This window comes from Bufo gargarizans, chromosome 3, assembly GCF_014858855.1.
Source record: "Bufo gargarizans isolate SCDJY-AF-19 chromosome 3, ASM1485885v1, whole genome shotgun sequence".
NCBI lineage: Eukaryota > Metazoa > Chordata > Amphibia > Anura > Bufonidae > Bufo > Bufo gargarizans.
In genome coordinates, this window is record NC_058082.1 from 361,040,880 (window position 1) to 361,112,968 (window position 72,089).

The following is a 72,089-nucleotide window of genomic DNA, read 5'->3' on the forward strand; positions in this document are numbered from 1 at the left end:
TGCATAATTATTAGGCAACTTCCTTTCCTTTGGCAAAATGGGTCAAAAGAAGGACTTGACAGGCTCAGAAAAGTCAAAAATAGTGCGATATCTTGCAGAGGGATGCAGCACTCTTAAAATTGCAAAGCTTCTGAAGCGTGATCATCGAACAATCAAGCGTTTCATTCAAAATAGTCAACAGGGTCGCAAGAAGCGTGTGGAAAAACCAAGGCGCAAAATAACTGCCCATGAACTGAGAAAAGTCAAGCGTGCAGCTGCCAAGATGCCACTTGCCACCAGTTTGGCCATATTTCAGAGCTGCAACATCACTGGAGTGCCCAAAAGCACAAGGTGTCCAATACTCAGAGACATGGCCAAGGTAAGAAAGGCTGAAAGACGACCACCACTGAACAAGACACACAAGCTGAAACGTCAAGACTGGGCCAATAAATATCTCAAGACTGATTTTTCTAAGGTTTTATGGACTGATGAAATGAGAGTGAGTCTTGATGGGCCAGATGGATGGGCCCGTGGCTAGATTGGTAAAGGGCAGAGAGCTCCAGTCCGACTCAGACGCCAGCAAGGTGGAGGTGGAGTAGTGGTTTGGGCTGGTATCATCAAAGATGAGCTTGTGGGGCCTTTTCGGGTTGAGGATGGAGTCAAGCTCAACTCCCAGTCCTACTGCCAGTTTCTGGAAGACACCTTCTTCAAGCAGTGGTACAGGAAGAAGTCTGCATCCTTCAAGAAAAACATGATTTTCATGCAGGACAATGCTCCATCACACGCGTCCAAGTACTCCACAGCGTGGCTGGCAAGAAAGGGTATAAAAGAAGAAAATCTAATGACATGGCCTCCTTGTTCACCTGATCTGAACCCCATTGAGATCCTGTGGTCCATCATCAAATGTGAGATTTACAAGGAGGGAAAACAGTACACCTCTCTGAACAGTGTCTGGAAGGCTGTGGTTGCTGCTGCACGCAATGTTGATGGTGAACAGATCAAAACACTGACAGAATCCATGGATGGCAGGCTTTTGAGTGTCCTTGCAAAGAAAGGTGGCTATATTGGTCACTGATTTGTTTTTGTTTTGTTTTTGAATGTCAGAAATGTATATTTGTGAATGTTGAGATGTTATATTGGTTTCACTGGTAAAAATAAATAATTGAAATGGGTATATATTTGTTTTTTGTTAAGTTGCCTAATAATTATGCACAGTAATAGTCACCTGCACACACAGATATCCGTCTAAAATAGCTAAAACTAAAAACAAACTAAAAACTACTTCCAAAAATATTCAGCTTTGATATTAATGAGTTTTTTGGGTTCATTGAGAACATGGTTGTTGTTCAATAATAAAATTAATCCTCAAAAATACAACTTGCCTAATAATTCTGCACTCCCTGTAAACGAAAATACTGTTCATCTACTAATGTACTAGTTTTTTATAATTTTTAAAGAACGGAGGACAACCTACAGGAGGAAGGGGAGGAGTCTGCACCATAGCTGTCAAGTCCTTGTGAGGAAGACACTCCCTCTGGTCCAGCACAGGTAGACACTGCACCAGGACCAAGCACGGCACCATCCAGGCCACCACCTGTTTCGGGAGCAGATTCCCCCCCCCACCCCTTTGGCTCTACCCAGCAGGCCCAGACGACGGGCAATGGCTCCTGCCGAGGCTAACGTAAATACGCAGATTCCTGATTATTTATCAAGAGCCCGGCAGGAGGATGAGTTTGATCTTTTATGCCCGTAGGCTGGCCTCGTATGTGCGCCGGCTGCCTCCAGAAAGAGTATTGAGAACACAATCAGCTCTCAATATCGTTCTGGATGCAGCCTCTCCCCCAACGACCCGACCGACATTTACTGTGCCCTAGAAAATTGCCGGCTGACTTCATTTTAGGCTGCCTTTCCCGCGACCCGCACGCTATATGCATTTTAGACAACACAGATTACTGGTTGTTCACCCTTCTCGACCCCCGGTACAAAGAGAACTTCTCATCTCTCATTCCTCTGGTGAAGAGGATGAGCAAAACTGTGCAATACCAGAAGATCCTTTTTGAAAAATTGCTCCCAAAATTTCCATCTGACAATGCTGGCGGCAGAGTCCGTAGTTCCTTGGCTCACAGAGGAGGGGAGACAAAGGGAACACACAGCAGTTCCAACAGAGGCAGGGAAACACTCTCCAAAGACTGGGACAGTTTAATGACACCCCGCCAGCACCTTCACCCTGATGCGTGGTCTAGTGTCACAAGGAGGGAAAATTTTTGAAAGATGGTGAAGGAGTACATAGCAGACCGTGTCAGCGTCCTCACAACTACTGGGTGTCCAAGCTGGATACGTGACACAAACTGGTTCTCTATGCCTTGGAGGTACTGGCCTGCCCTGCCGCCAGTGGGTATTTAGTGCTGCTGGTGGCATTATAACAGATAAGTGTATCCGCCTGTTAACTGAAAATGCTGACAAGTTAACTCTTATAAAAATGAACAAGGCCTGGATTGACCATGACTTCTCAACTTCATCAGAGGAAAGCGGCTGAACATAAAGGCGCTGTAAATGTGTTGTTTATAATTTACTGAATACACTGTCTTCCCATGCACCCCTTCCACCACAAACAAGGGTATATGATTGAATCTTTCTTTTCTCATCCTACTCCTCCTCTACCATCATATAAACATGCTTATTCGTCACATATAATGCCCTTGCATATATGCCCTTCGCATATAATGTTTTATAGGGTCAGCTCACATGCAGGCCCTTGCATATAATTTTTTAGAGGGTCAGCTCACTAGCAGGCCCGCACCTAAAATCTTTTACAGGGTCAGCTCACTAGCAGGCCCGTACCTAAAATATTTTACAGGGTCAGCTCACCTGCAAGCCTGCCCCTAAAATCTTTTACAGGGTCAGCTCACCTGCAGGCCCTCACCTAATTATACCTAATAGGTAATTTGCGAGCATTATGCCTTGCTTGGATGTGGTAGCCATAGCTGTTTCTCAGGCTCCCTCTCCAGAATTGAACCATGATTCCCCAGTTACCCATTGTCTACATTGTTTGGGTTGAAAACAACATTGAAAGTTGATAGGTCAGACATCCAAATGGATCATCGCCATCACAGGGAATCGTGATTGTCCCCAGGTTATCTAGAGTCACTAAAGTGGCAGCAGACCCTCGCCCATAATGTTTTAGATGGTCAGATCAGCAGGCCCTTGCTCCAAAAGTTTTTGAGGGTCACCAGCAGGCTCTCAATCATAATTTTTCAAGGCTGTGTATGATGTCCTCCTTTATATGTAATAAAGAGTGTATTAGTGCCGCAGTAGTGCCGGTTCCTTGTAATTTTTGGCAGCCCTTTCACTTAGTGCATAGGCTTTATAAGTGTAGGAGTCCCACTACATAAACAATTGTACCACAATGTGAATGAGGCCCTCCTTTATGTGATATACAGGTTGTATCGAAGTGCCTCTTCCTTTGTAAACTTTATATACAAGTAAATATACAGGAAAGAATTTTTCATATCAATTTTTCCTCTAAAATTGATTTTTCTCTTCGGTTTTGTGCATATTTTTGTCAGTCTGTAAAAGTGGCGTACTATTCGGACGATATCGTTCCCAGCAGCGACCTGCGAGTACAAGATGCATCCAGACATCCTCCCCATGCTGTTCCAGAACCATTTCGGTGGTGTTTCCATCAATTTCCGACATTTTCCTATGAACCATGCATTCTCCCCTCTTCAGACCAGGGGGTACATGGTTTAATGCTCGGGATCTCCCATTGACTTCCATTATACTCGATGTGTTCGGCCTGAGCCCCTGAACACTACGGTGTCGATCAAGACTAGCAGGAAAGTTATGTCGGTATAAGGTAGCATACCTAGAAGTTAAGTTGACACCCAAGTACTTAACAGAGTCGCATTTCCAGTTAAATGGAAAGTTAGTCTGGAGTGTACTAAGACTTTCCCAGGCAATATTGAGGGGTAAGGCCTCAGTCTTATTAGTGTTGACCATGTAACTTGAAAGTATTCTAAAGTCACGTAAAATGGAGTGGAGATTGGGAAGAGAGATGTGGGGCCTGGTCAATGTAAGAAGAACATCATTCACAAAGAGTGATATTTTAAACTCCTTACCCTTAACCATGATGACCCGGACATCAATATTCAATCTGATTGTCCCCACTAGGGGTTAAATGCACAAGGCAAACAAAAGTGGGGACAAGGGACATCCTTGCCTTGTCCCATTTTTAATGGGTATGGGTTGGGACGAAGCATGAGGGAGGAGTTTGACCATCGCTACAGGAGAGGAGTACAAGCCGCCTATGGCCTGGAGAAATAGACCTATAAATCCATAAGCTTTCAAAGCAGAACATACACTCACCTAAAGAATTATTAAGAACACCATACTAATACGGTGTTGGACCCCCTTTTGCCTTCAGAACTGCCTTAATTCTACGTGGCATTGATTCAACAAGGTGCTGATAGCATTCTTTAGAAATGTTGGCCCATATTGATAGGATAGCATCTTGCAGTTGATGGAGATTTGAGGGATGCACATCCAGGGCACGAAGCTCCCGTTCCACCACATCCAAAGATACTCTATTGGGTTGAGATCTGGTGACTGTGGGGGCCATTTTAGTACAGTGAACTCATTGTTATGCTCAAGAAACCAATTTGAAATGATTCGAGCTTTGTGACATGGTGCATTATCCTGCTAGAAGTAGCCATCAGAGGATGGGTACATGGTGGTCATGAAGGGATTGACATGGTCAGAAACAATGCTCAGGTAGCCCGTGGCATTTAAACAATGGCCAATTGGCACTAAGGGGCCTAAAGTGTGCCCAGAAAACATCCCCCACACCATTACACCACCACCACCAGCCTGCACAGTGGTGACAAGGCATGATGGATACATGTTCTCATTCTGTTTACGCCAAATTCGGACTCTACTATTTGAATGTCTCAACAGAAATCGAGACTCATCAGACCAGGCAACATTTTTCCAGTCTTCAACAGTCCAATTTTGGTGAGCTTGTGCAAATTGTAGCCTCTTTTTCCTGTTTGTAGTGGAGATGAGTGGTACCTGGTGGGGTCTTCTGCTGTTGTAGCCCATCCGCCTCAAGGTTGTGCGTGTTGTGGCTTCACAAATGCTTTGCTGCATACCTCAGTTGTAACGAGTGGTTATTTCAGTCAACGTTGCTCTTCTATCAGCTTGAATCAGTCGGCTCATTCTCCTCTGACCTCTAGCATCAACAAGGCATTTTCGCCCACAGGACTGCCGCATACTGGATGTTTTTCCCTTTTCACACCATTCTTTGTAAACCCTAGAAATGGTTGTGCGTGAAAATCCCAGTAACTGAGCAGATTGTGAAATACTCAGACCGGCCCGTCTGGCACCAACAACCATGCCACGCTCAAAATGGCTTAAATCACCTTTCTTTCCAATTCTGACATTCAATTTGGAGTTCAGGAGATTGTCTTGACCAGGACCACAACCCTACATGCATTGAAGCAACTGCCATGTGATTGGTTGACTAGATAATCGCATTAATGAGAAATAGAACAGGTGTTCCTAATAATTCTTTAGGTGAGTGTAAATGGCCAGCTTAGACAGTCGAATGCCTTTTCAGCATCTAGACTAAGCAAGAAGTCCTCCTCTTCCGAACGATGAACCACATCAATTAAATCAATGTTCCGTCTAGTGTTGTCTCTCCCTTGTCTACACGGCACAAACCCAACCTGATCTTTGTGGATTAGGGCAAAAAGATAAGAATTTAGTCGAGTCGCCAATATTTTCGTAAAGATTTTGAGATCAGAATTTAGAAGAGCTATTGGTTGATAATTCTAATATTCTAAGGGGTCTTTGCCAGGTTTTGGAATTTATGTAAGGTATGAATAGGTCATAAGTTGTGCACCGATTCCCCAGTCAAAAAAGAGTTAAAGAGGGTTGCCATGTGAAGTAGTAGGTCCAACTTAAAGGTCTTACAATATTGGTAGGAAAATCCGTCAGGCCCAGAAGACTTAGCATCAGGTAAGTGGGTTATGACCTCCTCTATCTTCTTCGTAGTGATCTGTCCATTAAGCGTACTAACTGCGTCCGCTGGCAGAGTGGGCAATTTACAATAAGTCCGATACGTCTGCAATAGACGTTCCCTGGATTCCTTACTCCCTGGAAGACCACTATGCAGGTTATAGAGTTTGGAATAATAAGAGGCAAACTGTGCTGATATACTCTGGGGGTCAAAAAGCATTCCACCATCCTCCCCTATAATGATGTATGGGCTAGTTTGCATATGGCGATCTCTGAGCTGTCTGGCAAGAAGAGAATGTGGCTTGTTACCACAGAGATCATCTTAAGATCTTACATACATAGCTAATCTATATGATAGGTTCAAGGTCTCAAGAAACACCAAGGGCAGACAGCAGATTTACAATGTATAACTGTTTCCATTGCATTACTTTGCCTGCAGAAACAGAATGGTATATATTTTTTAAAGGAATGTACATAAAATGAAACAAAATACTGTATATGGTTACATAGACATGCAATCACAGCATTATTTTCATTTTACTGTATGTACATTCTTTTAAAAAAAATAAAAGACAACTGGAAAAATCTTTTGATGGAACTTGGTCCAGCCTTACAACCCATGGGTTTATGAAGGAAATGTTCTAGCAATATGAAGGCATATTGTGCTGCTATTATGTTGATAGTCAGATTCCAGCATTTTATGATTGCACTCAATGGCCATGTGTCTATCTTAAGTCAATAATTCTGACTATGCAAGAGGGGAGAAGGTTGCTGGCACTATTCCTTCTGTAATCAGCTATACAATGTTATTTGTCATGAATGTAAGGGTAGCACATTTTTATCATTGTATTTTATGACATTGAAACTGTTTTACTACTTACTATTTAAATATGAGTCCTCTTATGATTTCCTACTATGTTCTTTATGGCTCTTTTGCTGGTTATGTAGTAAAATTATACAAAGTAACTTATTCAACTTTGATATGTGCGCAAGTTGTTTACAATATTCCCACGCTAGTTGGTGACTGTGCCCACTAGACATTATGCTGTTCCGAAACTCAGAACTGCCTTACAAACAGTGCTACCCCGGAGGAAGTTCCTTCCTCTTTCCCAACTTCTTGAACACTCCAGAGGCAAGATAATTTAATTGATGCACAATTCTTGCCTGACTTTGGTGTTAGACACTAGAGATGAGTGTATTTCTCAAAATCCGATTCGGTCGGTTTGCCCAATTTTCCCAAAAGATTCTATTCCATCTGAATCTTGTTAATGAACAGATATTTCCTGGTTGCAGAGAGTCTGTATAGTGGTGTAGAACCCTGTGCCTTGCAGAAACACGCATAGGGAGTCTGCTGTGGTAGTAACAATACTGTGAGTCAGTATGACACGCAGATGACAGGCGTCGCTCTTAGAATCACTGCACACTTCACTTATTTGGGCAGTTATGGAGCTCAAAACTGACCAAATAACTCAAGTGTTAACTCAGCCTTACAGGTCAATGTTAGGTCTAGGTATAAAGAACCGTGCAGAGGCTCAAGATCCTACTATAGCGTGAAAGAGTGCACTCCTTTTACACCTTTGTCAGCTGATTCCACATAGATTTCTACAGAATCTGTTCTATTAACTCTTATACAAGTAAAGCCCCCCTGACAGAGTGGAGAGGGTGTCAGCAGTAAGTTTGTGTTGAGGTCACAAATTATTTTGCCCTTCCTCTGATCTGTCAGAAAAATAACCCCCAAAAAACGGGTCCTGTCTGTTGAGCATCCGCCTTTACTCGGTCAGCATTTGGTCAGTAATCCATCAGTATTGCTAAAGCCCCCCAAAAAACAGGAGTGGATCCAAAACAGAGATGACACTCATGTCATAACATACATGTCTTCTGTGTTTTGTACCCACTCCTTCTTTACCAAATCATAAGCCAATTCTGATGCAAAATAGGGTCCATGTCATACAGGCCTTACAGCTGCTACATAGACAGGATCTGTTGTGCATCTCATTTTTCCTTCCTTCTGACAGATCATAAGAAAGGTCAAATAAATTATTATGTCAACCAGGCCAAAAAGGCAAAATAGTGGCCCAGTCATGCAGTGGGGAGGGTGGGAACAGCATGAGAAGTCCACAGAGTGGCCCAATGACAGAGTGTTGAGGTGGGAGCAGCATCAGGAGACCACAGAGTGGCCCAATGACATAGTGGTGAGGTGGCATCAGCATCAGGAGACCACAGAGTGGCCCAGTAACATAGTGGGCGGAGGTGTCAGCAACATGAGGAGACCACAGAGTGGCCCAGTGATCTAGTGGTGAGGTGGCAGCAGCATGAGAAGACCACAGAAAGGCCCAGTGACAGAGTGGGGAGGTGGCAGCAGCATGAGAAGACCACAGAAAGGCCCAGTGACAGAGTGGTGATGTGGGAGCAGCATGAGGAGACCACAGAGTGGTGAGGTGACAGCAGCATGAGGAGACCACAGAGTGGCCCAGTGACAAAGTGGGGAGTTGGGGGTCAATACCAGTACCAGCTGAAGATGGTGGGTGGCAGTAGCAACACCTGGCAGCATGTGTGGCATCATCAGAATAGTAGTAAAAGCAGGTAGCCAGAAGAAATAGGTGTGGAACCATGGATGATCTAGTCCATGCATGCTCAACCTGCGGCTGTCCAGCTGTTGTAAAACTACAACTCCCGCAATGCCCTGCTGTAGTCTGATGGCTGTAGGCTGTTCGGGCATGCTGGGAGTTGTAGATTTGCAACAGCTAGAGGGCCGCAGGTTGAGCATGCCTGATCTAGTCTGATGCATCAAGCACTGGTGTTTGAGAATCCTGGCTGATCCACGCTTGATTCATCTTCATACAGTGAACAACAAAGATGAAAAAATAAAAAACGGAGACAACGCGTCCAAATTTGTGGAATTTAATACAGATGCAATGTTTCAGCTTGGAAAGCCTTTGTCAAGCATGCTTGACAAAGTCTTTCCAAGCTGAAACGTTGCATCTGGATTAAATTCCACAAATTTGGACGCACTGTCTCCGTTTTTTATTTTTTCACCTCCCCACTGTTTTTTATTTTTTCACCTCCCCACTGCATTTATACTAAGGAGTGCTGTTCATCCTTGATTTTTTTCATCTTCACAGAGGTCAGTTTCTCCACATTTTGGGTGGACAGGCGAGTTCTCCTTGGGGTAACTATGGCCCCTGCTGCACTAAACACTCATTCTGATGCCACACTGCTGGCCAGGCAGGAAAGCTTTCCTAGGCAAAATTGGCCAGTTGTGGACACAAATCGGCTGCCCAGTAATCCAGGGGATTTTCAATGTGAGGTTGCAGGGTACAGTCCAAGTATGCCACAACCTGCTGGTTCAGGTTCTGCTCTATGTCTAGCTACTGCTGCTGGTGAGTAGTTTCTTCAGTAGGCGGGTGAAGAAAACGGTGTCACAAGCGTGTCACGACCTATCTCTGACCCTGTTGTGCCTGGAGTCACAAGGTTGCAGCGGGTGCAGCTCAGTTTCTCAAGAGATCGCTCCATGACCTAGTGGTGGGAATGGATTCCAGTCCAGGCTTTCCTGCTTAGGTTTGCCATCTTTTTTGTCCCATTTAGGAATCTGTAGCTTTTCCTTTCAGCTGTTCTCTGTCAGCCACTCCCAACTACCAGATATAGACCTTCTTTCCAGATCTTCTATTATGATTTCAGGTGAAGTTGGAGTTGCTGTGGAGTTGTTGGAACTGGTGCTGTCAGAGCTCCGGTTCTCTCCTGTTTGTTGTCTCTCTTTTGGGATTGTTTGTGGTGTTTGTGTTGTTTGTTCTTTCCCTGTTGTTACCCTAGGTGTCAGTGGTGAGTACTAGTGCTCCCACCGGCCTACTCACTATCTAGGGCTTATTTCAGGGTAAGCCAGGGACGAGGCACGTGATCAGCATACGGATTAGCAGACCATCTAGGGACGTCAGGGCAGCACTCTCCCTAGTAAGTAGGGTTCTCCTCTTCTGCAGTGTCCCACTAGTGGACGTGGGCACTGCCAAGTTGTTGTATTGTATACTGCATATATTTGCTTCTTACATTTCTGTTAACAAGCTGGTAGGGTGCACTACACCACATCCACATCCACCACTAGATGGGGATAGCACTAGGATATATATACCACAGGTCAGGCCTACTAGGGAGGAGTTCTCTCTCTGAGGCCCCACGGTCCAGAGGAGCCAAGTGATCTTTTCCCAAGTTTTAGGTCAAGAAGCAAGGCTTAGGTGAGACCTCCTTCTGCAGTCTATCCCTCCAGTAGGACAAGTGGAAAATTATGTTTTGATTACAGAAAAGACAAAGGAAGATAACAGCCATCTTATCAGGCTTATGAGCTCCTTTGAATTCGGTGTAGGACAATCTAGCTACAGGCAGCCTCACCGGTATATAGAAGACAGAAAGGCCAATCTGTTATGTCACTTATGTGGAAGGAAGGATCAGAAACCACCATTACTGGGCTTAGAATAAGGCAAGGAGCTAGATACCAGCCAGTTGGATTTTCACTAACATAACTGAACTTATATCCACAAAAAGCCTGTTACCTGGGATTACAATTTATTACCTCTACATTCAAGAGCGAGAATGTGTTATCTGTGAGTGTCATTGCTGCTGAGAACCAGCAAAACAGTAAAAGTTGTGTGTTGAATTCAACTGCTGTCTTACTCCTTAATTAAACTACTACTCTCATCATTGTTGTACCACAACGGTACTGGCGTCACGACTAAAGGGACCTAGCCAAAAGCACATAAAGCCAAGTTACCACCAAGGGCGCCTCATACACCATCTGGCCTGTGTCCCTCATATCAGAGTGTGCCCCGGAGAATTCCTGTGCTGTTCTCCCCTTCACTGCACTGCTGGCCCAGGGAGGCATCTGCTAACCGTGAGTACCCGATGAACTGTTGTACCCTTTCGGCCAACCGTGAACCTCATGTGTTATCCCCCGCGGACCTGCATGTTGCATATAAAAATTGGCGTCACAAACAGGATATATTCCTCTGTGCCTAATTGATAACTGAATTTGTGCATCGCTGCTTTTGTGTGCCACCTTAATAAATTGGCGCTGTAAACAGGACTCAGTAACAAAATTGTACGCCATAGTGAACTGCCTGATATGAATGAGCCCCATGTATTTTGCTGTTTTATTGGGCCAAAGAATTGTTCAAAATGTTTACCAAGTGCCTGACTGTCCTGTGCTGATAGTGTGCTATAAAAATGCATCGCTGAAATTAAGAAATTGAGGATTTTATTTGTGTTAGTAACACTGCTTGCTTTAACTGATGGCCTACCTAAAGTGGTTACAAATTTCAACTGCACCGTCACTTTGCAGAAACACCCTGTTTGGCACAAAGAAGTGGTTCACACACCCTTCAGAGCGGGAAAACCTGAGCACCTCCCTTTCGTGAAAGCAAGACTCTGCCTTTGAACAAAATGGGTGGAAGTCTGTGTGGATTATCACTGCGCCCACCTATTGAGTGCTTCTTTGAGGACTCAATCCAGTGTGAATATTCTAGTGTTTTTCACAGCCACCAAAACAAATTGGGATACTGCCTATTAATACTCATATTGCTTTGGAGTCTCAACCTGATGAAGATAATGCTCCAGCACCACTGGTGCCCCTGCAAGAACTACCAGTGCCTAGTATTACAACTACAAATATCGCTGCACCTGAGCCTCCAGATAAAAAAAAATTGAGTGACGCCCCTCCTGAGAGAGCAGGAAAGATATCTCTGCTAAACCATCACCTCATTAGCATGGATTACAATACAAGCGCCGCCTCCCCTGTGCCAAAGTACCTAGGGGGCGTGCCAGAGATGAGGTGGAGTCTGCAGGAGCAATGGACATGCCCGCTACGTGACTTCCTGCCTCAACATATGTCGGAGAGTGGAGTGACTCCTGCCGGAATGGCGTTACCTGTTGATAATCCAGCGCAGCCCAGGTCGGGACGAGAGATGGGTGAGCTGCCAGCATATGCACTGGGATCGGAGCTGTCGCCCTGCCTGTGGCCATGGTCAGGGCCCTGTCATTTTCATTGCCCACGCAAGGGTTTCCTAAAACCAGACCCCCTATGACCTGTCCTAATGGCTGAAATACATGAGGATGCCATCCAGAAAACCACCCAGAAAAAGAAAAATATTTCAAAGAAGTCGCCAAGACGATCCTTGAGGATCCCCAGGATTGTCAGCCCCGCCTGGAAAGGCGGACGGGAGTTTTAGTGACATTTGACAAAGACCGAGGCTTCGGTTTTATTAAAGAGAGTGGCACCGGCTGGGATTATTATGTTAACAGCCGGTCAGTAAAGTGGAGCTACCTACTGGGACATTGACACAACCTCCGGGAGGTACAAAAAGAGTTCATCCCCGTGGAGGGCCTAAGAGGCCCCTACGCCACTTCGGTGTGCAGACTGAAACAGAAACCAGATAACTGGGAGAACGCACATAATGTCACCGACGAAGAAGGTGCGTCTGAATACCCGCCAGGGCCGGCTCGATCTACATATCAACCAAGATCGTCCTTCATAAGCCCCAATATATTTAGACAGCCGACGGTCCTGGAAGGAGGAGCCAGTTCTTACCCCTCACCTAAACTCAGTCGGCGGACGAAAGAGCTTATGACTGATATGGAGGAGCAAGAAAGGATATGGACTTACCTAAAGGGACAGCGTCAAGCAGCTGACCACCGGAGTCCCTATGATGCCACAACCGCTGCTGCACAAGAGCCAGATGACAGCCCGCTTGCCCGTGCCTCAATGCCAGCACGTGTCTACATACCCGAGAGACTGACTTATGCCCAGTCCAGGGTTCGCACTCAGGAAGAGATCCTGGCGGACATCCTCAAGCCTACACCAAGTGAGATACCAGTCTGCATCTTGCATCCTGAGGGTACCGTTTTATGGCCTGCTGATCTTTAAAGCCGGGAATCCAGACAACTGGAGGATTCACAGGAAGAACCTGATGAACAAGATACCTACTTGTAAGTCGGCCTGTAGGCTATTCCATAATGACTGTGCATATTTGAAAAATAAAAGTCAGGACTCCTTGCCGGCCTATTACCTGTCCAAGTTGCGCCTGGTTTGCGCCATTTTACCTTTCACCCCCTCTTCAAGTTGAGTGGGGTTATGCAACAGAACTATTTTATAATGTTTTAACCCCTTAAGGACCGGGCTCATTTTTACCTTAAGGCCTGGTTCACACTTGAGCGCATTTGAAAAAGCGTGTTTTATGCACGTTTTTGTCGAACATTTTCGGGGCATTTTACAGCGCGTTTTTGGAAATAGGAAACGCGCATTGTACGCGCGTTCTTGCGATTGACCACAGATGCGTCTAATGAAAAACAGCCATGTCTACAATGAGGTGTCCAATGAAAGAAACTTCCATTGAAGTCTATGGGGCGTGAACTGTACTTCTTTGGGCATAGGACTTTTTACAGCGAGTTTGTACGGTGAGAACCATGCCCATAGGGAAACATGGGTTTTCGCCTGTTGAGCATTTTACAGTGAGTAGGAACGCACTGTAAAACGCTCAGGTGTGAACCAGGCCTAAGGACCAGGCCATTTTTTGCAGATCAGTGTCACTTTATGTGTGAATAACTTTAAAACGCTTTTACTTATCAAGGCCATTCTGAGATTGTTTTTTCGTCACATGTTGTACTTCATGACACTGGTAAAATGGAGTAAAAAAAAATTATTTTCATTTATAAAAAAAATGCCAACTTTACCAAATATTTTTGAAAAATTAGCAAATTTCCAAGTTTCAATTTCTCTACTTCTATAATACATAGTAATACCTCCAAAAATAGTTATTAATTAACATTCCCCATATGTCTACTTCATGTTTGGATAATTTTGGGAATGCCATTTTATTCTTTGGGGATGTTACAAGGCTTAAAAGTTTAAAAGCAAAATTTTCCAAAACCCACATTTTAAGGACCAGTTCAGGTCTGAAGTGACTTTGTGAGGCTTACATGATAGAAACCACCTAAAAATGCAAATTTAATTTTTTGGGCAAATTTTCAATTTTAATCAATTTTTTCCAGTAACAAAGCAAGGGTTAACAGCGAAACAAAACTCATATGACTTTTTGAATTCTTGCTATTACACTTTTTGTGATGTAAGGTGACAAAAAAGCTATTTTTTGTCACCTTACATCACAAAAAGTGTAATAGCAAGCAAGCAAAAAGTCATATGCACTCCAAAATAGTGCACCTACTTAAGACAATCGGCTAAAACAAAAACAAAAACTGACTCTCAGACTCTGGAGATACTAAAATGTTATTTTTTTGTTTGAAAAAGTACAGGTCCTTCTCAAACAATTAGCATATTGTGATAAAGTTCATTATTTTCTGTAATGTACTGATAAACATTAGACTTTCATATATTTTAGATTCATTATACACCAACTGAAGTAGTTCAAGCCTTTTATTGTTTTAATATTGATGATTTTGGCATACAGCTCATGAAAACCCAAAATTCCTATCTAAAAAAATTAGCATATCATGAAAAGGTTCTCTAAACGAGCTATTAACCTAATCATCTGAATCAACTAATTAACTCTAAACACCTGCAAAAGATTCCTTAGGCTTTTAAAAACTCCCAGCCTGGTTCATTACTCAAAACCGCAATCATGGGTAAGACTGCCGACCTGACTGCTGTCCAGAAGGCCATCATTGACACCCTCAAGCAAGAGGGTAAGACACAGAAAGAAATTTCTGAACGAATAGGCTGTTCCCAGAGTGCTGTATCAAGGCACCTCAGTGGGAAGTCTGTGGGAAGGAAAACTTGTGGCAGAAAACGCTGCACAACGAGAAGAGGTGACCAGACCCTGAGGAAGATTGTAGAGAAGGACCGATTCCAGACCTTGGGGGACCTGTGGAAGCAGTGGACTGAGTCTGGAGTAGAAACATCCAGAGCCACCGTGTACAGGCGTGTGCAGGAAATGGGCTACAGGTGCCGCATTCCCCAGGTCAAGCCACTTTTGAACCAGAAACAGCGGCAGAAGCGCCTGACCTTGGCTACAGAGAAGCAGCACTGGACTGTTGCATGTCATTCGGAGATCAAGGTGCCAGAATCTGGAGGAAGACTGGGGAAATGCCAAAATGCCTGAAGTCCAGTGTCAAGTACCCACAGTCAGTGATGGTCTGGGGTGCCATGTCAGCTGCTGGTGTTGGTCCACTGTGTTTTATCAAGGGCAGGGTCAATGCAGCTGGCTATCAGGAGATTTTGGAGCACTTCATGCTTCAATCTGCTGAAAAGCTTTATGGAGATGAAGATTTCATTTTTCAGCATGACCTGGCACCTGCTCACAGTGCCAAAACCACTGGTAAATGGTTTACTGACCATGGTATTACTGTGCTCAATTGGCCTGCCAACTCTCCTGACCTGAACCCCATAGAGAATCTGTGGGATATTGGGAAGAGAAAGTTGAGAGACGCAAGACCCAACACTCTGGATGAGCTTAAGGCCGCTATCGAAGCATCCTGGGCCTCCATAACACCTCAGCAGTGCCACAGGCTGCTTGCCTCCATGCCACGCCGCATTGAAGCAGTGATTTCTGCAAAAGGATTCCCGACCAAGTATTGAGTGCATAACTGAACATAATTATTTGAAGGTTGACTTTTTTTGTATTAAAAACACTTTTCTTTTATTGGTCGGATGAAATATGCTAATTTTCTGAGATAGGAAATTTGGGTTTTCATGAGCTGTATGCCAAAATCATCAATATTAAAACAATAGAAGGCTTGAACTACTTCAGTTGGTGTGTAATGAATCTAAAATATATGAAAGTCTAATGTTTATCAGTACATTACAGAAAATAATGAACTTTATCACAATATGCTAATTTTTTGAGAAGGACCTGTATATTATAGTGTAAAACCTAAATACATTTTAAAAAGTAGACATAGGTATTGCCGCGTCCGTAAGATTCTGCTCTATAAAAATAACACATGAGCTAACCCTTCAGATGAACACAGTCAAAAAATTAAAATAAAAACGGTGTAAAAAAAGTAATTTTTTACACCGTTTTTATTTTATTTTTTTGATTGTGTTCATCTGAGGGGTTAAGTCATGAGAGCCATATTTTATTATTATAATTTTTTTCTGGATGATTGTCTGTGGCCAAAAATAATTAAAATTGGGGAAGGTGATTATAAATTTAGTACTCCATGGAAGTGTAGTACTCCCTGAAGCAACCGTCAATGCAGAGGCCCGGATGATCGGGGCACGTGTTACACTGAGTGGTGGTGTCCTTCCATATCCCTCTCCGGTGACACACTCTGCACTTTTTTTGGGACCGTCCCTTCTTTCCTGTGTGGGGGACCACACCTGGAAAGTGTTGGCCAGGGACGATCCGGGCGCCTTCAGTTCCCGAGGTACTCCGGCCTGCTCTTTCCCGGTCAGAAAAGATCAGAGCCTTAAGGACTGCCTCATAGAACTGCAGGAATTTCCCTGTGTTGCTAGCGCTCCAGGACAGCACTAAAGAGTTGTACAAGGCAACCTGTACCAAGTAGACCGCAACTTTTTTGTACCATGCCTGGGTTTTCCGCATGGCTTTATGTGGCTTGAGGACTTGATCAGACAGATCAAATCCTCCCATATACCGATTACGATACAATCGGGCTTGAGGACCGTTGCCGCGGTACCTTGCACAGAGACAGGGGTGATGTCGTTATCGGGAATTGTGGACAGTACAAGGACATCCCTCTTGTACTTATATCTGACCAGCAACAGGTTTCCACTGGTAAGGACACGGGTCTCACCCCTGGGGATAGGTACCTGGATGGTGTGGGTAGGGAGGCTGCTTTGGTTTTTCCGCACGGTCCCACAAGCGGACATGGATCTGGCGGCGAGGAACTGGAACAAGGGGATACTAGTATAAAAGTTATCCACATACAGGTGGTAACCCTTATCTAGCAGTGGGTGCATAAGGTCCCACACAAGTTTCCCGTTAACACCCAGAATGGGGGGGACATTCTGGGGGTTCAATACGGGAATCTCTCCCCTCATACACACAAAACTTGTAAGTGTACCCTGAGGTACTCTCACAAAGTTTGTACAGCTTCACTCCATACCTCGCCCGCTTAGAGGGAACATACTGGCGGAAAATGAGTCTCCCCTTGAAAGGAATGAGAGACTCATCAACAGCGACCTCCCTTCCAGGTACATAAGCCTCCAAAAATTTGGCCCTGAAGTGATCGATGACCAGCCTGATTATGTACAGGCGGTAATAGGCAGGATCACCTCAGCGGGGACATGCTGCATTATCTTCATAATGCAAGCATTTACGGATGGCATCAAAACAGGAATGTGTTATGGCCATACAGTAGAGTGTGATCTGTTCCCACTCCAGCACAGTTTGTTTTTTACTAGGCCCATGTGCCGCACGAGGCTCCAAAACGTCCTAATCCCGGCTGCACTGACCGGAGTCCAGCCACCGGACCTAGCCAAAAAGGAGCCCTAGTGTTGAGCAATAAACTGTTGGGCGAACAAGTTCGTTTGCTCCACCATCATATTCACAAAGTGGTCACTGAAAAAAAAAAAAAAAATAGTCATATTCAGTGAAGCCCAATGTGGGAATCTGGATTCCTGGTTGGCCCAAAAAATCAGGAATCAGGGCCTCAAAATCCTCTGGGGTACACCATGCAAGTTCACCAGTAGGGGGCTCAGGTGGACTTATCTGGTATGCCAGAAAACTAGTACGAGCCCCAGAGCTGCTCGTACTAGTGTGGGCCACAGGGTCCCTGGCATGGGGGTCCCCTTGCTCCGCCTGGCAGAATCTCTGTCGCCTTGGGGGCTCATCATCATCACTAGATGATGAGGAGGACGCAGATTACAAGAGGAAAGTGGGGTCAACCTCATCCTCACTGGGGCTCTCGGAGTCGGAGGCAAGCAGGGCGTATGCCTCCTCGGCCGAGAACGTCTGGCGGGCCATAGGGGATTGTGTGTGGAAAACTTTATTTGGTGTGCCTGTGTGTGGGGGCACGGGTGTTCGCCTACTTACCCTAAACCTAACAGAAAAAAAATAAAATAAAGTGAAAAAAATAGAAAGCCCCAAAAAGTAAAAAAAAAATATATATATATATTCAAAATCGCTGATCAGCGGTGGGGTGGGCAATGCGCTAACAGTGGCTGGACTCTAAGATTGCCGGCCACAGTCAGCGCACGCACAAAAAAAACAAAAAACTTGCACCCCCAAACATGTGTGTAGAGGGCAAGCTGCAGCACCCCTGGGGAGTCTAGGATCACACAGCTGAGTGTGCTGTGGACCCCAGACACCCGATCAGGGTAATGCAAAAATAAAACTTTTTTTTTTCCCTAAACTTCCCCTGAGTATCCCTGCCTAATCAAAGCTCTCCCTAAACTGTCCCTAGGTACCTTTTTAGTGTCAGATGGCACTATAGTGGCTCAGCGGGGGTGCTGGGCTCAGGAGCTGGACGACGGGCTGCTCGCTCTCTCACTCCAGGAAGCAGTGTGGAGGAGGAGAGCAGAGCTGGGGGAAGTAAACCCCCGGCCGCCTGTCCAGCCAACCGGAAGCGATCCTGAGAGGTGATGTCATCATCACCTCTCAGGATCTAAGGATGGTGATTGGTGGTGTATTATCACACCACCGATCACCATCCTACTCCGGGTTATCGGGTCACCAGAGACCCGAATAACCCGGAAGCGCAGCAAACCGCAGGTCTGAATTGACCTGCGGTTTGCTGCGATCACCGATACAAGGGGGCTCACAGGACCCCCCCTCGGCATTGTCACAGAGTGCCTGCTGAATTATTTCAGCAGGCACTCTGTTCCGATCACCGCCCGCCGCGCGGCGTCGATCGAAATGCACAGGGCGTACCTGTGCGCCCTGTGTCCTTAAGTACTGGGACATCAGGGCGTACCTGTACGCCCTGTGTCCCCAAGAGGTTAAAGCAATGTACACAGGATATTTTCTGTGCCTGTTTTTACACAATTTTCATGTTTACAAGTCAACAGACTTTTGCACTTTAATTAATATGTTGCACTATAAAGGTCTTATACTATAAAAAAATATTGCTGGACTTTGCCACGGACTTTATACCATGTCTGTGAGAACAACGCCCATTTTGTCACCAGCAAGTTTAGAAGTTATGCTGCCCAGTGTCCCTTTTTGCGGCGCGATCCAGATAATGTATGACATTTTAATAATGTGAATTTTCATACAGTTTTTCATATTTTACATCAGTATATCTGCCTGCATGCTCTGCCCTTTATATATTTTTCAGTAAACCGCGTGATGTCAAGAATGTACCGAGGGCGACACAGATTAAACTAGGGTGTATGCAGCATCCCACTAGTGAACGTGGGCACTGCCAAGTTGTTATATTGTATACTGCATATATTTGCTTCTTAAATCTCTATTAACAGACTGGTAGGGTGCACTACACCACATCCACCACTAGATTGGGATACCACTAGGATATATGTACCACAGGTCAGGCCTACTAGGGAGGAGTGTGTGTTGAATAGATGGAGTAGCTGGAGTGAGGAGAAGGGGGAAAGAGAGGACCCCCTCCTTATAGCTCTCTCTCTCTGAGGCCCCACGGTCCAGATGAGCCAAGTGACCTTTTCCCAAGTTTTATGTTAAAAAGCAAGTATTTTCAATAGCATAACTGAACTTTAATCTGAAGTTTTTATCCACAAAAAGCCTGTTACCTGGGATTACAAATGTATTACCTCTGCATACAAGAGAGAGACTGTGTTATCTGTGAGTGTCATTGCTGCTGAGAACTATCAAAACAGTAAATGTTGTGAGTTGAATTCAACTGCTGTCTTACTCCTTAATTTAACCACTACCTCTCATTATTGTTGTACCACGTCATGGCTATCAAAAAAGCCTGAGACCCTCATATCAGAGTGTGCCTCGGAGAATTATTGTGCTGTTCTCCCCTTCACTGCACTGCTGGCCCAGGGAGGCATCTGCTAACTGTGAGTACCCGATGAACTTTTGTACCCTTTCGGCCCATCGTGAACCTCACGTGTTCTCCCCTGCGGACCGGCACGTTGCACTTCCCTCCCCTCTGTGCCACACATCTGTTACCTGCCTAATCAGACGTGATATTATATCTTATTTTGAAAATTTGAATTAAAATTTACACAATTGAGGAACAGAACTGAGGGTGCTGGTTCTTCAGCAGCAGCTGCAGCAGACCTCGAGCCCAGTGGTTGCTATGGGTAACCAGGTCAATCCAGAACCTAAGGCTGCTCTCCCTGACAGATTTTCTGGAGGGAGAGACAAATTTGTGGTGTTCCGAGAAGCCTGTAAATTATATTTTAGGCTGCGCCAAAATTCCTTTGGTAACAAGGAACAATGGGTGGGGATTGTTATCTCCCTTCTTCGAGGGGACCCTCAATCCTGGGCTTTTTCATTGCCAGCTGGTACCCAGGCCCTCTGGTCGGTAGATTAGTTTTTTGAAGCCCTGGGTCTCTACTATGTCTCTAACCGAGTCTCCCTAGCTGAGTCTAGATTACGGTGGCTTCAGCAGGGAGCTCGGTCAGCAGAGGTTTATTGTTCCAAGTTTCGAAGGTGGTCCAGGAGCCAGTTTTGCCAGGGGTTGTCAGAGAAAGTAAAAGATGTGCTTGCACTGTATGAGACTACTATATCCCTTGAGGCCACTATGTCGCTACTGTATCTATAAAAATTGATAGACATCTTAGTGATAGGCTGAGGAGTTCTTGTTCTCTAGAGACTTTTCTCAGGCAAGAGTCTGTTTGTTCTGACGAACCTATGCAACTAGAGAGAGCCACTCGTCAGGTTGGTCCTCCTGGGGCTCACCATAAGTCTGTGGTTTGTTTTTTCTGTGGTCGGAGGGGTCATTTCATTGGAACTTGTCCATCTGTACCCAAAAAGAAACGACCGTTAGAAAACTACTGACCCTAGGTTGTGCAGAGGATGACAACCTGGGTGTATACATCTCCTCCATACGAACGTCTCAGTTTGTTTTGCCAGCTATGGTAGTTTCGAGTAATACACCCAAATTGGTGGATGCCCGATATGCTCGGACACGGTTTTTCTTTTAGTCCTTTACCTAGATCTATCCCAATATCCGCTATCGACTCTGCTCCTCTTACTCAGGGGAACCTGACACACATTATACATAATATCCATCTTCGGGTGGGGGGCCCTCCATAATGAGTTTATTTATTGCTATGTCCTTGAAGGTCTTCCTACGCCTGGTATTAGGTCTTCCCTGGTTGGTAGTGCACAATCCTGTTGTCGATTGGCAGGCCAGGGAGATATTTGAGTGATCAGCGGTGGGGTGGGCAATGCACTAACAGTGGTTGGACTCTAAGAGTGCCAGCCACAGTCAGCGCACGCACAAAAAAACTAAAAACGTGCACCCTCAAACGTGTGTGGAGGGCAAGCTGCAGCACCCCTGGGGGTCTAGGATCCCACAGCTGAGTGGACCCCAGACACCCGATCAGGGTAATGCAAAAATAAAACTTTTTTTTCCCCCTAAACTTCCCCTGAGTATCCCTGCCTAATCAAAGCTCTCCCTAAACTGTCCCTAGGTACCTTTTTAGTGTCAGATGGCACTATAGTGGCTCAGCGGGGGTGCTGGGCTCAGGAGCTGGACGACGGGATGCTTGCTCTCTCACTCCAGGAAGCAGTATGGAGGAGGAGAGCAGAGCTGGGGGAAGTTAACCCCCGGCCGCCTGTCCAGCCAATCGGAAGCGATCCTGAGAGGTGATGTCATCATCATCTCTCAGGATCTAAGGATGGTGATTGGTGGTGTATTATCACACCACCGATCACCATCCTACTCCGGATTATCGGGTCACCAGAGACCCGAATAACCCGGAAGCACAGCAAACTGCAGGTCTGAATTGACCTGCGGTTTGCTGCGATCGCCGATACAAGGGGGGTCATGAAGTGAGCATTGTAGGGACAATTGCTTATATAGCAGTTGCTCAGACACCTCCATTACAACCTTACTAGCATTTGTGTCCTTTTTTCTCTGAGAAGGGGTGTCAAGAGTTACCACCCCATAGTCCATGTGATTGCCTGGTTAACCTGCTCCCTGGAGCAAAGTTACCTAAGACCAGGTTATATAATCTTTCTGGCCCCGAAAGACAAGCCATGAAGGACTATATTTCCGAGAGTCTGTCTAAAGTACATATCAGACCCTCCTCTTCACCCGTGGATGCAGGGTTCTGCTTTGTGAAGAAAAAATATAGGGGCCAGCGTCCTTGACTATATTTTCGTGCGTTAAATCAGATAACTATCCAAGACCCTTATCCTCTTCCTCTCATTCCCGACCTTTTTAATCAGATTGCTGGTGCAAAATGTTTTTTCAGAATGGATTTAAGGGGAGCCTACAATCTGATTTGCATTAAATTGGGGGATAAGTGGAAGACAGCATTTAACACTCCTTAGGGGCATTATGAAAACCTGGTCATGCCATTTGGCCTGACTAATGCTTCTGCTGTCTTTCAACACTTTGTCAATGATATCTTTTGTCATCTTGTTGGCAGATTTGTCGTGATATATCTTGACGACATTTTGATCTATTCACCCAATCTGGAAACACACAAGGTACATGTCGGGCAGGTGTTTCAGATTTTACGGACTAATAAGTTATATGCTAAATTGAAGAAATGTGTATTTGCTGTACAGGAGGTACAATTCCTTGGGTATCTGCTATCAGCTTCGGGGTTCTGTATGGATCCAGAGAAGGTCCGCGCAATCCTAGAATGGAATCTTCCTGAGAACCTAAAAGCTCAGCAGCGTTTTTGGGGTTTGACAATTTCTATAGAAAATTCATTCAGAACTATTCTGCTATTGTCAAACCCCTTACAGACATGACAAAGTATGGTCTGACTCTGCTAAACTGGCCTTTTCCTCTCTGAAGGAGAGTTTCACTTTGGCACCCATACTGATCAAGCCTGATGTTTCTCAACCTTTTATTGTGGAGATTGATGCATCGGAGGTAGATGCTGTATTGTCCCAGGGTCCATGTCCAAGTAAATGGCATTCTTGTGCTTTCTTTTCTAAGAAATTGTTGGCAGCTGAGAAGAATTATGATATGGGCAACAGGGAACTTTTAGCTATTAAATTAGCGTTTGAGGAATGGCATCACTTTTTGGAGGGGGCACCCCGTCACGGTGATTACGGATCATAAAAACCTGTTATACCTTGAGTCTGCTAAACATGTTACCACCCTAGACTAGCAAGGAGGTCTTTGTTTTTACCAGGTTTAATTTTGTTATCACCTATTGTCCGGGTGCAAAAAATACCAAAGCTGATGCGTTATCCGTTTTCCTGGAGGGTGTGATGTTGACGATCTGGTGCCAATTTTGCAAAATGGGGTGGTTGTCTCTGCGTTACACTCAGATTTGGAGGGAATGGTTTTGGAGGCTCAGGGGAATGCCCCGGTCTCCTGTCCCCCAGGAAAGTAGTTTGTGCCTTTGAATTTGCGCTTTGAAATATTAAAATAACACTATAAGGGTATAACACTATAAGGGTACTTTCACACTTGCTGCAGAGGATTCCGGCAGGCAGTTCCATGGCCGTCACTGCCTGCCGGAACCAGCAATCCGGACGCAAATGGATGACATTTGTCAGATAAATCCGGATGCGGATATGTCTGACAAATGCATTGAAATACCAGATCTGTCTCTCTGGTGTCATCCGGAAAAACGGATCCGGCACTAATACACTTCAATGTAAATTAATCCCGGATTCAGGATTCCGGCAAGTGTTTTGTATTTTTGGCTGCAGAGAAAACTTCAGGATGCTGCAGTATTTTTTCCGTCCAGAAAACGTAAGAGGGACTGAACTGGTGCATCCTGAATGGAATTACTCCATTCAGAATGCATTAGAATAAAACTGATCAGTTTTTTTCTGGTATTGAGCTCCTGTGAAAGAACTCAATACCGGAAAACAAAAACGCTAGTGTGAAAGTACCCTAACTCTGCTCTCTCTGGGCACCCTGGTAGTAGGGCAACCTGGGAGCTATTGTCTCGTCGTTTTTGGTCGCCGATGTTTCACCAGGATGTAATTGATTTTGTGTCTTTCTGCACGACCTGTGCACGCGCTAAAGTCACTCATACTCGTCCGGCAGGGTCTCTGTTGCCACTGGTCATTCAGACCGTGGACACACCTGTCGATAGATTTTGTTACTAACCTATCTGTATATGCAGATAAAATTGCTAATACTGATACTAGACCAAAGCTGGCCCGCATGCCCAAACTACAATGAGTATATGCAACACATATTGCGGCAAATAAGGGGGCCAACAGATTGAAAAATATATAAGAGTACCAGCTCCTACAACAAAACAAAGATCTACAAAAAATGAATCTCACAGGTACCAATACAAAAAAGATATACTTTATTGAGTTACATAAATACATACACAAAAGATGTTGTGATTAAAAAGGTAGCAGCGAGAAAACCACCATCCCAATGGCACACTAGCTACAAGTTGTAGTATGGCAATTAACACTTGTAAAAGTCTGTATATATCGCCGAGTCTCTTATATTGCAAAAATGTCTATATGTAGGACGATAAGTCTCTACCAGAAATAACAACAGCAGTCTAGGCAACAAATATCACAGAAAGGTATAGTGCCCATTGTCATGTCTCCAGACAGCTTTTCATAAATGTGTGCTAATTCATATAGGGTTTGTCCTGTATTAAAACATTGTAAATTAGCGCCATCTTCTGACCACTTCTATATTGTTCTCTGTGTATGTTCAGCCTCTTTTGTTACTCCTCCCCTTTGTGTCCTCACGTATCTACAAGAAGGGGGGTAGTCTTCTAGAAGTTGGCATCTTCCTTCACATGCTCTGCTGTACAAGATTATCTAAACTTCTGCTATAGGCTGCATAGCCGGTAAGGCATTATTTCTTGCTGTTCTTTCATACCTACATGATTATTACTAGCTATAGACATGCATTATGTGTATTTCTGTGTAGGCAGCTAGTTAGTAGTTCAGATGTAAAGTAAGGGCCTAGTCAGCTAACCTTGCAGACATGTTGTATGCTGTTCTATGATATGTATATTTGCAGTTCATGTACTTATTGCATCTTTTATGTTACTGTTCACAGTTTCACACCAACTTACTTCGGCTCATTAAAGCTACAGATCATTACCTGGTCTCAATTTACTGAGTAGTAGGAGGGTGTTTATCTGCCTGCCAAGTCCATACACACCCCAGGGGTACACGTGGTAACGAGGACAGGACACCCATGAATGGGGACATAAAATCTTCCAGACTGCTGACAATGAAAAAATGATTGCCATATACAAGAGAGACTCACCTATGGAGCTAGTGTATCTAAACCCGGGATGTCGTTACCCCTAAAATTGTAGGTAAAATTGCTACTCTGGTAGTACAAGATAGGTTCAGTAAAATGGTGCATTTTATTCTCTTACCCACATTGCTAAATGCTTTTTATCAGTGAAATTGTGAAGCTTCACACAGTCCCTTCCGATGTTGTTTTGGATCGGTGAATGACTGTGTGGTTGTCAACTAGAAATATTAAGTTAAAGGTTCCCTCTTGGAAAATGGAGTCCTAGATTTATCGGTCCTTAGAAAATAGTTGACGTAAAACTTAGAAAATTCATAATGTATTTTATAAATCGTTGCTCAAAAAGTATGTTTCCCCTCCAGAACCATCACCGTTACCACCCCCAGGTGATTCCCGTGACTGCGACAATCATTTTGGATGTCTGCCCTATCAACTTTCGATGTTCTTTTCTGCGCCTACCATGGTGATCACTGGTAACGGGGAATCAGGGTTCAATGCCAGAGAGGGAGCCTGAGAAATGGCTACCACATCCAAGGGAGGTCAATGGCTGAAATCAGATTGGCTGTTGTTACCTTTCCCCTTTTTTTTCCTAATTGTGAACCACCCAGAGAGGGTGGGTCAAGGTATTAAAGCACAAGCGTCCAAGGAAGGCAGCAGGCGCTCGGCAATTACCCACTCCCGACTCGGGGAGGTAGTAACGATAAATAACAAGAGGCCCTGTTATTGGAATGAATACACTTTTCGTTAACGAAGATCTATTGGAGGTCAAGTCTGGTGCCAGCAGCCGACTTGTTACCGGCCTCCACAACGTTCACCCAGTGTGCCGTCATGTGAGGACTGTTGACCAGACTCTTGGCTACTGAGACTGGACTTGAAGGGGAGGGTCTGCTGCCGCTTTTTTGACTCTAGATATATTCTAGGCGATCGCACATCCCCATGACTGCGACAATCCATTTGGATGTCTGCCCTATCAACTCTGTAGCAATTTTTCAACAAGGACCTTCTGGTATGGCACCATTTTTCTTGTCCTCTCCTCCAGAGGAATTACAGATGAGAAGTTCTATTTGTAGCGGGGGTCGAGAAGGGTGAACAACCAGTAATCCGTGTTGTCTAAAATGCGTATAGTGAGCAGGTCGTGTGAAAGGCAGCCTAACATGAAGTCAGCCATGTGTGCCAGAGTACCAACAGACAAGACTTCGCTGTCATCATCAGAAGGTGAGCTGACCCTGTAAAAGATTGTAGGTGAGGGCCTATAGGTGAGCTGACCCTGTAAAACATTATATGTGAGTGCCTGCAGGTGAGCTGACCCTGTAAAACATTACATGTGAGGGATTGCAGGTGAGCGGACCCTGTAAAACATTATATGCGAGGGCCTGCAATTGAGCTGAACCTATAAAACATTATATGCGATGACCTGCAGGTGAGCTGACCCTGTAAAACATTATATGCGAGAGCCTGCAGTTGAGCTGACCCTGTAAAACATTATAAGTGAGGGCCTGCAGGTGAGCTTACCCTATAAAACATTATATGCGATGGCCTGCAGGTGACCTGACCCTGGAAAAAATGTAATTACGTGGGCCTAAAGGTGAGCTGACCCTGATAAAACATTATATGCGAGGGCCTGCAGTTGAGCTGACCCGGTAAAACAGTATATGCAAGGGCCTGCAGGTGAGCTGATTCTATAAAACATTATATGCGAGGGCCTGCAGGTAAGCTGACCCTCTAAAAAATTATATGCGATGGCCTGTAGGTGAGTTGACTGTAAAGGGGGCGCCGAAGGCGCACTCACTCTACCATCAGCCACAGAACGGCTGCTTAGCTTCGGGAGTGAGGATTTGTGTTCGGCCTCGTTCCCAGGGCGGCTTTGCTAGCTGGGAGGCTCCCTGCTCCTAGGTCTGCCTTGAGCGCCGAGCTGATCACTCGGTGCTCGACTTGTCTGTCTGTCGGTCATGTGACGCTGGTCACATCACATGACCCTCACTCCCCACTATAAATACAGAGAACCTGCTGGCTACAGGTTGCCTGTGATACTGGTCCATTGGTGCTTCCTTGTTCCTTGGTTCTAGTCTGAGGCTGCTTGTTCTGATTGACCTCCTGACCTTGTGACCTCGGTTCGTTCTTTGACCCCGACTTAGTCTCATCCTTTGTACATATTTGCTCTCCTGGATTGACCTCGGCTCTGACTGTTGACCTTACATTTGCCCGCTCCATTTGTACTCCCGCTTCTCCTGGTTCTGACCCTTGGCTTGTTGACCTTCTGTATCTTTCCTCTGTGCACTTATGTAAGTAAGGGACCGTCACCCAGTTACACCCCATCGCCTTGGGCGGGTAGTGTAAGTAGGCAGGGACAGGGGTTGAGGGTGGAGTAAGAGTGCACCCTCTTTCCTTCCTCTCTGATCCCTGACATTGACCCTGTAAAAAAATATATGTGAGGGCATGATATGCGACGAATAAACATGTTGATATGATGGAAGAGGAGGAGGAGGATGAGAAAAGGAAGATTTAACCATATACCCTTTTTTGTTCTGGATGGGGTGCATGGGGATAGTGTGTATTGAGCACATTAAACAACACATTTAAAGTGCCTTTGTTCATCCGCTTTCCTCTGGTGGAGTCGAGAAGTCTGGGGCAATCCAGGCCATGTTCATTTTTAGAAGAGTCAACCTGTCATCATTTTCACTTGACAGGCGGATACGCTTAGCTGTTATAATGCCACCAGCAGCACTAAATACCCGCTCAGACAAAATGCTGGTGACAGGACAGGGCAGCACCTTCAAGGCGTATAGCACCAGTTCGTGCCATGTGTCCAGCTTGGACATCCAGTAGTTGTAAGGCACTGAGGGATCACTGAGGACGCTGACACGGTCTGCTACATACTCCTTCACCATCTTCCAAAACTTTTCCCTCCTTGTGACACTAGGCCGCGAATCAGGGTGAGGGTGCTGGCGGGGTGTCATGAAACTGTTCCAGGCCTTGTAGAGTGTTGCCCTGCCTTTGTTGGAACTTCTGTCTGTTCCCCTTGTCTCCCCTCCTTGGTTGCCCAAGGAAGTATGGACTCTGCCACCAGCGTTGTCAGATGGAAATTTTCTGGTATTGTACCGTTTTGCTCGCCCTCTCCACCTGAGGAATGAGAGATGAGAAGATATCTTTGTAACAGGGGTCGAGAAGGGTGAACAACCAGTAATCCATGTTGTCTAAAATGAGTATATAGTGCGGGTCGTGGGAAAGGCAGCCTAACATGAAGTCAGCCATATTTCAATGCGCCCAGGGCAACGGCCTCTGTATGAACCATCAGCATCACGGCCACTTCCCCATCATCGCAGACTGCTCAATGAAGTGAATAAGAATCCTAGTGTGTAAGCTAAAGACTTTCAAAAGTCTCTGGCATATGCTAACATCCCTGTTAGCGAATCTACGATACGTAAAACACTAAACAAGAATGGATTTCATGGGAGGATACCACAGAAGAAGCCACTGCTGTCCAAAAAAAAACACATTGCTGCACGTTTACAGTTTGCACAAGAGCACCTGGATGATCCACAGAAGTACTTGCAAAATATTCTGTGGACAGGTTAAACCAAAGTTGAGTTGTTTGGAAGAAACACACAACACTATGTGTGGAGAAAAAGAGGCACACCACATCAACATCAAAACCTCATCCCAACTGTGAAGTATGGTGGTGGGGGCATCATGGTCTGGGGCTGCTTTGCTGCGTCAGGGCCTGGACGGATTTCTATCATCGAAGGAAAAATGAATTCACAAGTTTATCAAGACATTTTGCAGGAGAACTTAAGGCCATCTGTCCACCAGCTGAAGCTAAACAGAAGATGGGTGCAACAGGATAATGATCCAAAGCATAGAAGTAAATCAACAACAGAATGGTTTAAACAGAAGAAAATACACCTTCTGGAGTGGCCCAGTCAGAGTCCTGACCTCAACCCGATTGAGATGCTGTGGCATGACCTCAAGAAAGCGATTCATACCAGACATCCCAAGAATATTGCTGACCTGAAACAGTTCTGTAAAGAGGAATGGTCAAGAATTACTCCTGACCGTTGTGCATGTCTGATCTGCAACTACAGGAAACGTTTGGTTGAAGTTATTGCTGCCAAAGGAGGTTCAACCAGTTATTAAATCCAAGGGTTCACATACTTTTTCCGCCTGCACTGTGAATGTTTGTTCAATAAAAACATGGTAACATTTAATTCTTAGTGTGTTATTAGTTTAAACAGACTGTGATTGTCTATTGTTGTGACTTAGATGAAGATCAGATCACATTTTATGACCAATTTGTGCAGAAATCCATATCATTCCAAAGGGTTTACATACTTTTTCTTGCAACTGTATGGAAAAGTATGGGAAAAGGAAAGTAGATTTCACAATTTTTCCTATCTCTGGCTATGACACACAGAAGGTATTGCTCAGATGTCACAAGTCACTGCAGACACCCTCTATAGAAAAAGTATTAAAAATTATGGGGGGAAAAAAAATAATGGCTATATTATATTGCTGCCACAACACACAATAGTCCTTAAATTGACTTTTGGGTCTTTGAAACGTTTTTCAAATAAATAGATTGCGATCACACTCCCTACACTATCTGTCCCTTTCTAAGCGCAGCTCTTCCTGACTGCAAATGAGCTGAACATGCGTTCCGGCCAGCCAATCACTGTAATGCCAGTAGACAACATGGCTACTGGCATTACAGTGAGGGCAGTACTTACCTGAATGTTTATTGGCTGCATAGCAGCTGCAAAACACGCGAGGAGGAGACTTGAGCATGGCGCTCGAGCACATGCAGTACTCGGCCGAGTACCGCCATGTGCCGAGCATAGCGATGCTCGAGCCGAAAAGCAGTTCGGCCGAGCATGCTCGCTCAACACTAATCAGCACCCTCCTCACTCTCTGCTGTGTGCACCCCCAAGGACACCACCACCATAGCCCCTCCACTCGAGTCAGAGTAATTATTTTCCCATCAATTTCCAGACCTTACCAATACGCAGCCATTCTTTGCTTTGGATGAGGAAGAGGAGGTAGCGATAGCCGCCACCCAGTGGTCTGACTTTGGTACCCAGATCAGCCCAAGAAGGGTGGTCCCCGCTGTTGCTTCCTACTCCGAGATCCCTAATGTCAGTGTTGGTGAAGGTGACGATGATGACGTGTCGATGGACGTCACGGGGGTGCCCACAAGAGAGGAAGAGGAGGTGAGTTCAGAGGGAGAGAAGGAGCAGCAGATAGGGAGGAGAAGGAGGAGAAGAAGGCAGAACTCACAGTGCACAGGAAGCAAAAAGCAGACTGAAAATGTATCTGGAGCGAGCCATCCACCATGCACGGTCACATCTTGGGCTCCCAGGACGCCGGCACATGGCTCCGCAGTGTGGGCTTTTTTTAACGTGTTAGCTGCTGACAATAGTGTTGCCATCTGCAGCCTGTGCTGTCAACGCATAAGTCGTGATAAGCCCAACACTCACCTAGAGACGACCGCATTAGGAAGGCACCTGGCCTCCCATCACCAAGCCCAGTGGGAGAAACACCATCAGAACCCACAAAGCCACACTCCCCGCGCTCCATGCCCTGCCTCCTTTCCTTCATCTCTCTCCTCCCATTTGTCCTCCACTAAACCTTCCACTGTGCCATCATCACGTTCATCTGGCACAAGGCAGGATTCCATGGCCCAAATGTTCGAGCGTAAAAAAATTATGACGCTGGATAATCCTCTTTCCCAACGGCTGACCGCTGGCTTATCGGAACTGCTAGCCTGCCAACTACTGCCATATAAATTGGTGGACTCAAAGGCCTTTAGAAAATTTGTGGTCACTGGCATACTGCAATGGAAGGTCCCCGGCAGGAAATATTTCTCCCAGAAGGGCATCCCTGAACTATATGGCCACGTTCAGCGACAAGTCAATATCTCTGGCACACAGAGTCGGTGCCAAGATACACCTGACCACAAACACGGACAGGGAAGATACATAAGTTTTACTTCCCACAGGGTGAACCTTCTGACCGCCTTCAAGCATGTAACCTGTGGCACCCATGTGGATTTGGTGTTACCACCATGGATTGCATGCAGACCTGCCTCTTCTTCTCCTCCTTCTACTCCTTCCTCCGTCTCCTCCTCGGCTGACTCCTCCTTTTCCACTGCTACTGCCTCTTCCGCTGCACCCCCCCAAGCTCCCCAGAACCTATTCGATGTGCCAGGTAAGACATTGCCATGCTGCGGCTGTTGTGTCTGGAAGCCAGGAGCCACACCGGTCCTGCACTCCTTTCAGCTCTGCGGTCACATGCCGATCAGTGGCTAACCCCACTCAATTTGACAGTTGGTAAAGTGGTGTGTGACAACAGTGCCAATCTGCTGAGCGCGCTGAAACAGGGCAAAATGAAACACGTGCCCTGCATGACACACATCATGAAGTTAATTGTGCAGCGATTAGTTGCCAAATACCACGGGGTCCAAGACGTCTTGTGGTAGGCCAGGAAAATCTCTGTCCATTGTAGAACATCTTACACGGCCATGGCTCGCTTTGCTGACATTCAGCGGTGACACAATTTGACCGTCAGAAGTCTGACTTGTGACTGCCCGACGCGCTGGAACTCCACCTTGTATATACTTGATAGGCTGCTCCAGCAGAAACGTGTCGTTAACAACTACCTGTACGAACTGTGCGGCAGGACAGGTTCTGGGGAGCTTTTATTTATTTTTCACCGCGCCAGTGGCTGCTCATGCATGATGCAAGAAGACTTCTGCAGCCATTTGATGAGATCGCCAAAATGGTCAGTCACAGCCAGGGCGCCATCAGTGACATCGCACCTTACGCTTTCTTTCTGGAGCATGCATTGCTTTGTGTCATTGATTAAGCTGTCGAGGAGCATGAGCTAGAAGATGAGGAATTCGCAATGCTGAATGAATTCCCAGGGGCGGATACTCCATCTGAGACAAGTCAGCAGGAGTCTGAAGAGAAGTCAGAGGAAGATGGTGGCTGGGGGGAGGAGAAGGAGCAAGAAGAGCAGGCTTGAAATTTTTCGGGGATCCCTGGTTTTGTCCGTGGCTGGGGGTAGAAGACCAAGGATGACATTCTTCTGGGCGGTGAGCAGAAGACAGGGCGCTCCACCTCTTCCAATTAAGTGCAAATGGAGGCCTTCATGATCCAGTGGGTGGCAATGTACTTAGACCTTCGGTACAAACACAAAATAGCAAACATTTTACCAGCATCACAGAGGGCTGTCAGAATGCAGCATTTTGAGGCTTTGCTGCGAGAGATGCTGCATTCTGCTGTTGCGGGCACTGGCAAAGGAATTTCCACCCACAGCGAAACAGGTGTGGGTACCAATCCAACCGCACCTGCAAAAAGAGAGCGTTTTAAAGATGTGTTGGTCACTTCGTATATGAGATCATTCTTGCAGCCAACCCATCGACAGCCTCCCTCCAGATCCTGCCTCAGGGAATGCCTAGACTGACAGGTGTCCAACTACATCGGGTTAACGGCTGATGTGGACGCTTTGAGAAGGGAGGAACCCCTGGACTACTGTGTGTGCAGGCTTGACCTGTGGCCGGAGTTGGCACAATTTGCCATGGAACTCTTGGCTTGCCCCTCATCGAGTGTCCTGTCTGAAAGGACGTTCAGCGCAGCAGGGGGGATCGTGACCGATAAGCGCACACACCAAGCTCATGACAGTGTGGGAAATGAATGAGGCATGGCTCTCGAAGGAATTTAACACCTGTGACGGCCACGTGTAATTTAATTTTCTCATGCCAGCCCACACATATCCGCCACCACCCAGAACAGGATGATCCCTGCCTTATGTATATAAAGTGACATAAAAAGCCTTTTATGTCAGGTGAATGCCTAATTTTTGGGGCCTGTACTGGCCGACAGTTATATATCTATCCTGTGACTACCTAATGCACCTCCAGCCACAGAATCCAAAGTTCTTTGCTGTCAGGTGAATGCCTATTGGCAAATCTTTGGGGCCTATACTGGCGACAGTTACATTTTTATCCTAATGTACCTTCAGCCACAGAATCCAAAGTTCTTTGCTGTCAGGTGAATGCCTATTGCCTAGTTTTTGAGGCCTGTACTGGCCGACAGTTAAATTTTTTATCTCTAGCCACATAATCACTCCCCTGTCTCACTCCTCTGCCTCTCATTTTGGTGGCGTATGAACAGCATTCACCATAAGGAACTTCTAATGTCACAGGGTCATGTGACTGTGCCCCCTTTTACCCTGCATTGTGCCCTCTTACCACACCTTGTGCAGTGCCCCTAGTCATTCCCTCTTATACCCTTTTAACCGGTCACGGTATGGTGGTGTTATCCGGTCACTGTACAGAGGTGTCATCCGGTCAATGTATGGAGGTAGTATCCAATAACTGGATGGCCATAACTGTATCCCTTTCCCTGCCCGTGCCATCCTTTTTTAAACCTGACATGAGCGGGAAAAATATGCAGATTGCGGTGCTAAGAACCTTTGCGCCACAATCTGTGTCAGAAATACACCTAACATAGACGTATTTCTATATAATAAATGACCACCTAATTGTATTATTATTCGGGGTAGGGCTAATATCTTTATATTATGTAGATTCTAGTGTATTATACTGTGCCCTGTATTTCCCAGTAGAAAATGATCCTTGGGAAACACAGTCCTCATCCCTGACCACCAGGACAATGTAGCACTCTGTAAGTACATGGCGTCCTCCCCTCTCCGAAACGCTGCTCCGCTGTGTATTGGTGCTTATTCTGACACTAGGGCTGGGTTCACATTTTATTTTTGCCATCCATTTAATGCTTACCAAAAATGTATGCGTTAACAGATGCCTCAGACTGATGACATACAGTGGGGTCCGTTCACCATACAGTTCCATGGTAGAAAAAAAAAATTTACGTTAACGTATGCATTTTTAAATGGACTTTGCAGGATACAAAAAAGTGGAGTGCTGCACATTTGTATACATCAAACTGATAGGAAATAAAAAAATTCTAGGCTCCAGCAGGGCACATTTTTGAGATTCCCTTTAAGACACATAAAAATGGCCCCTGATGAAAATACATATTTTTTGTGGGAATTTTTGCCAATGATCCCCCTCTGGTATATCACTGTCCATGTTGTAGGACTATTTGTGTACTTCTTGTAAGTGTTTGCTGGCTGAAAATATGACCTGAAGTTTTTTCAGGTTTGCCTGCCATTAAATTGAATGGGGTCCGCCACGAACGCGCGGTCCGTCAACATTTGATTGCGAACGAGCGTTCGTGAATTGTCCCGACCGGTAGTAGTCCATCACTAATCGCCTGCTCCTCCTGCTAAATCGCATGTACCAACGCCACTTCTAAATCACCAAATGGGTGAACCCACAGAGCACCAGATATCGTCATCCACCAATAACAATGTAATTTCTAGCATCAAGCCAGCTGATCCTCCAGAGACTAAACATAGCTTAATCCTTATGACACATCATTCTGTCCTGATCATTCTCAGCCTTATATGCCAGAGCCCCTACATACCCCAGAGACACCACAATGCAATCCAGCAACAAGGAATGGGAGATCAGATATGTCAAACTTTGCCAGATACATAATGCACAGGGAGCTGATTAACATTAGTCTCTTGAAGTATGATGACTGCTGAAAACTACAGAGCCTGAAAATCAACCTTTGTAGCTGTAATAAGTGGTCTTAACCTCACTGCCAAGTAAGAACTTGACTTGCTTGTCAACTGGTTAGGCTCAGAATCTGCAGAACGCATAAAGAAAATTTAGATCAGTTCATGCAGGCCACTCAGAGGAAAGTTTTGTTGCAGCATGGGATAGACTTGAACAGTCTGGCAGTTCTAAAGCTATAGAAAGTGCCTTATTCAAGAGACTTCAAGCCTTCCAAAAGATAACTAGCAAGGACAATCGCAAACTCCAGGATCTGAGCGACCTATGTTGGGGATATAGAGCAAAACGCTTTATATAAAAGAAAGTGAAAAGGAAAAGTTTCAAAAGGTGATTGATCCTGGAGGTGGACATATAAAACACCTCAAAAAGAATTTGTTGTTAATTTAATTATGTTGTGCTATCAGTAAAATATGGTACAGGCGTCCATGCAAAAATATCAATTATTTATTATACAATAACTTAAATACAACACCAATACCAACGTATACACAGTACCTCAAAAAAACATAAAATGTAATACGATCAGTCTCGACCACAATCATCATATCTAAAACTCAATATTGTTAATAATAGATACGAACCCTTGCTCTGCATAAAACGAGGACAAATCTTGGATAATTGGGTAGGATTGTCACACAACTTATAAATGATCAAGCCTGGTATCACACAGAATAAATTATACGTTACCCGAGAATGTAGATGATGTGCAGAGACTAAGGGAAGTCAGTTCCAAAGTCTGTCCTGGTCATTGGGATCTTTCTCCTGGGCTTTCTTTGTTTCTCTGTGTTTTTCTTGTTCCCCCTGTCTTTTTCCTGTTGCTGTTTTTTCCCTCGTGTGTGTGGTTTATGATCTCAAACTTATCAGTTTTCCAATCATTGTTGGCTAGGCATGTACATATGGTAATGACTTAGACGTCATTATATTACCCAAAATGCATTTCTGCTTTTGGTGTAATGTTGCTCATTTACCCCTAGGCAACACTACTACCTAAGCTATTAGTATCATTCTAGTAAGGGTTAAATATCCAAGTATGACTTTATCTCACATTCTATACACATAACATATGGAACCTTAAATCAGAGCTGAGGGATTAATTTTGACACAAAAACTAACTAAAACACAGACTTTTGGGCAACATTTATACTTTCCCATACTCTCAGATTTATGTACTGATAATAATATAATTAACCTTGTTCTCTCACAGAGATATCTGTGCCTCCTCTGCTACTCCAATGGGTGATTGATGGTTAGTTAAAATAACACATCTTTCCCTAGACAGCGACTCATTAGCAAGATTTATACCTAAACTGTTTTCTTCATACTCTAAGAATATATGCGTTCCTATTGAGAAAAATATATATAACAGATACATAAATGTTCTTAATAATATTCAATATAAAACAATACATAGGTCCTATTGATTTTCTTATACAAAAACTAAGGTTAATTATAAGCGTATATAGATATTTCACATTTTCTGCTTCAATAATAGATACCAAACTGTAGAGGTTATTAGCACCAGCCGCATCCAGAGAATATCCTTATCTTAGTAATAAATTTATAAGGAGACGAGAATGCCTCTTCTCAGACTGCTACATTCATGAGAAGAAATCTTATGAACAGTGTCCTTTCCATGAACTTCTCTCGGCCATCTTTAAAATACATAATGTATAACAATATGGGGGGTTCAGTCAGCACAACCCTGTATGCAGGTGCACATTGCTATGGCGAAATACACATACAAATGCAATTGCACTCTGCCCTGCCTCTATGCTGGATGTTGAATGAGGCATTAGTGTACATTTTGGCCAAAGCGTAATAAGCCACTCACCACGTCAAGGTCGCCTCTATGAGTGGTCCCTAACACTAGTTACTACCTGTTATGGGCCATGACAGCCACACAAAGTCCAGGGAGCGCAGGTACAGCATGCACGCCAGGCACACTCTGCTTTTAACCCCGGCCGGTGCCATAACACCTTCCATCGGATCCAGGGATGCAAGTACCAACATGCATGCTGAGCCCACTATATACTTCTCCTGGAGCCAAATGGCTACTGGTAGGCGCTGTAAAAGCAGACTCAGTTTTATACTGACTTTAAAACCAGCCTCCAGGGCAGACTAACTGGTCAGGTGTGCATGACTGCATGGAGATCGCCACGCCTCCAATATATACTACAAAGAAAAAAATGTGGGGGGTTCAGTCAGCACAACCCTATATGCAGGTGCACATTGCTATGGCGAAATACACACATACAAACGCAAAAGCACAAATGCAATCGCACTCTGCAACCAGCACTCTGCCCTGCCTCTATGTTGGATGTTGAATGAGGCATCCAGCATAGAGGCAGGAGAGTGCTGGTTGCAGAGTGCGATTGCATTTGTGTTTTTGCGTTTGTATAACAATATGGCCTCTTATAAGTCTAATAAAATCCACTATAATTAGGATATTTAGATATATTATATACTTATGGAAAAGCACAACAAATCACCCATCATTACAATCTAATCCAATGAAATAAAATTGGATTATATTGGAATGTCAAAAAGGGCTTTTTATACGGGTTCATCAAGAACCGGTGTTTGTACTCGACTTGTAATATTCCAATCTTTGATAAAGTCTTTCTGAAAACTTGCATCCAACGCATCGCTTGGATGGTTAGGATTAGTGATGATCGAGCACCAAAGTATTCAGGTGTTTGGCCCAAACACATTGCTGTATTCGTTAATGAAACTAGGAAATGTTGCACTAAAATGAGGTGGAAAAACCACACAGAGGTGCACCCACTTAACAGACAACACCCAGTCTGAAAGTGATAAGTAGCATGAATAAATAATGAAAGTGGGGCACACTCTCAAAGTATAGGGATCTTTATTAACACTATTGGTAAGAATGCAGAAATGACAGTAATATTAAAAATAAAATGCAGAGAAATGTTAAAATACAATAGGTATAAACAATAAAATTAAATTAAATTTAAACCTTAGATTATAAATGATCATAAAAACAAAATGGGTAAAAATATATTAAATACAATACTATAGTCAATATGCGCATGGATCCCAATATAAATTTTCAATGCAAATAACCGGTCACAAGATATAAACTCACTGGTTACTAGGTATAAAGTCCCATACACGGTTAGTATGATGTTGTATATAATTTTGCAGAAAAGTCCTTACTTGCCAATTTTTAGCAATGATCGAAAGCGTATGCAGCCTGTAAGTTTTGCGTTATATGATATTCAGGCTGTTCATGCGCACAGCGGCGTCCCGCTGTATTTAATATAGCAAAGCGATCGCTTATCGACGGTTTGTAGAGGCTTACCCGAGGGTCTTTTGCTGCTGGATATTATGCTCTCGACACGGCGTACCTGTCTTGGTTCCGGTCTCAAGAGCTGGTGTCCAGGTTTGAGTTTTTGGCCGCCAGTGAGATTTGTTTGTTGCACGCGGTGTCGATGTCTTTCATCACCAGCGTGGCAGCGATAATTCACTTCAGCGGCTCTCTGGTTAAATGGCAGTTGTCCAGACTTCCTCGGTTTTGCAGGATCTTTCTACTCCATAGGGGAATTGCTACCAGACGCGTTTCGGGGATTTACGAAAATACGATACACAAACACAGAATTCATTAGAGTAAAAATAGCCCTATGGAAGATGACATTGAAACCGCATCCAGACTATATGTTGTTTTTATATTTCTATATCTTTATATATTTTTTATAATATTTTTTATTTTTTATAATATATTTTATATATGTTTCTATATTAATATGGTGTATTCTCCACAAGACTGAATGTTAGCAATAGCTGGGCAGATATATTACTTGATTATAGTTGATTGAATATAGCAGGGTTCTCTGAAAATAGAATTATTTTTGAAAGAATTTAAGGAGAACTCTGCAATATTAAACTGTCAAGGAAAACGCACCGGAACCGCAATGTATTTAAATAAAATAAAATAAAATAAATTAACTATTAGATATATTCTAACATAAGACATTGGATAGTTTGACAAATACCCATAAATCCAGAGGTATAGTAAGATATCGACATTTGGGTCTACAGAAGTATACTATTACCATTCAGACACAGGATATATATTTTTATATAAATGTTTTTTAAATATCTAACGAATAGTATAGCAATATATGTCCCTTATAACATTGTAGCAATATGTGTTTTTTATGATAATATGTGTCCCCAGGGGTTAAACCCTACTGGAGAAAAAATTGTAGTTTACCATGATAATCAAAATAGCGGTAAATATAATAAATGGTCATATATTGTGAAGGTTACCGGTGAGATCTGAAGACCTCTGAGGAGGGGAGGGTACTAAAATTCCCTAGAGATACATTGAAACCTTACCAATGCGTTTCTTATGCGTTTTCTATGATGTCTTGTGTAATTGGTATAACGCTTTTATAATGCTTTACGACATCTAATAAAAGAAAATGTTAAACAGTGTAAACAAGCTTGCATTAGGAAAAGTCTGCCATTTATCTTTTGGTACCCTTATATTATGTCTGAAATAAGACACTCCCTTATTAATGCCAGATACAAAGATTCCACTCCTTTTCTTTTATATATATTTTTATATCTATATTTATTTTATACCCATACGTTTGGAACCTACTTTTAGACAGTATATGTTATTCATCTATGTAAGATGGAACAGTTGAAAATGCTATCTTTGACATATGTTTAAAGTCAAAAGGTATGCATGGATCCCAATCCGAAAAAATTCTGGACTGCGAACCAGTTTTTTCGACATACCCTATTCACTATAAAAATGGAACACATGTAGGGGGAAATTAACCACTGAGGAAGGGGTCATTTTCGTAAATCCCCGAAACGAGTCTGGTAGCAATTCCTCTATGGAGTAGAAAGATCCTGCAAAACCGAGGAAGTCTGGACAACTGCCATTTAACCAGAGAGCCGTTGAAGTGAATTATCGCTGCCACGCTGGTGATGAAAGACATCGACACCGCGTGCAACAAACAAATCTCACTGGCGGCCAAAAACTCAAACCTGGACACCAGCTCTTGAGACCGGAACCAAGACAGGTACGCCGTGTCGAGAGCATAATATCCAGCAGCAAAAGACCCTCGGGTAAGCCTCTACAAACCGTCGATAAGCGATCGCTTTGCTATATTAAATACAGCGGGACGCCGCTGTGCGCATGAACAGCCTGAATATCATATAACGCAAAACTTACAGGCTGCATACGCTTTCGATCATTGCTAAAAATTGGCAAGTAAGGACTTTTCTGCAAAATTATATACAACATCATACTAACCGTGTATGGGACTTTATACCTAGTAACCAGTGAGTTTATATCTTGTGACCGGTTATTCGCATTGAAAATTTATATTGGGATCCATGCGCATATTGACTATAGTATTGTATTTAATATATTTTTACCCATTTTGTTTTTATGATCATTTATAATCTAAGGTTTAAATTTAATTTAATTTTATTGTTTATACCTATTGTATTTTAACATTTCTCTGCATTTTATTTTTAATATTACTGTCATTTCTGCATTCTTACCAATAGTGTTAATAAAGATCCCTATACTTTGAGAGTGTGCCCCACTTTTATTATTTATACATTGCTATATTCGTGTGCTTGGCTGAGCACCCGAGTATAATGGAAGTCAATGGGAGACAACCAGGCACCCCCTGCTCTGAAGAGGGTAGGGTGCCTGGTTCATTGGAATTGGTCAGAAAGTGACAGAAACACCACCAAAATGGATCAGGAACACCATGGGAACGCATCTGGATGCATCTTGGACTCCCAGGTCGCTGCTGGGAACCATGTTGTCCGAGTTGTATGCCACTTTTACAGACTGACAAAAATATTAAAAAAATAAAATAAAATCAATTTTACAGGAAAAAGTGTTAGGAAACATTATTTCCTGTATATTCAATTGTATATAAAGTGCAAGTGTGTAAAAAAAATTACAAGCAAGAGGCACTTCGAAACAGCCTGTATATCACATAAAGGAGGGCCTCGTTAACATTGTGGTACAATTGTTCAGGTAGTGGGACTCCTACACAAGCCTATGCATAAGTGAAAGGGCTGCCAAAAATTACAAGGAACCGGCACTCCAAAACACCCTTTGTTACACATAAAGGAGGGCATCATACACACCCTTGAAAAATTATGATTGATGGCCTGCTGGTGACCCTCAAAAACATTTGGAGCAAGGGCCTTCTGATCTGACCATCTAAAACCTTAGGGACGAGGGCCTGCTGCGGCATTTGTGACTCTAGATAACCTCTGGGCGATTGCACTTCCCCGTGAAGGCGACAATCTATTTGGATGTCTGCCCTATCAGCTTTTGATGTTCTTTTCTGCGCCTACTATGGTTATCACTGGTATCGGGGAATCAGGGCTCGACGCTGGAGAGGAAGCTTGAGAAAGGGATACCACATCCAAGGGAGGTCAATGGCTGAAATCTGATTGGGTGGAGACGGTGGGTCAAGTTATTAAAGCAGAAACATCAAAGGAAGGCAGCAGGCGCACGCCAATTACCCATTCCCGACTTGGGGAGGTAGTGACAATAAATAACAATACAGGACTCTTAGTCTTAACATGCTCTATTATTGGAATGAGTAATACAAAATTACGGGGAATGTCACTTCGATATTTTGGATGAGGAAACATTATACAGGAGAGGCCCTGCTGCCGCTTTGTTGACTCTAGATAACTTCTGCATGATCGCACGTCCACGATCCATTTGGATATCTTCCCTATCAACCTTCGATGTTCTTTTATGCGTCTAACATGGTGACCATCGGTAACGGGGAATCATTGTTTTATTTTGGAGAGGGAGTCTGATAAACGGCTACAGCTACTGATTCAAAGCAAGGCAGCATGAGTTGCGAGCCTGCAGGTAAGCTGACCCTGTAAAAGATTTGAGTTGCGGGCCTGAAGGTGAGCTGACCATGTAAAACATTATATGCGATAGCCTGCTGCTGAGCTGACCCTCTAAAACATTAGGGGCGAGGGCCTGCCGCTAAACTGGCCCTCTAAAACATTAGGGGCGAGGGCCTGCCGCTAAACTGGCCCTCTGAAAAATTATATGCGAGTGCCTGCTGGTGAGCTGACGCTCTAAAACATTATATGCGAAGGCCTGCTGCTGAGCGGACCCTCAAACACTAGGGGCGAGGGCCTGCTGGTGAATTGACCCTATAAAAAAATTTTTGTATATACATCTGGATGAGGAGTAGAAAACAAGATTCAACCATATACTCTTTTTTGTGGTGGAAAAGGTGATGGGAATACATTACAGTAGATTGAGTACATTATAAATGATAGATTGAAATTGCCTTTATGTTCATCATCAGCTCAGCTGTCCTCTGATGGAGTTGAGAAGTCAGGAGCAATCCAGGTCTTGTTCATTTTAATCTGAGTCATCCTGTCAGCATTGCCAGTGTACAAGTGGATACGCTTATCTGTTATAATGCCACCAGCAGCACTAAATACATGCTTAGACAAAACTCTGGCGGCAGGGCAGGCCAGCACCTTCAAGGCGTACAGCGCAAGTTCGTGCCAGTTTCTAGCTTGGACATCCAGTAGTTGTAAGGAACTGAGGGATCATTTAGGATGCTGATATGGTCTGATATGTATTCCTTCACCATCCAACTATTGCACCATTTTGCTCGTCCTCTCCAGCAGAGGAATGAGAGATGAGATGTTCTCTTTGTAGCGGGGGTCGAGAAGGGTAGACACCCAGTAATCCATGTTATCTTGAATACGTATAATGAGAGGGTCGCTGGAAAGGCAGCCTAACATGAAGTCAGCCATGTGTGCTAGAGTACCAACAGGCAAGACGTTGATGTCGACATCAGGATGACTCTCCGTCTCCCCATCCTCCTCCTTTTCTGCCCATCCACGCTTAACAGATGGAATTAAAATTCCATGGGTACTACCCTCTGTAGCAGAGGCAACTGTATGCAGCTTCTCCTCCTCCTCTTCATGGTCCAATTCGCACTGAGAAGACGAACTGAGGGTGGGCTGGATATGACCCTGTGCAATGTCCTCCCCCATTTCCTTGTCTGCCACATTCAGAGCAGCGATTGTTTGAGCAGACACAGCAGCGGGATGGATAATTCAAATATATAATGGCCCCCCTGTATAATTATTATATATAATGGCCCCCCTGTATAAGTATTATATATTATGGCCCCACTGTATAACTATAAATTATAGTTATACAGTGGGGCCATAATATATAATAATTATACAAGGGGGACATTATATATTAGAATTATACACAGACAGAGGGCCCATGATTAATAGCTTCTCTGTATAATTATAATATACACTCACCTAAAGAATTATTAGGAACACCTGTTCTATTTCTCATTAATGCGATTATCTAGTCAACCAATCACATGGCAGTTGCTTCAATGCATGTAGGGTTGTGGTCCTGGTCAAGACAATCTCCTGAACTCCAAACTGAATGTCAGAATGGGAAAGAAAGGTGATTTAAGCAATTTTGAGCGTGGCATGGTTGTTGGTGCCAGACGGGCTGGTCTGAGTATTTCACAATCTGCTCAGTTACTGGGATTTTCACGCACAACCATTTCTAGGGTTTACAAAGAATGGTGTGAAAAGGGAAAAACAACCAGTATGCGCAGTCCTGTGGGCGAAAATGCCTTGTTGATGCTAGAGGTCAGAGGAGAATGGGCCAACTGATTCAAGCGGATAGAAGAGCAACGTTGACTGAAATAACCACTCGTTACAACAGAGGTATGCAGCAAAGCATTTGTGAAGCCACAACACGCACAACCTTAAGGCGGATGGGCTACAACAGAAGAAGACCCCACCAGGTACCACTGATCTCCACTACAAATAGGAAAAAGAGGCTACAAATTGCACGAGCTCACCAAAATTGGACTGTTGAAGACTGGAAAAATGTTCCCTGGTCTGATGAGTCTCAATTTCTGTTGAGACATTCAAATAGTAGAGTCCGAATTTGGCGTAAACAGAATGAGAACATGTATCCATCATGCCTTGTTACCACTGTGCAGGCTGGTGGTGGTGGTGTAATGGTGTGGGGGATGTTTTCTGGGCACACTTTAGGCCCCTTAGTGCCAATTGGCCATTGTTTAAATGCCACGGGCTACATGTGCATTGTTTCTGACCATGTCCATCACTTCATGATCACCATGTACCCTTCCTCTGATGGCTACTTCCAGCAGGATAATGCACCATGTCACAAAGCTCGAATCATTTCAAATTGGTTTCTTGAACATGACAATGAGTTCACTGTACTAAAATGGCCCCCACAGTCACCAGATCTCAACCCAATAGAGCATCTTTGGGATGTGGTGGAACGGGAGCTTCGTGCCCTGGATGTGCATCCCTCAAATCTCCATCAACTGCAAGATGCTATCCTATCAATATGGGCCAACATTTCTAAAGAATGCTATCAGCACCTTGTTGAATCAATGCCACGTAGAATTAAGGCAGTTCTGAAGGCAAAAGGGGGTCCAACACCGTATTAGTATGGGGTTCCTAATAATTCTTTAGGTGAGTGTATAATGGCCCCTATGTATAATATATGATGGCCTCCTTGTATAATTATTATATATTATGGCCCCCTTGTATAATTATTATATATTATGGCCCCCTTGTATAATTATTATATACTATGGCCCCACTGTATAACTATAATATATAATGGCCCCCTGTATAATATATCATGGCCCATCTGTATAATATAAAACGGTGCCCATTTTTTCTAAATATACTGGTGTTAAGGAAATTATCCAGCTTTTACTGTAAGTGGATATAAAATGTTTTTCATTTTATCTGTATACGTGATATAATTTGCTGACATTTGAAAAGAAAACTATAGAAGTGAACTGTGTGTGTTAAGATAAGATAACATTTGTACTACTCCTTGTAATTTTGCCTCTTTTGCTAAAAATCCTAAATACATTAGTTAACACATTTTTGTAAAGTGAAACTTGAAAAATAACTAACCAATCAATAGATGGATTCAAAAGCCATTATTGAAATGTCTGTAAACCAATCATGTTTTACTTTGAGGGGTTACACCCTGTGAACTGTGTATAAATAAAGGGTGCAGGACACTTTCACTTTAGGGTCCTGACAAGGTTTTGAACTATACTCAGACTTCTGTCATTTTCCTCCGTCTACGTCATTCACCTGAACACGAGGCAACGATCATCAAGTGGCTGACCCTTGGCCTGCCGCAACATTTTCTGGTGGAGAATGCGGGCACCATAACAACACTCCTAGCTGCAGATCGCGACACGGAGACCAGGACCCAGGAAGACCGCGGTAAGTAGCCCATTGTGTTACTACCTGTCTCCTGAGCTCTGCTCGCTGTTCTGCAGTGTGGTGTGTGAACGTGGTGCCTGTACCGTGTTCTGGTGAATGTATTATTTCCCCTATATGTGCTAAACTGTCTTTAGGCGTATGAATGCACGAATGTGTGAGTGGCTGAGATAAGCTGAATCTTGGAGGGGTCTGGCCCTGCTCCTCATGAGCCAAGCTGAAAGTCTAGAGCTCGCTGACTGGTTTGTCCGGTCCCTGACTCTGGAGGCCTCTGGTTCTGGTGGAGAAAGGGTTGACAGACCTATACTGGAGGAGGCTGTGAGAAGTGGCAGTGTATAAAGCTGTCCAGTAAGTTTGGATAGGGGCCCTGCAGTTCCTTGTTGGTACCTGAAAAGGCGCCTGAGGTCAGGGGTTGTTCCAATGTTATGTCATACTGTGTGGTTTCACATGTACTGAGTGCCTGCTGATATTGTGTGAGGAAGAATTACTGCATTGCTGCCAATTCCTGTGCTGTACAGTGTATACATGTGTGGGTATTATGATTCCAGTTTGTATTGGGTGGTTTCAGTTATAATCATTTGGATTGCAGTATTTGTTTGCTTCCTGTGCCATAGAAAGAAGTAGAGGGGTTTAAGGGGTTTCCAGCGAGTAACCCCAGAGAGAGGACGTGTGAATTACTCTGTGTGAGGGCAAGACTATATTGTAGTATTGCCAGACCAGTGGATCAGTGCTGCCTCGGAAGTGTGCCCACAGCACCACTGGTAGGAAAATTGGTGCCGCCTCGGAAGTGTGTCCACGGCACCAATAGTAGTGCCGCCTCGGAAGTGTGTCCACGGCACTACTGATAGTGCTGCCTCGGAAGTGTGTCCACAGCACTGTTGTAATTCACCAGGTGTGTGAGTACCTGGATAGTGAATTACAAGGAGCCACCCACGGGATGGGGGCTACACAGAGTAAGCGTTCCTCTGAGAAGGGAGCAGAGAAATGGGTCTCTGCAATTGATATTATGCAATGCGCAAAGGGCACTGAAGCAACCAAAGACTGTAGACAAATGCTAAAGAAATTAGGAGCAGGTGTGAATGGAACATTGGATGAACCAGTATGGCAGAAATTTCTTACTAATTTTAAGGGGTGGTTGGAAGACCATAACAAATATGACCAGGCCACAATGTGGTATGATGTAGCCCAGGGAATGACTTTGACTGCCCATAAGGCAAAAGACACTGACAAAGGGACTATGTATGAAATATGGGATGAAATTAAATTGCCTACAAAAGAATTAAAGTACGGTGTATTATCCCCCATAACCCACAAAAATCTCTCCCTCCCACAGCACCACCTCCATATAAAAGCCCGGAGGGGTGGACTTGTCCTAATTGTGGACAACAGAACCCAGACACAAGAGTGAGATGCTCAGCCTGTGGGGGGCCCAAGCCACACTCTCGTGTGGGCTTATACCCATTAGTCAATAAGACCCTCCCCACAGTAAAAGCTGGGCAACTGGAAACACATGATTATGAAGTCTATAGGCCATGGACTCCTAGTGAGTTACTGGCAATGTGTAACACTTTGCCAGACCCCCGTACTGTCCCCAGTACTTTCCTTTGTAAATTGGAAAGTATCCAGACCGCATATAAAGCCACTTGGGCGGATCTGGAGAGTCTTCTAGAGACTAAAGGAGGGGAAGTACTTAAGAATCAAATGATGGCAAAGGCCCCTGGTACTGTCCCAGTGGATAAGGCCACAGACCAGTCAGGCCAGGAATTTATCATGGCCCTTAAACCCTGGGTAAAAGAGCAACAGGACAATCAGACTGACACTTTTATGATGCAAACACAAGACGCTAAGCAGACTGTAGCTGACTATGCCACAGCTTTAGAACAGCTCTGGCTTGACTATGGGTATGAGACAGGAGACAGTAAGGACATGAGACTACTAAAACATACATTCATGTCTGGATTAAAAGCACCCATACAGGATGCTGTGAAGAAGGCTCGCCCTGATTGGCGGACCTGCCAGTTCCCTGACCTAGTGGCCATAGCAAAGGGAGCTGAGCTAGACTTACAAAATAAAAAGAAGCCAATAATGGCTAACCAACCTTTTAAACCTAAGGGCAGGTTTCACGAAAGAATACCAGGTGGGGATCAGTCTCCACGTAACTGGGACCAAGTAACATGCTGGAGTTGTGGGAAAAAAGGGCATTTCTCAGTCAAATGTCCCCGGAGAGGTCAGGCTACTGCCCGGACCTCTCAATGAAGTGACGGCAATCCTGTGAGTTCCCTCAACGTTAACTACCCCCTTGATGCAATCCCAGGTCCACAACTAATCATCACATCCACATGTGAGGACACGGGGAATTCAATTGACTTTTTGGTAGACACAGGAGCAGCCCATACACTAATACAAGAAAAATATGTGCCTGAGGAGCTTATCTCCTCAGATTACATCTACTGTCAAGGGGTTGAGGGAACAACTGTTAAACTCCCACTAACAAAGCCTGTTAAACTTAATATTCATGATGCTGCATCTATTGTCACGCGTGTGTTGGTAAGCTCAGATAGTCCATACAATTTGCTGGGGACTGACGTACTCAGTGCCATGAGGGCATCTGTGTATTTCTCTTCAGGAAAACCCCAAATTACAGCCCCTGTGCCTGAAGAGACTCTGTGTGCACTTATGTACTTAATGACATTTAGTGCCCCCTCTGCCTCTCAGAATACACCCCCAGATTGGCTGTCTGAAGTGCCATCACATTTGTGGGCAACTTCCAAGACAGATGTGGGCAGACTACCAGTAACTCCAGTGGTTGTGCAGCTGAAACCAGGCATTAAGCCGCCATGTGTGCGTCAGTACCCATTAAATTCTTCACAGGAAGATGCCATTGCAAATGATCTGGAAGAGCTGTTGGGGAAAGGGTTAATAATCCCTATAAAAAGCCCCTATAATACACCCCTATTTCCTGTAAGGAAGAAACAGACTGTGAAGGGTCAGCCTCCAGTCTATTGTATGGTACATGATTTAAGGGCAGTAAATGCTGTAACTGTCATAAATACACCACAAGTGCCCAATCCACACAAACTGTTAAACCAAGTGCCCATAGATGCCACATCTTTTTCTGTCATTGATCTTGCAAATGCTTTCTTCTCTGTCCCTTTAGATGAAGAATGCTGGCCCTATTTTGCTTTCACTTTTCGTCACAAGCAGTATGCATAGGTCGTTTTACCACAAGGGGCTGCCAATTCCCCTGATATTTTCTCCACTGCTTTACACTCTGTGTTGCAGTCCTGGCAGCCGCCTATCCGGACACTGTTCTTTTACAATATATTGATGATCTGTTGCTTTGTTGCCATGGCTCTGAACAGTGTAAAGAAGAATCTTTATCTTTGCTCATTTTCCTTGCTGAAAATGGTTGTAAAGCCTCCAAGGAGAAGCTGCAACTTTGTAAATCTACTGTGATTTTCCTAGGTCACTGTATTTCTCCAGGTACCAAACACCTCACAACTGAGAGGGTTACTGCTATACAGCAGCACCCCCTGCCAAGTACTCCAAGGGATCTGCGTGCCTTTATTGGACTTGTCAGTTACTGTCGCCCCTGGATTAAGGATTGCTCTCAGATGATGCAGCCACTATATGATTGCCTCAAAGGAGAGACCTTTGAACTCACACCAAGAGCTGTGAGTGCATTTCATACATTAAAACTCACTCTCACCACGACACCAGCATTGGGCATCCCCAATTACAAACAAACCTTCACGTTGTATTGTCATGAGCAAGGGGGATTTGCCTCAGGTGTACTGACACAAAAACATGGGGATCGTAAGCGGCCTATAGCATACTATTCTACCAGTTTGGATTGTATTGCCAGAGCACTACCCACATGTTTCAGAGCTGTCGCTGCAGCCTCTGAATTGGTGCTAAAGACGGAAGACTTGGTACTGCAACACCATCTTACCTTACAGGCACCACATTCAGTTGCTGAATTACTACACTCCACCAAACTGAAACATTTGTCTCAAGCCAGGATCACAAAATATGAGATGACACTCCTCAGTCCCCACATTACCTTACAGCGATGTACTGTTCTAAATCCAGCTACTTTGATGCCAGTGGATTTAGAAGAGGAGGGGGGAGTGGGAGTAGTAGACATGTCTGATCCAGTTGCAAATCATAACTGTCATGAATTGATGATTGCAGAAACAAAAGGGTTACCAAATGTTACTGAAACACCATTAACTAATCCTGATGCTGAGTATTTTGTAGATGGCTCCAGATGGTGGAATGACGAACAAGGACACTTTGTCACCGGGTATGCGGTAATCCAGGATGGTAAGGTAATCATACAAAAACCACTCCCATCTTGTGCGTCTGCACAGGAGGCGGAGTTGAAGGCACTCACTGACGCATGTACAATGGGTAAGGGACTGAGAATAAATTGTTACACTGATTCCAGGTATGCTTTCAGGGTAGCGCATGATTTTGGTGTTATCTGGAAAACTAGGGGATTTCTGACTTCCTCGGGCAAACCAATTAAAAATTCAGAAGCAGTACAGAGCCTCATAGAGGCCCTAGAGCTGCCCACATAGGTAGCCATTGTTAAAGTGCCAGCCCATGTGAAGCAAGATGATCCGCTAGCTGTGGGAAATGCTCAAGCAGACCAAGCAGCCAAACAATCAGCCGGTCTGCCGCTCCTGACATTGTTTTTTCCAACTATGCCAGATTTGTCGCTCTTGCAGGAATTACAGGCCCAGATAATGCCTCAAGACAAAAAGGTATGGATGGAGGCGGGGGCTACGAAGACAGGAGAGCTCTGGCAGGTAAATGGCAGAACATGTTTGCCTCGGAGTTTGTATCCGATGATGGCCAATTTAGCACATGGCCCTACTCATTTGTCGAAAGGAGCTATGAGCGCACTAGTGTTAGAACATTGGTTTGCACCTGGAATTCAGACCCTCTTTGAAAAGTTTGTTCAGGGTTGTCTTACATGTGCCAGACATAACCCTGGGAGGTTTGTAAAGACCCCCAAGAAACACACTCCCAAACCCTTGTACCCGTTTCAAAGAGTGCAGGTGGATTACATCCAGCTACCCAAGGTGAGCACATATGAGTATGTCCTTGTAGCCATTGATGTATTCTCAGGCTGGCCAGAAGCTTGGCCAGTAACTACAGCTACAGCCAAAAATACTGCTAAGAAAATATTGTCAGAGGTAGTCTGCAGATATGGGATTCCAGAGGTGATAGAGTCAGACAGAGGTACACACTTCACTGGGGAGATAATGGGACACATACTGAAGACCCTAGGGATAACACAAGCCCTGCACACTCCCTATCACCCGGAAAGCAGCGGAAAGGTGGAAAGACTTAATGGGACAATTAAATTAAAATTGCAAAAGTATTTAGACTCACACAGTTCTATGAACTGGGTAGAAGCTTTGCCAGTAGTATTATATGCCATCCCCACTACTCCTACTGGACAAGAAAAGCTTAGTCCGTTTGAAATTTTGTTTGGTTCTGCACCAAGGACAGGGTTATATTTTCCACAGCAGCTGCAAGCAGACTACTCTACCCTGACTTCATATTTGGTGGAATTGCATGAACATCTGTCAAAGGTGCATTCACGTGTTTTCTCTTCTATACCAGATCCTAATTCTCTTGAAGGTACACATTCTCTGGTTCCTGGAGATTGGGTAGTCCTGAAGAGGCATGTAAGAAAGACCCTGGAGTCAAGGTTTGACGGTCCATATCAGGTGCAACTGACCACACCCAACGCCGTCAAGCTGAACGGGAGACCAGTCTGGGTCCATGCAAGTAACTGCAAAAAGGTTCTGAAGACAGACAGTTACGAACAGGAAAGCAGCCCTACAGTTGTAAATCCAACCAGTTGTGAGAATAACGTGGATCAGTAGACCATCACAATGCATGCAATGCCTTGCCTGTTTCTTTATATTCTATGTTTTTGTGCGCAGGTGAAAGGAGGAAAACATACAAATTCCATTTGGCAACTACATCAACAGACTGCCAAGCAGCTGAATACTACTGACTGTTGGATATGCTCTCATATCCCTGCCAACTACAAGGGAATCCCTCTGATAGGTGTTCCAATCTCTATGAATGATTTGAATCTCACAGACTATAGCTATGATGTCCAAATAGATGTAAATCACACCTCACATAATGCTGTTTCTGATCAAGGGATATACTTAGAGATTACTGGTATAATCTCTCCGCCCACTATATGTTTGGGGCCTATGTATGTGAACCATATAGCTAAGATAAAGGGCCGTTTTGTTAGTTTACCACAGATATATGTGGGGGAAACAGATTGTAGAAATGCTACTCTGATATGCAATATTGAATTTAGGAAGACTTGATGTGACATAGTTAATACTACCTGTAATAGTTTGTGTTTCTGTCCAACTATGAAAGTTTCTTGTGCCCCCAGGTGTGCCTGTCCAGAAAAGAAGGACAAGGACAAATGGACTTGTAAGACCAAATTGTATGATAATATGATATGGTTTCAGGGATGGCTGGGACATCACGGCAGGATGATTCCCAAAGTCCTGAAACAAGGACTATACTACATTTGTGGTAACAGAGCCTACTCATGGCTCCCTATGGGGGCATGGGGCAACTGTACCATAGGAAGAGTTGTCCCAGCCATCAGACGACGCACAAACATTTCACTTACTGATGCCCCTGAAACTCTTCTTGGGATGACTAGAAACAAACGAGAGTTATTCACATCAGCAGATAAAGCCTGGATGTGGTTCCCTTCTTGGACAGGTTGGGGAATTGAGTTAGCAAATAAATTAAACAAATATGCAAATATCATGGATGGAATTATTAATGAGACCACAAGTTCAATCCATGCCCTTAATGAGGAACTGGCACAAGTCAGGAAAGTGGCTCTCCAAAATAGGATGGCCTTAGACCATGGATGTCAAACTCATGGCCCTCCAGATGTTGCAAAACTACAACTCCCATCATTCCCTCATAGCTGTAGTATGCCCAGGCATGATGGGAGTTGTAGTTTTGCAACAGCTGGAGGGCCACGAGTTTGACATCCCTGCCTTAGACTATCTCCTAGCTATAGAGGGTGGGACTTGTGCTATCATAGGGGAAGAATGCTGCACCTGGGTTGAAGATTCACATGATCCCATAGAGGCCCACATAAATAAGGTAAAGGAATTGCAACAAAAAGCTAGAGACATAGCTAAAGAAGGATGGAACCCCTTCTCTTGGATGGGGTCTATAGGTGTCTGGTTCAACAATATGATCTCTGATTTACTGAAGCCCATAGTGGTAGTGATAGGCCTGGTTTTGATACTGCTAATTGCTTGGAAATTACTAATGTTGTGTATTTCTCATTGCGGTAGGGGAAATTCCCTCCCTTGAAAATAGATGACACAACAGCCCTGGAGATGACAGTCTGAAGCTCCTGTGCTGCGATGTATCCCTAGTTGCTGTTGTCATCCACTTAGATAGTGTGTTTGTGTGACATATGTGGTTTTAATAAAATGTATGTATGCTTAATTAAATGACAACTACTAGACAGACTGGAATCGATGCTTGCATCGCATGGTCTATGCAGCTTATCTGTATACTCTGTGAAGTACGGGCTGTCTAAGGGGTCATTTGTTTGTTCAGGCAGGTTAGTAGTTAGCAAGACACACATGATACAATGAAGCCTTCAGAAGGAAAAAACGTCTACCACGTGAACAGAAAAATGAAAAAAAAAAAGGAGGGAAATGTTAAGGAAATTATCCAGCTTTTACTGTAAGTGGATATAAAATGTTTTTCATTTTATCTGTATACGTGATATAATTTGCTGACATTTGAAAAGAAAACTATAGAAGTGAACTGTGTGTGTTAAGATAAGATAACATTTGTACTACTCCTTGTAATTTTGCCTCTTTTGCTAAAAATCCTAAATACATTAGTTAACACATTTTTGTAAAGTGAAACTTGAAAAATAACTAACCAATCAATAGATGGATTCAAAAGCCATTATTGAAATGTCTGTAAACCAATCATGTTTTACTTTGAGGGATTACACCCTGTGAATTGTGTATAAATAAAGGGTGCAGGACACTTTCACTTTAGGGTCCTGACAAGGTTTTGAACTATACTCAGACTTCTGTCATTTTCCTCCGTCGACGTCATTCACCTGAACACAAGGCAACGATCATCAAGTGGCTGACCCTTGGCCTGCATCAACACTGGCCTCCTTTGTATGTCTTCTGTCCACCGCCATAGTGCCCCCAGTATGGCCCCCAGTACTTACATAAAAAAATAAATAAATAATAATACTCACCTCTCTTCATCACCTCTTGTAGTCTTTGCTTGGGTTTCCCGATGCAGGCGGTCAGGAACACATCAACCTGCCCTCCTGCGCCGCGTCATCACGTCATTGCGTCATCTCACGAGACCCGGCACAGGAGGTCTCGGTGATATAATCGCCATCTCCTGGACTCCTGCGCCGCTCTGCTGCTTCTTAAAGCTTCAGGCCAGGCGGAACGGAGGGGATGGGAGCCATAGGCTTCTATCACTCTCTTTTTACTGCCTTCTGCCTGGCGCCCCCTACAATTTGGCGCCTGGTACCATTGACATCTTCCCCAGGCTAACAATTTTTCAGGATCGTGACATCCGGCATCCGGTTGTTCCTAAAACGAACTTCAACAGAGTTAAGCCTTTCTTCAATCACATGCCAACTATATTAGGGTTGTGCATTGCAAGAATATTGGTGATTTTGCCTGTGTCCAGATTGCTTCATTGATGAAGTCTACTATGGAACTCAATCTTTTCAGGAGGTCGATTCCTATGATCAGCCGATCATGGGGAAGGTCCACAATGAGTGTGGAATGTCTAATTACTTTCTTGCCTATTTTAAATTTTAACCATGCTCTACCTCTTAGCTGCAAAGCGTATCTGCCTACACTTATCAAAGAGCCATCAAACTATTTCAATTTCTGCCTCTTTGCTGTCACATCCATAATCTGTTAGAAATAACTATATGACAATATAGTGGCTTGTGATCCCGTGTCAAGTAAACCCCTAATTGGCCCGATAAGTTCATCTTGGAGAGTAAGAATCAACAAAATATCAGCCTTCAACCTGAAACAAATCACATAAGCAATTAGGATGTTTACTCATCTGATGCTTTTTGAGGATTTGATCCTTTTGCAGCAATGCGACTTCTGGAGAAACCCGGACATTCTTACTGCACGTGGCAGCAGCCCTCACCTTTGGGGAAAACTGGATTATATCACAGTTTACAGACGGCAGCTCACAGATTGATGCTGAGATGATGGGATCACTCAATGGAGAAGACATATTAGTGCACAAATCTACATGGTTAGACTGCAAGATAGACAACACGTTAGACACCTCCTCTTTGGCCTCAATTTTAGGGTCAGGAACGCTGCAAGGCAATATACAGTAGGATTAGGAATCACATTAAATTCTACAACCAGCTCGGTAGCCTTGCATTGGCCTGGTGGCCCTGCCCTGCCTGCTTTATAGGGCTGAGCTGGGACCTGCAGCCCCCCCTAAAAAAGGCTTAGGTTGTTGTTCAATGGACACCTGGGACATCTTATTAACTATTTCAGTTAATTTAGCCACTTGATCTGCCAACTGATCAAACCGATCAATTGATTTGTGCACAGTTTGGTTTTGTGGTGTACCCTTACTAGATGTGGGTGATCGACTTCTAGGTGAAGTAGAGGGTTCAGACCAACATCGCTTCTGTTGTCTGGGCCTGTTATTCCAGCGCCTGTATCCCAGGGGACCCCTATTGTAATATTGGGGATGGTAGTTAGACCTCTTATGACCATTATAACCCCCCTCTGACCCGTTAGGGCTATGAGGTTTTGTTTGCTTAGGTCCTACCTGTTGTCACTGGGTTTGTTGGAAAGGTCATGTAGATGGAGGGTACCTGCGTGGCTGTGTTTTAAATCCCAGGTTAGGGTTTATTTTATCTTCTGCTACGTTTTGTTCTGGGGACCTTTTGCATCTTTTCTCTCCCGTATCATGGCACTCACTGATGTTATACAGTGAAGTGGCAGTCGTCACCAATCTGTCCAAGGGAGCTTTAAGATCAAGATTTCTAGCTAGGCTAAATTTAATTTGCATAGGCATTGCATCATAAAACAGTTGTTTGAATTCCCCAGATTGGAATTATATGATGGGACCTATACTCTAACCATAGAAATTTTTAAGGATAGAGAGGAATTTCTGGGGACTGTGATTGGGTCTAAATGTGAGTTTATAAATATCACGTTTTGCAGCAGTAAAAGTCCGGTAAGGGTCAAATTCTAATTTTACCTCGTAAAAAACATACTGCCAATTCCGGTTCCCCCTATCTATGAAGGAAATAAAGTAGTGGCGATACTTATTTTCAAATGCCCATGGTAGGAATCTGATCCTGTCCGCATCAGAATACAATTTTAAAGAATCCATGGTGGACTGGTAGAGTTCTAAGTGATCAGCAATTTCAGGGGAACCCTCTTAGAGAATTTAGGGATGGCATTTAGAAATCTAATGATACTCGAGGAACTCTTATCCCCTTCTGAATACTGAGCATTTTTCTTTCTAGAGACCACCTCAGTATATGGTGGTCACCTGGAACTCTCATCCTCCTTGTGGGCAAACTCATGCATATGTGGTGGGAAATAAGTCACACGTTTTTCCACATCACTGTCATAATTATATATAAGCTGGAGTCACGTAGCGCTGCACGTCACTCTGCTGTGCTTAGTGTAGGGATAGGATGCTGCTGCTGTGAGGGAGAGAATAGGACAGAATCTTTAATCAGAAACCCCAAATTGAACTCAGCGATCTACATAGATTTTGTTGTGTGGGTGCAGTGCACAATCTTTTATTCTGCCCTGAGCCCAGTGACAGAGAAAAATAACTTTTATCCGTTCATTAGTTAGGTGGGCGGCGGTGGCCATTTTATGCAAGCTCAGTGCATCAGCAATGCATATGTGCTTTTGTGACATTCAAATCCATGCTTGAAATGCTGCAATAATAATCTGGTTTAAAAAAAACACCCTTTTTTGGCAATATCCTACATCTGGTGCCTTTGCAGCATTGGTCAGTGTGCAATTTAAGCTAGAAATGCAGCTATAATTTTCTGGGTTTTAAAAAACACCCTTTTTGGCAAAATACACAATTTTACAGCCCTTGCTGCATCTGTTATTGTTAAAAACAAGCTTGAAATACTTCAAAGATTGCATTGCTTTGAAAAAACACCAATTTTTGTCATCACCCTCCATCTGGGGCCTTTGCTGCATTAGTCAGTGTGCAATTTAAGCTAGAAATACAGCTATAATTTTGTGGGTTTTAAAAAAACACCCTTTTTAGGCAAAATACTTAATATTGCAGCCTTTGCTGCATCTGTCATTGTGAGATACACCCTTTAGATACTGTTGTTCTATTCGGCTATTAAAAAAACACCCATTTAGGGCAAGATCCTAAATTTGAGAAATATGAGGGGAGCGTCAATTAAGGGACGTGGCCCTGGTCCTGATGCTGCTGGTGGGGCTCCTGTTGCAGAGCGAAGACATGGTCGATCTGTGCCAGCTACACGCACAAGTGAAACACATACCTCAGGTGCGAGTAGGCGACAGAACCTGCAGCCGATGTCCATCAGTCTTTCACCTCACCCCCTTGCAAATCAGCCAAGCAGTCTGAGCCCCAAGTCGTGCAGCAGTCTCTTCTGCTTTTTGATGACTCTGTTAGTAGGGTTTCCCAGCGCAATCCACATAGCCTTGCCCCATAAGTGGAAGAGATTGAGTGCACCGATGCCCAACCACTTATGTTTCAAGATGAGTACATGGGAGGACCATTGATGATGACGAAACACAGGTGCCAACTGCTCGGTCTTTCGAAAGTGTGCAGATCGACAAGGAGGGCAGGGGTGAAGACTGGGTGGAAGATGATGTGGAGGACGATGTAGTCCTTGACCCCACATGGAATCAAGGTCATGAGAGGGACCTGTGTAGTTCGGAGGAAGAGGCGGTGGTCGCACAGAGCCACCAGCACAGCAGAAGAGGGAGCAGGGTGCAAAAGCGGAGCGTCCGTCCCCTAGACAGTACGCCTGCTACTGTCCACCACAGCAAGGGACCGAGCACACCAAAGCCAGCTCCAAGGAGTTCCCTGGAGTGGCAGTTCTTCAGACAATGTGCTGATGACAAGACACGAGTGGTTTGCACGCTGTGCAGGGCCGTCTTTACCAAGGGGCAAAAGGGGCAGCTGCCCCGGGCCCAGTTGCTCCTGGGGGGCCCAAGGCAGATGCCTCTGGAGCCCTGCTAGCCACTGCCCCGGGTGTCAGGCTGTCAGCTATACAGGGGGGTGCTGCCATGCCTACCGGCACTGAGTCCAGGCAGCGTACTGGAGTGAGAGCTGTGATATAGGACCTGAGATGACATCATCACCATGTGACCAGTAACTTAGCAATATTACTGGTCACATGGGTATGAGTTTGTCACAGGTCCTACCAGAAGTGTTGCAGGAGAAGTTTGTTTTTTTGTGAAGATTACATCAGAAAAAGGTGACAGGGGCTGTTATGCTAATATACTGTAAGCTACTGTATAGTGGGGTGCTGTATACTGTGGGGGGCCTGTATACTGTGTGGGACTATATACTGTGGGGGCCTGTATACTGTGTGGGACTGTATACTGTGGGGGGCTGTATACTATGGGGGGCCTGCATACTGTGGGGGGCTGTATACTGTGGGGGGCTGTATACTGTAGGGGGCTGTATACTGTGGGGGGCCTGTATACTGTGGGGGGCCTGTATACTGTGGGGGGGCTGTATACTGTGTGGGGGCCTGTATACTGTGGGGCCTGTATACTGTGGGGGCCTGTATAGTGTGGGGGGTCCTGTATAGTGTGGGGGGCCTGTATAGTGTGGGGGGCCTGTATAGTGGGGGGGGGGGCTGTATACTGTATACTGTGGGTGCTGTATATTGTGGAGTGCTATACTGCTGTACTGTATACTGTGGGGGGCTGTATACTGTATACTGTGGGTGCTGTATAGTGTGGAGTGCTGTATATTGTGGATTGCTATACTGCTGTACTGTATACTGTGGGGGGCCGTATACTGTGGGTGCTGTATAGTGTGGAGTGCTATACTGCTTTACTGTATAGTGTGGGGTGCTGTATACTGTGGGGTGCTGTATCATGTATAGTTTGGGGTGCTGTATACGGTGAGGTGCTATACTGCTCTACTGTATACTGTGAGGTACTGTATAGTGTGGGGTGCTATACTGCATACTGTGTGGTGCTGTATACTATAGGGTGCTATACTGCATATTGTGGATTGTTATACTGCTGTACTGTATACTGTGGGGGGCTGTATACTGTGGGTGCTGTATAGTGTGGAGTGCTATACTGCTGTACTGTATAGTGTGGTGTGCTGTATAGTGTGGGGTGCTGTATCATGTATACTGTGGGGTGCTGTATACTGTGGGCTGCTATAATGCTCTACTATATACTGTGGGGTACTGTATAGTGTGGGGTGCTATACTGCATACTGTGTGGTGCTGTATACTATAGGGTGCTATACTGCATACTGTGGGTTGCTGTATACTATAGGGTGCTATACTGCATACTGTAGGTTGCTGTATACTATAGGGTGCTATACTGCATATTGTGGGTTGCTGTATACTATAGGGTGCTATACTGCATACTGTGGGGTGCTGGGGTGCACTGTAACACTAGGGTGAGCCAAGCCCTGGTCTCCTTCCTGCAGAGCGGTGCCCACTTCCAGCCTGAGCCCAGCTTCCCAGAGCACTGATCCTGAGCCGCTGGAATCTTCAGAACTGGAAGTATTTACAGTCATTCACTGTACTCTGCCAGGTGTGGATTTTTTATGTGTGTGTTGTGGTGGAGGGCGTGATTGCCTGCTAAGGTGTGGGAAGGCGGGATCCAGGGGGCCCAAGTAAATTTTTGCCCAGGGTCCAATCAATATTAATGACGGCCCTGACGCTGTGCAATCAGAGCCTGAAGCGAGGCATAAATGTTCTCAACCTGAGCACAACCTTCATGACCAGGCATCTAAGTGCAAAGCAAACAGAGGATCTGCCAGCAACACCACCACCTGGGTCACCAAGCATCTCCACAATGTCCCACGAAAGCATTCAGCACTCCATCTTCCAAACACTGGATCGGAAGAGGAAGTACCCTGCTACCCACCAACTATCCCTGGCCCTGAATGCCAGCATTTCAAAATTAATGGCCTTTGAAATGCTGTCATTCCGTCTGGATGAGACGGACAGCTTTAAAAGCCTTATGGCGGTGTCTGTCCCACAGTACGTCGTTCCCATCCTCCACTACTTTTCCAGGTGTGCCATCCCTTCCCTGCACAACCAAGTGTGGGACAAAATCAGGTCCATCTGTGGCAAGGTGCACCTCACTACGGATACGTGGACCAGTAAGCATAGTCAGGGACATTATATCTCCCTAACAGCACACTGGGTAAATGCAGTGGCGGCTGGGCCTGAGGCGGATAGCAGTTTGGCACATGTCCTTCCACCACCGAGGATTGCAGGGCGCTTCAGTTTGCCTCCTGTTGCTGCCTTCTCCTACTCTGCTTCCTCATCCTCTACCAGCTCCTCATCAAGTCAGTGTAACACCTGTGTAACACAGTGTAACATAGGTATCATTTCATAGAGTTTCCGGCCAGTCATTCACAAGTGGCTCCGAGGGTGGGTTCCTGCACCCACAAACCCAAGGTACACAATTGTCCATCCAGAGCACAGTTCTGGAGCATGAGGAGGTGGAGGATGAGGAGGAGGAGATGGAGGAGGAGGAACCATGTTCACAGCAGGGTGGCACCCAGACCAGCTCATGGTCATTACTGGTGCGTGGATGGGGGGATACAGAGGACACAGACGATACACCTCCCAAAGAGGACAGCTTTTCACTGCCTCTGGGCAGCCTGGCACACATGAGTGATTACATGCTGCAGTGTCTCTTCAATGACCGCCGAGTTGCCCACATTCTAACTTGTGCTGATTACTGAGTGGCCACGCTGCTGGATCCCCGTTACAAGGACAACGTACCATCCTTTACGCCTTGGAGGTGCTGGCCTGCCCTGCAGCCAGTGTATTATCTGAACATGTGTTTAGCACGGCAGGGGGCTTTATCAGATGAGCGCAGCCGCCTGTCCACAGCCAATGTGGACAAGCTCACGTTCATTAAAATGAACCAGGCATTCGATCCCACAGGACTTGTCCGTACCTTGTGCAGAAAAGACATGTATACCGGCCTTAACCAGCCATTGTTATACTACAGCGCATTTGCTCGTTGTTGTATTTTGGATATTTCACACTCTGTTAGAGTGTACCCTAATTTTAAAAAAATTAAATAAAAATTAAAACCAAAAACCAGTTGTCTACCTCGTCCTCCTCCAACGCTGCTTCCACCTACACCGATACGTCCACCGCCTCCTCAAACTCCTACTCCATATGGACCTCCACCTCATAAATCAAGTTTTTTATATTTTTATTTTTTTTACGTATTTTATTTTGTCATTTCACTAATTTGTCTGTCACATTTTCGGGTGAAATTCCCCAATTTTTGGATGTGATATACCCCTAAAACTACCTAGTTGACAGATTAATAAATTTCACTAATTTTTCTTTTACATTCTTGGGTGACATTTAACAATTTTTGCCGTGAATAAACCCCTACTCTGCATAGGTGACAGTGACCAAATTTTTTTTTTTATAATTTTGTTCCATTGGTGGGTGACTCAGGGCTGGGACAAGGTCCACCACCAACAAAGGCTGAGCTGCCCAAGTGCACCCCCTCCCCTCCCCCAACTTGTGGAGTCTTTATTAAATACTTACTTTTCACACATAAATATGCACAGTTTAATGTACCAATTAACTATAGCTGTAAACAAATGCACAATCTATTTAGATCCATATAAAGATAGAAATAAAGTGCAAAAACAAGTCATATAAGACAATAACCACATAATCTTAATATAAATAAACATAATCCTGTCAACAAGACAGAATAAAAACTAGCAAGTTTTGCAGGGGTACGGGTAAGTGGGGTGGTAGGACAAGGGCTGATGGGAGAAGGGGGGCTGGGTTAGATCATCTAGCCCCCCTCCCTCCATCAGCCCTGAACCCTCCCCCCATCTACCCCACCAGACATTTAGATGTTATTTATTCCTGCAGCTCTAATGCTCTGATGATCACTGATCAGTAGATGACTCAAGTCAAGCCCCCCCCTGCCATTTAGATATGTATGTTTGTTATTAATCATCATCCACCCCAACCCACCCCCCCCCCTTCCGGGGCGTTCCTTGTGGAGCCTCCCCAGCTTCTGTGTCTGCCCGGCCCTGGGTGACCGTAACCCATTTCTGGCGATGAAACCCGCTGCTCTGCATAGGTGACAGAGACTGAAATTTTTAAAAATAATCTGTTCCATTGGTGAGTGACATTAACCCATTTCTGGCGATGAAAAAACCCTGCTCTGCATAGGTGATAGGGACCGAAATTTAAAAAAATAATCTGTTCCATTGGTGGGGGACATAAACCCATTTCTGGCGATGAAAAACCCCTGCTCTGCATAGCGGACAGGGACTTAAATTTCTAAAATTCGTCGCTGACACCACTCATCCAGACGGCATTTCCTGACTGTTCCCGCCAAGCCAGGAATGCCACCCTATCACAGCTTCGGTTCCCGCCCATTTTCACCTGCCCCCTCTCCTATTTTATTCCACCCACAGCATCGTTCTTCCACTCTGGCAGCATCCCCAGGCTTACTGTCCTTGTTCAATCAGGGTTGCCGCCCCATCCCAGCTCTGGTATCCGCCCTCCTCCCTCCATTACCCTCCCACCCCTGCCACTCGCAGCATCGCTCAGTCAGCTTCCGCCATCTCCGCCCAGCCGGGGCGGCCGCTCCGTCCTCGCCCGTCACAGCAGCTCAGTCCCCGCCCACTTTTCCTTCCTCTTACGCCGGCGCAGGTATTCACAGGTATGTCCCACAGCGCCCTTTACCTCTGGGCATCTTCCTCTCTGTGCCATCACTTGTAGATACTTCTCCACATAGCAACCTCCTAGCTCACTTCCATTGTCATGGGCTCAATCATAACAGCAATATTATACCAGTTATACCTCACTAATGACACCACAGTGACATTACACCACCCCATCTGTGATCTCAAGATTTATTAATCACATTAATTAAATTGACCAATTGTTATGGGTATGCACAACTATATTATCCAATATTTCCCATCTGTGAAGATTTAATTGTATATGAATATATACTCTAATTGAACTATAGAAGAGCTATAGTTATCAATTTCAATTTTATGTACCAGCTTTTACCTGTCATCCAAATTTGGCGCTGTTTTTTATGCTTTTATCTATTTATTTATCCAAGTTTTGCTTCTCTGATTTTCACTTGATTGTCTAATTATTTATTTATTATTATTCCTTTTATTGCCTTTTCTGGCATTTTCAGACATTGCATTTTCGCCTTTCCAATTTCCTCGCACCTGTCCTTTTTGTCTGATTTTATGTTATTGTATGTAAGAATGTATATCTTTTAGACTTGAAAAAGGGGTCCACGGAACCCCGAAACGCGTTGTCTCAATAAAACCCACTGTATTAAAAATATCTGGTTGCAATTTTGCACCTACGGTCCACCCCTCCACTCGACTTCTCCAGTCCAGTGGAAGCTTACTACATTTGTTGCGGCCTAGCCCCCGCCAAAGGAGAGTACAGACAAATTCGGCAGCACCAACCAGCCACATTCAACCACTCCAATTTGCCTTCATTGTGGTTGTGCCCAATTTTAGGTGCAACCAAAATAGGTGAGCATAACCACACTTCCTGTATTTGGAGGCTATTAGTGCTTGACATACTCACCCTATGAGCGCCTTTTTCCTCTTGCGGCCACCATTTGCTGTTTGTCTGTCAGACGGGAGATGGCTGAAAAATCATCATGGCGGTCTGGTCTAAATGGAAAAGATAAAGAAAGAGAACGTCTACAACAAAGGTGACATCACTGGATGTAAGAGGTATGTGGCGCTATGTAGGAGAGGAGATGCTCCTGCTCCTCCCCCTGTCATTTGCAGAAGGAGGATTCAGAGCTGGGTGAGGATGGCCAAAGGGGGCAGCAGGCCACGGGTGGATGGCAGATGGTGGGGGGGGACCACAGGCCTTGAGCAGGATCTGGGGAGGGAGGAGCTTCCTGGCTGTAACCTGCTGTTTATTGTATAATGTGAAGCAGGCAGTGCACTTAGGACAGGCCCTCCCCTCTCCGTATGATGTGTAGAGACAGGCCACAACAATAGAATTTTAGCTGTACGCTGTTTGTTGGGAGTGGCCTATTATATGTAGGAGGGGCTTTTAATAGTGGGTGTGGCAAAAAATGGGCCACTTGACTGGATTTGCCCCCCCAGGACTAAGGATGCCAGACTTCCCCTGCTTCCCTCCTTTGGAGTATATTACCCACAAAAACTAAACCAGTTAAGAGTGGTATTTGACTCAAGTACCAAACATTATGACGTATCTCTGAACAACTTTCTTCTCACCGGTCCAAACCTGACCAATAATCTGGTAGGAGTACTTATGAGATTCAGAAAGGAGCCAGTTGCCATTACTGCAGACATTGAACAAATGTCCCATTGCTTTATCTTACGACAAGACCACAAAAATGAACTCAGGTTTCTTTGGCACAGACACAATGACAGGCAGCAAGGAAATGGTTGAATGCCACATGAAGGTGCATGTGTTCAGTAACAGTCCTTCACCTGCTGTTGCTACATATGGCCTACGTAGGGCTGCCTCTGATGGCGAGTCAGAGTTTAGGAAAGATGCCCGAAACTTGGTTGAAAGAGATTTCTCAGTACTCAAATCCTTACCCACAGCGGAGGAAGCCATAGATCTTCTCAAAAGGACACAAGGTATGCTTTCAAAATATTGTCTGAGGTTACATAAAATCGCCTCTAACTGTGCTGTTGTAATGAAAGCCTTCCAGCCCAGTGATCATGCCACAGAATTCAGAGACTTGAATCTCGGGATATACAATCCACCAGTACTGAGAAGTCTGGGTTTGAGGTGGGACTTATCAAATGACTCCCTTGGGTTTCAAGTTAGCTGTGCAGATAAACCATTTACTAAACGGGGAGTTCTCTCAGTGGTGAACAGCCTATTTGATCCCCTGGGATTTGTAGCACCTTTGACTGTACAAGGCAAATTCCTATTAAGTCTATTTCGGACTGGGATGCTCCACTGCCCTTTGACAAGCAGCAAATGTGGGAGTTTTGGAAGGAATGCTTGCATGCATTAGACAGGATTCACATACCACGATGCTACACTCCAACATCTCTTACAACAACTGGGAGGAAAAAAATCCACATATTCTCAGATGCGTCTACTGAACCTCCAAAAGCCGAGCACACCATTCCTAGGCTCGAACTTTGTGGTACTGTACTAGCTTTAGAGATTGCAGAATTTATACAGCGTGTGCTAGATATTCATGTGGATGACATTCAATTTTACACAGACAGTAAGGTTGTTCGGGGTTATATATACAACCAGTCGAAACATTTCTACGTCTATGTCAGTAATTGAATTGAAAGGATTAGAAGGTCCTCTAAACCTGAACAGTGGCACTATTTTCCATCTCATCTCAATCCCGCAGATTGCGCCACCAGACCAGCATCTGGTAGAGTATCTGCAAATTCTTCTTGTTTAACAGGTCCAGAGTTTTTGCTGAACCAGAGTAAAGAAACTCCTACTCAAGACGTCTTCAGTCTCCAAGGCCCTCATGAAGATCCAGAGATTTGCCCTGAAGTTAGTTTCTTTTGTCACCAAGTCTGAAAGGAGATCTGGTTTGGGCTGTCACCGCTTTGAACGCTTCTCCAGATTGTCAAAGCTCATTCACACCATTGCAAGGTTAGTCCACATTGTACAGTGCTTTTGCGCTGAGAAACATAACACTGAATGCTCCAGTTGGCACGTGTGCCATAAACCTCTCACTTCAGAACATATTGTCCTAATCAAGTTGCTTGTGATACATAACGTACAGCAGAGTGCCTTTCACATGGAACTGAAATATATACATGACAAGCAAGATATTCCAAAAAGCACCCCCATTGTCAACTTGAAACCAGTAATTGACGATCATGGCATGCTGAGGGTTGGTGGTCGCCTAAACAAGGCTAAGTTAGAGATTTCAGAAAGGAATCCCCTCATTATTCCTGCCAATCACCATGTTAATACATTGCTGATATGGCATTATCATGAAAGAATAAAGCACCAAGGCAGAGATTTCACTGAGGGTGCTTTAGGAGCCGCAGGTCTTTGGATAATGGGAGCAAAAAGACAGGTTGCTCATATAGTTCACCATTGCATTAAATCTCGCAAGGCAAGGGGAAAACTGCAACATCAACAAATGTATGATTTGCCAGTTGATAGGACAAGCACCGAACCACCATTTACTTATGTTGGTCTGGATGTCTTCAGGCCATGGACAGTTACTGCACGTAGGACCAGAGGTAGTCATGCAAACAGCACTCAATGGGCAGTGTTGTTTACATGCTTCTAGTTTCATCAATGCTTTAAGACAATTTCTCGCCATCAGAGGACCAGTAAAGCAAATGAGATCTGACTGTGGAACCAACTTCATAGGTGCCTGCCAAGAATTGCAAATCGGCTCTAAGCCAGTTCAAGACTACTGGGCAAACAATGGTTGTACATGGATCTTTAACCCCCCTCATGCCTCTCATATGGGCGGTTCATGGGAAAGAATGATAGGCATCACCCACAAAATATTGGACTGTATGCTTATGGACTCAAACTTCTCAAGGCTCACCCATGAGACTTTGACCACCTTCCTAGCTGAGGTATCTGCTATCAATATATATAATATATAATGCAAGGCCTCTTGTACCTGTATCTATGGACCCAGAATCCCCTTCCATTCTCACTCCAGCAACTCTTCTCACTCAGAAGTTTGGATCTTTTTCTAATCCACCTGAAGAGTCCTCTTCTGGTAACTTATATCAGAAACGGTGGAAACACATTCAACATCTGGCCAACTGTTTCTGGAGCAGGTGGAAAAAGAAGTACTTAACCCTTCTTAAGGACGTAGGAAGTGGCAGCAGGTAAAGCCAAACCTACAAATAGGAGATCTTGTTTTCACGAAGGACCAGAAGGTGGAAAGAAATTCCTGGCCTATGGGTCTCATCTCAAAAAAGTTCCGTAAGTTGGAAGTGACCATCGCGATCCAAAGTCCTTCATCAGGCCTACATTTGAGATTTTCTTCTCTTACCCATTGAGAAATGATTTGAGGAATTTTTTAAGAACTTTTCGTCCATTTAGTTGTCGATCACTGAACTATTCCTAGAAAATTGCAGACATTGCAAACCAGGCATACCAGCAATTTGGACTGTTCCTGTCCACCCATTTAAAGTGTTTTCTTTGTTGCCTTTTGTCTGATGAACATCATATGGACATTCATGTTAGTATATAGTTTGAAATCCTAGGATTTCAGACAAAGAGTGTGCTGTTTCAGCATTTATTTCTTCCATTTAAGATTAATTGCTGTATTTGTGTTATTATATCATTACCATACTATGTAATGCTGCCACCCTGTGGTCATTCTTGTTATAGGTTTCCTGAATATATTATGTAACTCCATTTGCCTTTGCTCTCTGTCTACTCCTCCCTTTCGGTGACATAATTTCCTGTTTCCCTGGTCCTGATGTGTTTTTTCTTGTGCAGCAGAGCTGAAGAGAGTATTTGTTTTGATCTCTAATGTCCTCTATATGTCTTTGCTCAAGCTAAACGCAATAAATTACTAAAGCATCTCCATTGTATCCTCCTCACTGGATATTCACATGCAACTGGTACCACGACCTAGGGATATTAGTGAGTTCAGATGTCTACCATTGCTTGTGCAGAGATTACCACTCACAACCAGTCAGAGACTTCTCCAACGTACATCTGTGGCAGAATAGAAAAAAATACACCCCGAAACTGATTGTATCAGACTTCAAATTCACTCCAAAAGCAAAGATGAATGGAAGTACTTTTATATATAAAATAAACACACCCTAAAACTAGTTGTATCAGACAGCAAATTCACCCCAGAAGCTAGGATGAATGGAATTACTTTTATATATGAAATAAATACACCCCAAAACTGTTTGTATCAGGCCGCATATTCACCCCAAAAGCAAGAATAAATGGACGTACTTTGATGTATTTAAAATTAACACATCCCAAAACTGTTTGTATCAGACTACAAATTCACTGCAGAAGCAAGGATGAATGGAAGTCCTTTTATATATGAAATAAACACACCCCAAAACTGGTTGCATCAGACTGCAAATTCACCCCAAAAGCAAGGCCGAAAGGAAGTACTGTTATATATGAAATAAACACACCCCAAAACTAGTTGTATCAGACCCAAAATTCACCCCAGAAGCTAGGATGAATGGAAGTACTTTTATAAATTTAAAATAAATATGCCTCTGGTTGTATCATACAGCACTTTCAATCCAATAACAGATGCTAGGATGACTGCAATTACTGTTTAAAAGAACCTAAAATCTGTATTAACCCCTTAAGGACCGGGCCATTTTTCACCTTAAGGACCAGACTGATTTTTGCAAAAATGTGGTGATACCTTTAAAATGCTTTTTCTTATCCAAGCCATTCTGAGATTGTTTTCTCATCACATATTGTACTTCATGACAGTCATAAATTTGAATTAAAATATTTCATTTTTATTTATAAAAAAATACCAAATTTACCAAAATATTTTGAAAAATTTGCAACTTTCCAAATTTCAATTTCTCTGCTTTTAAAACAGCTAGTGATACCTCCTAAAATTGTTATTACTTTATATGCCCCATATGTCTACATGTTTGGATCATTTTGTGAATGCCATTTTATTTTTTGAGGACGTTAGAAGGCTTATACGTTTGGAAGCAAATCTTTGAATTTTTCAGAAAATTTCCAAAACCCACTTTTTAAGGACCAGTTCAGGTCTGAAGTCACTTTGTGTGGCTTACATAATAGAAACCACCCAAAAATGACCCTATTTTACAAACTACACCCCTTGAGGTATTCAAAACTGATTTTACAAACTTTGTTAACCCTTTAGGTGTTCCACAAGAATTAATTGGAAATGGAAATGAAATTTCAGAATTTCACTTTTTTGGCAGATTTTCCATTTTAATAATTTTTTTTCCGCTAACGAAGCCAGGATGTCGTTTACAGAAAAACCCCATATGTGGTCAAAAACTGCTGTATGGCCACACAGCTGGGCGCAGAAGGAAAGGAACGCCATATGATTTTTAGACGGCAGATTTTGATGGACTGTTTTTTTGACACCATGTCCCATTTAAAGCCACTCCATAAAAGCGACCCCATTTTAGAAACTACACCCCTCAAAGGTATTCATAACTGATTTTGCATATGACTTTTTGATCGCTTGCTATTACACTTATTGTGATGTAAGGTGATAAAATGGCTTTTTGACACTATTTTTTTTTTTTTTTACAGTGTTCATCTGAGGGGTTAAATTGCGTGATATTTTTATAGAGAAGGTTGTTACGGACACGGTAAAACCTAATATAGATACTTTTTTAATTTATTTTAGTTTTAGACACTAATTTCATTTTTAAAACAAAAAAAAATCATGTTTTAGTCTGAGAGGCATAGTTTTATTTTTAATTTTTTGGGCAATTCTCTTAGGTAGGGTATCATTTTTGCAGGATGAGATGACGGTTTGGGGTGTGTATGACTTTTTGTGATGTAAGGAGGCAAAAAAATGGTGTTCACCTGAGGGGTTAGGTCATGTGGTATTTTTATAGAGCAGGTTTTTCCGATCATATATTTTTCAATTTTTTTATTAAAAAAAATCAGGGGAAAGGGCGTTTTTTTTAAAACTTTATTTCTGTCCCTCTCTGGGACTTTAACTTTTGGGGGTCTGATTCCCTCAGCATGGCATTACAATACATCTGTATTGTAATCCATTGCCTGTTCGTGTACTACAGTACCGTGTACAGTGTACAGTGTACCTCGGCACCCGTAGAAGGCCGGTCCGTTGACGTGCAGGGCATTAGGTAGCCTCTGCATGGCATTAGGCTGCCTTGTCACACATCGGGTCCCCGCCACAGCAGCGCGGGGACTCGATTCGCTGCATCACCAGCCGCAAACCACTTCTATGTCGCGGTCAGCGCAGACAGCGGCATAGAAGGGGTTAATCCGCCGGCATTGCTGTAAACAGCTGACTGTTCTAAGTTCACTGCACTAAGTTCACTGTAAAATTGCGGAAACCGGGCATGAGGAGGCATTTTATAGGGCTGTGACATCACAGAGGCTGGCTAGCTGCTGATTGGCTGGATGGCTGCATGCATGGCATTGTGGGTGATCCCTCGTTCCTGGGCTTCTGACTTTTTAATATGCGTAGCAGCCATTTTAGAAAAAATGTGATTCATTACCACGAAGCGCGAGGAAATTAGATTTTGGGACAAATCAAGTTTTTCCTGAAATTTGGATTGAATTCCAATTCATCAAGTTCGATTTGCTAATCTCTATATATAATATTTGTAATATGCATAATTGTATAATATGTAATAATATAGTATATAATATGGTTATATAATATGGTTTTATAGTAGGAAAAGACATAAACAAATTACATTGGAACAACCTAATTGCTGTGCTGTCCAATATGCATCTATAGTTTAAATCAGGCATGCTCAACCTGCGGCCCTCCACAACTTCCACAATGCCCTGCTGTAGGCTGATAGCTATAGGCTGTTAGGGCAGCCTGGGAGTTGTAGTTTTGCAACAGCTGGAGGGTCGCAGGTTGAGCATGCCTGGTTTAAATCAATAATAAAAAAAAAGGAACATGAAATAATGAAACCTGTTTACCAACCTACACATCTTCTGTCATTAACAATAATCATAAACTGTTATGTGCAGCACAATAATAAAACTATGAAAAATTATCTTTTTCATAATTATTATCAATAAAAATATAATAATGCAGTTCTAGAGATGTAGTTATAATCCATGTTAAAACAATGCTTTATTTGAATCTAAACTTAGATTCAATACATTGCACGTGATGCTTGCTTTTGCAATTTTGAGATTTGGTATAGCAGACATGCTCTTGGCGACCTCTAGTGGACTAGAGTTGTAATTCCTTTACATTAGCCTCCACCTCAAGCTTTTACTGTATGTATGTTTGGCATATGCATGGAGAGTGAATATATCCCTAGAATACTAGACTGTGTACTGTAGGAAAATGCTTTCTTATAATAATGTATGCTGCATTTTTTTTTTATATATAGAGGCTACATTTGTCAGATACCACTATATGACATACAATTGCCTAAATCAAAGTTTTCTCACCATATACCTTAGGAAACTTCCCTGTCATAAACACCTAACATAGTCCCTAAATGCAATGTGTGCAATAGAGCTGAACCTGTAATAGAACAACGCTTAACAGTCCCACACAGTTAAGCCACCATGTAGGGAGGAGGCACAATAGATAGTGGCAACATAGAAGGGGTAATTTATCAAACTGGTGTAAATTAGAACTGGCATAGTTGCCCATGGCAACCAATCAGATTCCACCTTTCATTTTAGACTGCATTGTGGGAATGATTTAAATAGTTTCAGCTAGCTACAATAAAAAAACGGCATCCTGAATGCATGTAAACAACTGCACTGTGTGCCAGCACCCTTAGGCCTCATGCACACAACATATGTATTTTGCGGTCCGCAAAAAATATGGATGATGTCTGTGTGCATTCCATATTTTGCGGAATGGAACAGCTGGCCCCTAATAGAACAGTACTATTCGTGTCCGGAATGCGTACAATAATAGGACATGTTTTAGATTTGGGGGGAACGGAAATACGGACATACTGAAACAGAATGCACACGGAGTAACTTCCGTTTTTTTTGCAGAACTTTCATTTTGAAATGAATGGTTCTGTATACGGTCCGCAAAAAAAAATGGAACGGACATGGAAATAAAATACGTTCGTATGCATGAGGCCTTAATGGCATTTTGCATTATATTTGCATCAGTTTTTAACGGCCATTAAAAACGGCCATTATAAACTAATGAATTCCACTGACTTTTTTTTTAATCCCAACCCCTGCAGTTCTCTCAGGATATATTATGACACCCCCATAGTGCCCCCAGTACTTTAAATGACCCCCAATAGCGCCCCCATATTATTAATGGCACTTATAGTGTCCCCAGTAGAATATATATATATATATATATATATATATCCCCAAAGTGCTCCTGGAAGAATATAGGCCACATAGTGTCCAATATATACAGTGGATATAAAAACTTTACACACCCCTGTTAAAATGGCAGGTTTCTGTGCTGTAAAAAAAATTAGACAAAGATAAATCATGTCAGAACTTTTTTCACCTTTAATGTGACCTCAATTGAAAAACAAACTGAAATCTTTTAGGTGGAGGGCAGAAAAAATAAATAAAATAATTTGGTTGCATAAGTGTGCACACCCTCTTATAACTGGGGATGTATCTGTGTTCCGAATTAAGCAATCATATTCACATTCATGTTAAATAGGAGTCGGCATATACCTGCCATCATTTTAAGTGCCTCTGATTAACCCCCAAAAAAGTTCAGCTGCTCTAGTTGGTCTTTCCTGAAATTTTCTTAGTCGCATCCCACAGCAAAAGCCATGGTCCACAGAGAGCCTTCAAAGCATCAGAGGGATCTCATTGTTAAAAGGTATCAGTCAGGAGAAGGGTACAAAAAAAATTCCAAGGCATTAGATATACCATGGAACACAGTGAAAACAGTCATCA